At 37.1% G+C, this 72,089-nt stretch overlaps 1 non-coding gene across 1 annotated transcript; it reads right to left on the reverse strand.

Moving 5' to 3' along the window:
- Positions 1 to 49,188: 49,188 nt before the first annotated feature.
- Positions 49,189 to 49,295, reverse strand: LOC141716268 (small nucleolar RNA R71). The gene has a single exon (XR_012572983.1). It is a non-coding gene; the product is annotated as a small nucleolar RNA R71 (small nucleolar RNA).
- Between the last annotated feature and the right edge of the window lie 22,794 nt (positions 49,296 to 72,089).

A 72,089-nucleotide genomic window follows, 5' to 3' on the forward strand; every position in this document is an offset into this window, starting at 1 on the left:
TGTAGCTGAGGTAGGATCTACCAATAGGCTAGGCTTTCAACTTTTGATGTACCAGACTTATGTATATTTATGAATTGTAATAATGGAAAAGAATACGTAAATTTATTCAGAAACCCTTTTAAGGTGTAATGGTTTATAATTGTGGAATAAAATGACTTGTGTTATTTTTGGATATTTATCTCTGAGACTATAACTTGTGGTGTGTGTGTATAGTGGGGTCACAGTACGCAGTAGTTGGTTGATTATTAAGATTAAGTATTATTAAGGGAAATGGAACTCGTGACAACCCGGATCCCCGACCCCGGATTTGGGGGTGTTACAGAAATGGTATTAGAGTCAAGCGTTATAAACCTCAGAGATGATGTGACGTTAAGATAAGAAGTTCACTAATATAATAAGAACTCTTGCCAAGTTCATAGTCAGACTACCTAACGTAGTACTGACAGTTAAAACCCTTATGGGAACCCTTATAAATATCGTGATAAAAGCGTAGTTCGTTATCGTATATGGTAGTGGGACTCTGAACCCTGAAGTTCAAGAGCAATAATATGATGATATTTTACTACATATTGGGGATCAGATTGTGGATCCAATGGAGCACCCTAATGAGGGACAAAATGATGTTCATATTAAGGATGTAGCGGTTGAGGATGTTATCCCAGAAGGAATTGTTGCTGAAGAGGATTCCGTGGAGGATCCTGACAAGAACGAAGAAAGGACCGACGAGGAATGGATGACCTTGGTCAGGACGACTACTAGAAGTAGGATTGGCCGATAACTACCATAGGTTCATTCAAGTTTGTAAAGATAGTAGCCCCTTTAACGCGGCTTACTCGTAAGACTGAGAAGTTCAAATGGACAGAGAAATGCGAGAATAGCTTTTAAGAACTGAAGCAAAGGTTGGTGACGACCCCTATGTTGGCGTTGCTGGATGGAAAAGGAGATTTTGTGAATTGTAGTGATGCTTCGCACAAGGGCTTAGGGTGCGTGCTTATGTAGCACGGTAAGGTAATCGCGTACACATCAAGACAATTAAGGGAATATGAAATTCGATATCTCACCCATGATCTTGGGCTCACGGCAATAGTTTTTCCCTAAATATTGGAGGCAGTAATTTTATGGAGAGAAGTGCGAGGTTTACGCAAACCCCAAGAGCTCAAGTATATTTTCATACAAAAGGAGCTCAACATGCACCGGAGGAGGTGGTTAGAGCTAATCAAGGATTACGATTATGAGGTTCTTTATCATCCATGGAAAGCTAATGTGGTGGTCGATGCCCTTAGTAGAAAGAAGAGACTCAAGATGATAATGTCTTTCGAAGAATTGGTAAGAGATTACGAGAAAATGGAAATAGGAAGTGAAGGTAACCGGAGCCGGTACCGAAAAGCTGTTTGAGATTGTAATACAGCCTGGATTATTGAAAAAGATCATATTGTGCCAAAAAAAGTTGATGAATGAAGGCAGAGAGCCAATGACTGGAGAAGAGATTAATACCGAGAAAGATGATAAGGGAATAATGAGGTGTTCCTACAGAATTTGGGTTCCAAATGTTCAAGAGCTTAAAGATGAGATCTTAGATGAAAGCCCTAGTTTGAGGAATAAGATTTTGAGCAAACCCTGAATGTGATAGTCAGGGAGGCCGCCATCAAGATAGAAGGAACCCATAACATAATGAAGTGGAAAATAAGGATTTAAAACATGTAGGATAACCCCGATTATGGGGAGGAGGAGGGAACGTTCAGACTAAGGAAACAGAAGTCGAGTAAGGAAAGGAGACCCTAGAAGGTACTCCTATACGACAATTCATGGAACTTTCTAAACAAAACTTAGACTATTATCCCCAACCACCACCCTGAGGAAACAATGCGGTGAGAAATTTTTTCAGAACCTTTAAGTCGCTAAGCTCTCAGCGTTCCAAGGAACAAGCTGACCCAGTCGAGGCAAAAGTCTGGCTAAAAGAAATATAGGAATCATTTGAGATTCTAAAAGATTGACGAATCACAAAACACTGTTTTTGTCACTTACCCTCCTAAGAGAGAGGCCACCCGTTGGTGAAAGGCCAAGAAAGACACGGGGCCAGAGGTTATAATAAACCGATTAAAGTTCAATCAATTATTTTCGGGAAAGTACTTCCCAAGGTTATAAAGATAATGTAAAAGCTTTAGAGCCAGAGCAAAGGCAGACTAGTATGATGAATTATGAATCTAAGTTATAAAAGTTATCAAGATTCGTTATGAGGACACGAATCCAGAATAACGGGATGTTTGAAATCAATGCTTATGTCGTGTTGGTTCATGTAATGGTTGTAATAGAAACGAAAATAAAAGGCTGAAAGGGGAATGAGTATAAAGGGATATAAAGGAAATAGAGTTGATAAGTGATAAGGGAGTTAGGTATGGGAAACCCTAAGAAACCCTTGAAATAAATATAGAGAAGTGTGTCATCATCAGCGCGATCGTGACTGGTCATGAGATAAATTCAAGGTTTGAAGGCGTAAGCGATACGTATAGTTAATTCCCTTGAAGCTGAGAGTATTCGATGAAACTTTGAGATAGATCGATGGATTAATAAGGAAACACGGATGGACTGAGGAGACAGGATAACAAGAATTTAGGAAAATGGGATGAAGGAAATGACCTTCAAAAATGTGAGTGTATGTAACACCTGTGGCTTGATGCCCAAAAGGGAGACTCTAGGTATAAAAGGTATTCCAACATTGAGATGACTGTTGGGATAAATAAAAGAGGTAAACGAATAGTTAGAACTGAGAAGTTCACATTGAACATGACCAATATCTTCCAGAATATCCCTGTTATCATTACCAAATTAGGAAAGAAAAGTGAATAACTGTTGTTATCTTTCGGAGGCCATATGGATTGACCTCAGTTAGGAAAAGGATGTTACCCATGAAACTAAGTATAGCCTATCGAGGTGGGAATTATTGAATGAGATATCTTTATCAGGGATAGATGACTTGATTAATCAATGGAAAAGTGTAAGTACCTTTTTAAAGGAGGAATTAAGGATAAAACCTCGATAAATTGAGATGAACCCTTGGGGAATGCATAAAGGATTGGCATTTTACCCATAATAGGGACAATATGAGTTTTGATAATATAAATTGAAAGGGATTAAGGTAACAACAACCTTTAAGGATCAGTGGAGAAAGTTTGCAGAACTCTATAGACAATGATTCTAGTATTAGTAAATGGTATCTTGATATGCCCTATACCTAGGGTGTACATGATAAAGGATTTAAGGATAACCTTAGAGGTTTTACAAGGAGAAAGGTAGTATTCAAAGTTCTCAAACATAGAAATTTTGATAAAGGAAATATGACATAATTATAATAATGCCAGGTGGGGCACGTGTTGAACCATAAGAAAGTATAGATCGATCCAATGAGGGTCAAGATTGGTGAAAACAGGAAGGACCCAAGATAAGAGACGTCCTAAGTATGATCGAGAGTCAGTCGTGGCAATGTTCACATCTAAAAGACCGAGGCAATAACTTATGGAAAAATGGTGATATATTTTTTTTTCACCAAAGCGTAAGGAAGAGCATTTTCACACAAGCAGTGATTGGAAATGAGGTAGAAAATTTAGTTGAAGATCATTTAAAAGACATTGATTGTAATGAACTATTACTATCAGGAAAGACCAATGAGGTGGCCGACACTCTAAGTGTAAGAAGACAATTATCGGCGCTCGTGCCAGAGGATTACAGTGATGATGGTTAAAGCCGTGAAGGTTGTATTATGGTTTGAAAGATTGACATTCCTTCTGATGATTGTGCGATACTCAACCGTAATAGTAGTTTGGTAAAGATTTAATTCATGTAATCGCTGTGAGCGAGCTATCTATCTTAGAAGGTCCTATCTTGAGAATAAGCCAGGACCATGTTTCAAAAAGGACTAAATGAACCTTTGAGCTTCATATCTCCTAATATAGACATATGATTAAGAATGGTATTAACCTGCTATCGTTGCTTTTATTGAAACTCTTCTGCAATTTTATCTGCTTCATGTCATATGTACGCTAAGTTCAGGAGTGTTCTTCATGAATCATGGAATGGTGATTATGTTTCCTCTCTAGAAGATTTCGGTACGGCAGGAATGGACTCCGTATGATTAACTATTAAGATTTCATGGAAAATGAATGACTATAGTAGGTCCGTGGTGGACTATGGTAATACATTAACGATTCCTTGAATAATGAGGCGATAACAACCGTGAGAGTTGTATAGGAATGGATGTTGAAATTGAGTACCACTAATCGGGTCGTGGTGATATATAAGTCATCATTGATAGACTAATTAAGTCGATTATCTACTTATGATATATTTATTCCTTCTTATCGATAAAGAGTAGTATTACTATACGAAGAAGGTTGCGGTATAGCAATGGATTCTAGTAGCGATGATGTCTAGAATGAAATCCCAGATTCGATTTTCGGTGTCGAGGGAGTTTCAAAGGTGATTGTTTATAAGCTCGAGCAAGAGCACGGGTCCATAGAATGATGGACGGAATAGTAAAAATATTTAGGCATGTGAAATGCGATGCTATAATACTTGATGTTGATATATATACGTATATGTTTTGTTCTCCTATGACAAACCTCTATAGTTCAGAGGTAGATTCCAAGCCAGATATTTTGTGGAAGTATTTTTACATATATACTATTCTCTTCAGTTCGTTCTTTTCTCTTCTTTTCATTTCATGTAAGCTGAGAAGAACAACCCTTCCAGAAGGGGAGGTATTGCCGAATGACTATCTATCTGTGTGATAGAAGCCTAGTAGGATACCACATGTTTAATTGCTTGTCAAGTACTAAAGGCTGGCCCCCTTCTGTACTAACTATGCAATAGAACAAGTGTTCATGATCATAGTGATCTCTCAACAAATTCCTTTACTTCTATATGATTGATCAACCTTTGGAAAATAGAAGCAGCCGAAAAAGGAATAGTAAAAGTATGGTGGTATTCGGAATTGAAACGCATTCGTGACACTAAGGTTGACGCATTTATTAAAAGGTTATAAAACTCTAGCGAGTAAAAGTATATCTAGAATAGTATTATGTACAGAAGATAGTAACGCTTACGAATAAGAAAAGAAGGAGTATTGAAAAGCAAAAGCTATAGTGCTAGAAGCTATTATGAGAGTCTGTGCAATAGACTTGAAAGAATTTGGAATGATCATTTATCGCGAATTGAATTTTCTTACAACAATAGATCGTATGTCAGTATCGAGATGTCGCCTTATAAGATCCTTGAGGGAACACAATGTCGATCTCCCTTATGTTAGGATAAAGTTGCAGGGCGCAAGATGCTCGGACCAGCAGTGGTCCAAAGGACCAAGGATATAATAGATCTAATTAGAGGACTGCTGGTAGTAGCTGTAATAACCCCAAAATTTTTGAACTTTTAGTAACCCTTATGAATAGTGTTTTGCTGATTATGTTGAATAAGAAAACTTTCCATGCCACACTATGTAGGGGTTCTTCTATTGTTATTCTGAGATCTTATTAGTACTTTATATGAGATATAAGTGTATGTAAAGATCGTCAGAATCCAAATTCGAACACTTTGATTTTTCCCAAAAATCCACCAGATACCGAAAGAATTGAGTATAAGGGAACATGATAAAAAGGATTTAAATTCAAGGATTATAAGAAAGGATCATAAAAGGAATATAATGTATTGAGAAAGGTTAAGGGAACCCAAGTAGTAAGATCCCGAGTATGATCCCTCAAACGATAAATGAAAATGAAAGTGAAGCGAACCGTATAACAGATTAGCGGTCATTAGCCAAGTAATTGGGAGCTAATCAAAGAGGTTAGTGAGGATGATGTCATCAAACCAATAAGAAGAGGACAAGCATGGGAAGATGACATAAGAATGATGACCTAAGCATGACCAAAAAGGAAGGAAGGTTGGTTGATTATAAACCACATAAAATTCACCATGGTTAAAAGGTAATAAATCAAAACAAAAGTGGATTAACCAAGCCAAACAAATCAAAAAACACACAAAAACAAAGTTGACTCTCATTATTCAAGAGAAGCTCTCGGCTTTTCTTGTTTTTCAAAGAGGAAAATTTCAAAATCCAAGATCCAACCATTGTTAAATTGCAAGGTAATTATCCAAGGTTCCTTATGATTAGTTATGGCTATCCTAGGAGTTTAAGCTCCAAATTCCTTCACAATCTCTTTTAATAAATCATTTAAGAAGAGAGTGAATAGTGTTTTCAAGAAATTTAAATTGTTTGATCTTGTGTTTTTGGTTAGATTAAGCTTTGGTAAGGACTTTTAAGGGTGATTCCAAGCTCCTTAGTTACTCTTACTCACTAAGGAAGGTATAATCTCTTAACTTAGAATTGTTATTGAATATTAAGAGCTTATTATGAGTAGGATAGTTCATGAGAAGCATGGTGATTGATTATGTAGAGATTAGTGGTTTTGTGATGTTTTTGGAGTTGTAAATCTTGGTTATTAGTTAATGAACTTAAGAATAGTTTTAGTTCATGTTTGAGAATAATATAAATTGGAGAACTTGAGGTGTTGGGGCTGTTTTAGTAATGTATGGATGGAGTTTGGTTGTATGGTTGAATTGTGGTTGATTGTGGATTGATTTGGAGTAGGGTAAAATTTGGTAATCGCGTAAACATAGTCGTCGTAATGCCCGATTTACTTTAGACAGTTTTTGTTCTTAAAATCAGGACCCATGAACTCACTGTTAGGTTCTGAACATTACCATGATTAGATAGTTCATGTTACGAGCTTCGTTTTGATATGTGGTTCGTTTGAATCCGATATACGGTTTAGGAGAAACGACCGTTTTAAGTAACGGCGCTTCGCGATCGAACCATTACCCCTCGCCTTACTTTGAAACCTTGGTTAAGGACTTTAAATGACTAATTGGAGTATGAAACAATTATGTTAAGTGGATTAGGCAGTTGGTAAGGTATTCGCGAAAGAATCGCCTTAAAACTCTTAATGGTTAATTTATTAAAAATGGTGGAGCCGAGGGTACTCGAGCGACTTAAGTGAATTGTTAAGCGCGAAAGCGAACGTTAGGGCTCTAAATGGTTAAAGTCTAGTTTCTTAAGCGACCGTGGTTTAATTCCGGATTATGCTGTTGTTCATAGGTTACCGGACCCACTCTAAGCTTACGTCTACCCCGGAACACTCAGGCAAGTTTTCTACCCGTTATACTGTTGTTGTGATGTAAATATATGTATATGCATTATCTTGTGATAAGTGCATGATTGTTTTTAGCAAATTTTACGATATATTGGAGCATGCTGATATGGTATATATGCATGTCTGTTTCGTAATCTTGATATCTAATTGTTGATTCAATTGCTTTTAAGTTGCATAATATCTATGCTAGAGATAAGCAGTAGTTGTGTATACCCTTAGTATAGGGGACCCAAAGGTGAACATTTTTCTAAACCGGGAGTCGATTTTCCCGAGTATAATATATATATATATATATTTATATTTATATATATATATATGAATAGTTTTCAAAACCATTAATCGAATAAGGTTTATTCGATAACTTTATTTTAATTAATGAATATTAGTTTGAATATTCATTCAAGGACTTATAACTCCGTTTATTTTATTTAATGAATATTATTTTGAATATTCATTCGAGGACTTATGACTCCGCTTATTTTATTAAATAATATTCTTTATTTTATTAAAGAATAATGTTTCGATAATCCAGCTTATTTTTGATTATTTAAATAAAGATCGTATATCTTTGGTTATTTATTATTCATTTCAAGTATAAGTTTTAAAACTTCTACTTCAATTATTTTTATAAGGATTATCCTTTTGGGAATATTATTTAAATAATAATATTCAGATATTTTATAATATATCGGGACTGATTTATTTCATTAAATCAGCATTACTCCAAACATTCTTAAAAATGTTTTCGAGTCTTCAAAATGATTTTTAAAAGTTAGAGCGGATCCCAAAACTCATTTTTATATTTAAGATCTTCCTTTCGAAGGGGATTTAAATACTCGCTCAAAACCTGAGGGATCCGGCTCAGTGGTGTATTTTATATTCGCAACGAGGTTGTTATTTTGAGAAAACATCTTGATTACTTGCCCATCGTTCGGGAAGTAAGTTCATCTATTTGAGTCGGCATAAGCAACATGGGCTCAGTGGGCATCCATGAAAGTGTAAGTGGCTCAGTGTGAGTCCATCAAATGCGTAAGTGGCTGAGTGGCAGTCCAGCATAAGGTCCTATTACGGCCAGGGTGATGACTAGTGGGGAATTCATCCATCTACTAGTAGAAAAGGTTACTTATTGGTATCTTTGCCTGATCAACAAGATATCAGGTTTATGCCAAGGTTTTCTCCTTTCCAAATTCATTGGATATTACAACTCTGTTTATAATTTTCATAACAGAGGTTTTCAAGGAGTGTATGAAATGTATATATATAGGTGTATATATATATCGGGACTTAATGAAGTATCTCGTAACTTCATTATTTATAATGATATTTCAAGGATTGAATCTATTCAAATCTTATCTTGTAGTCTCATCTATGTGATGAACTTTTGAAACGGATTATACCTTGAACGGTGGTAGTTCAAGTAGTATTCGGAAAAGATATAAGTATATTGGAGTATCTTGTAACTTCATCTTTTAAACTTATATCTAGTAAATGATTATCTTGTGCATGTCAAAGATTTTCAGAAAAACGTTGAGACAAGGTTAGATATATGAGATCACCTTACAACGATATTTTTATACAGTTATAAACTGGAACTCTGTGTATATTATACCTGTCAGAGGATTTCAAAGATTGTAAAAAGTATATATGTATATATATATACTGAATATTTTGTGACTTGGTCGCGTTAAGATATCAGCTTGGTTCATTTCTTCTTGACCAAGAATTTCATAAGTACTATGAGAATGCTCATATATTGTTAATTATTATACATATTATTTCAGTGGGCTAGTTGTTCACCCTTGCTTTCTTCTTTCATCACACAATAACAGATAGAAAAGATGAACAGGATCAAGCTTCCAATTCACAAGCGGTTAGGAAACGTTCCGCAGTTTTCTGGAAGCGTTGATGCCGCTGTAGCTGAGGTAGAAATTACCAATAGGCTAGGCTTTCAACTTCTGATGTACCAGACTTATGTATCTATATGAATTGTAATAATGGCAAAGAAATGTAAATTTATTCAGAAACCCTTTTAAGGTATAACGGTTTATAATTGTGGAATAAAATGACTTATGTTATTTTTGGTATTCATCTCTGAGACTATAACTTGTGGTGTGTGTGTGTGTATATTTTGGGGTCACAGTACTCAGTAGTTGGTTGACTGTTAAGATTAAGTATTGATAAGGGAAATGGAACTCATGACAACCCGAATCCCCGACCCCGGATTTGGGGGTGTTACAGAAATGGTATCAGAGCCAAGCGTTATAAACCTCAGAGATGATGTGACGTTAAGATAATAAGTTCACTAAGAAAATAAGAACTCTTGCCAAGTTCATAGCCGGGCTACCTAACGTAGTATTGACAGTTAAAACCCTTACGGGAACCCTTATAAATATTATGATAGTAACATAGTTTGTTCTCATATAGGGCAGCGGGGCACCGAACCCTGAGGTTCATGGGCATCAGCATGAGGATGTTTTATTTCATATTGGAGATCAAATTGCGAATCCAATAGTACCCTAACGAGGGATCAGATGAGATTCATATTGAGAATGTTGTGGTTGAGGATGTTATCCCAGAAGGGATTGTTGCTGAGGAGGATCTTGTGGAGGATCCTGACGAGAATGAAGAGAGGACTGCTGAGGAATTGATGACCGTAGTCAGGGCGACTACCAGAGCTAGAATGGCCACGAGGGTGGCACTAGAGGATGAAGAGTTACCAAGGGCACAAAGGATAATGAGGGGAGAAGGAGTGGCGCCTTCTACAGCACCAATTATACCAGTGTCAGACCCTCTTCCAGAGGTTCCTGTTGACATCCATGAGGTTCCACCAAGTCCTGCTCCCTCCCCTGTACAGAGCCCAGCACCTACTGAGGAAATTCCACCTTTATCTCCTGCACCATTGTCAACTGATACCGTGCTTGGTTATCCATTTGGATCTCCTGGGTCTGCACCACCTGCACCCCATGGACTGCTAGATGCTACCACTCAGGCTTCTCTTATCGCCGATTATTATATGACTCTGGGTGGCCTTTCTGAGGCCCGTAATGTTAGGAGTAATCTATTGGATCGACTTACTGCACCAAGGATTGAGGGCGGGGTACTTCCGGCAGGATTAGCTTATAGCATGGACAGGATTGAGGCTACCACCCGAATTACAGCTAGAGGCCATCTTGAGGGTCAGGTTGATCCAGATCTACTTGCGATTATCTTAGACCTCATCACCTCTGTGATGGAGCAGGTTAGGGATGTCATGCGTGCCCACATTTCTTGATCCATGGTAGTGTGTAGAGCCAGAGCGATCAGACAAGGGTTTTATGTAGCACCGCTTTTGGAGGATTAGCCTAAGTTATGAATGATTAGTTTTAATAACTAGATGATTATCTATGGTAGTACTTTTGGGATAGAAGCGATCAGATCAAATGATGTAAATGTTCAGTTGTTGTACCCTCGAACAAATGGTTATGTATATATTCGTTAATTTCAGTTCAGATCAGTTTGTTTGTGATAAGTTCATATTGTTAATTGCACTATTAACACTTAAGAGAGTGTCATGAAGTTTATAGAACTTGAGAATTCATAATTTGCAATCATGCAAGGACTGAACGAGGGAAAGACTTAAGCAAAGTAAGTAAGACAAATATCCAAAGATTCTCAAAATTTTTCCAAGCATTATGCCCCCACGAGGAATAAGATTAGGGGCAAACCTTGAATGTGATAATCAGGGAGGTCGCAATTAATATATAAGGAACCCAGAACATAATGAAGTGGAAAACAAGGATTTTAACGTATAAGATAACTCCAAGTATGGGAGAAGGATGAAACATTTCATACTAAGCAAACAGAAAGTCGAGTAAGGAAAGGAGACCCGAGACGGTACTCCTATACGGCAATTCATGGACCTGTCTAAAAAGAACTTAGACTATTATCCCCAACCACCACCCTAAGGAGACAGTGCGGTGGGAAATTCTTTCAGGACCTTTAAGTCGCTAAGCTCTCAGAATTTCCAAGGAACTAGCGAACCCAGTAGAGGAGAGAGCCTGGCTAAAGTAAATATGGGAATCATTTGAGATTCTAAATAATTGATGAAGCACAAAAGTCTGTTTTGTCACTTACCTTCCTAAGAGATAGGCCACCCGCTGGTGGAAGGCTAAGGAAGATAGAGAGATAGTGTAAAAGCTTTAGAGCCAGAACAAAGGCGGACGAGTATGATGAATTATGAATCTAAGTTGTAAAAGTTGTAAAGATTCGTTCTGAGGACAAGAATCCCAAAACGACGTGATGTTTGAAGTAAATAATTAGTGGGTTCATGAAATGATTGTAAGAGAAAGGAAAATAAAAAGAAACTGAAGTGGAAAGGAATATAAAGGAATAGAGTTTGAGGAATGATAAGGGAGTTGGGTATGAGGAAACCCTAAAGAATCATAGTAATAGAAATAGAAAAGTATGTGATCGTCAGGATGAGGATGATTCACTATGAGTTAAAGTTGATGGTTGAAGGCATAAGAGATGTACATATTGTACCCCCTTTAAGTTGGGAGAATTCGAGGAAACCTTGAGATAGTTCGAAGGATAAATAATGAGACGCAGATAAACTGAGGAGACAAGAAAGTAGGAAATTAGGAAAATTGGATGAAGGAAGTGACCTTCAAGAATGTGAAGTGTAAGACCGGTGGCATGATACCCAGAAAGGGAGATGCTTTGTATGAAAGACATCCCAACATTGAGATGACTGTTGAGATAAATAACAAAAGTAAATGAGGAATTATTAAGAAGAAGTTCACGTTGAACACGACCAATATCTTCCAGGACATCCCTGTTGTCATTACCAAATTAGGAAAAAAAAGCGGGTAACCATTGTTATCTTTTGAAGGCCATATGTGTTGACCTCATTTTGAATAAGGATGCTATTGTGAAATTGGTATAGACTATCTGGGTGGGAATGATTGAATAAGACACCCTTATCAGGGATATATGACTTGATTTATCCATGGAAGGATGCATGTACCTTTTTAAAGGTGGAATTAAGGATAGAACATCTGTTACTTAGAATGAATCCTATGGGAATGCATAAAGGTTGGCATTTCACCCTTAATAGGGACAGCATGAGTTTTGACAATATGAATTGGAAAGGATTAAGGTAACAACAACCTTTAAGGATCAGTGGAGAAATTTATCAGAAGTATATAGACAATGATTCTGGTATTAGTAAATGGTATCTTGATATACCCTGTTCCTAGGGTGTACCTGATGAAGGATTTAAGGATGACCTTAGAGGTTTTACAAGGAGAAATGTAATATTCAAAGTTCTCAAGAATAGAAATTTTGATGAAGGAAATATGACGTAATTATAATAATGCCAGGTGGGGCACGTGTTGAACCATAAGAAAGTATAGATCGATCCAATGAGGGTCGAGATTGGTGAAAACAAGAAGGACCCAAGATAAGAGACGTCCTTAGTATGATCGAGAGTCAGTCGTGGCAATGTTCACATCTAAAGACTAAGGCAATGACTTATGGAAAAATGGTGATTTTTTTTCTCACCGGGACTTAAGAGAAGCATTTTCACATAAGCAGTGATTGAAATGAGGTAGAAAATTTAGTTGGAGGTGGTTAAAATGACATTGATTGTAAGGAAATTTTACTATCAGGAAAGGCCAAAGAGGTGGCCAACACTTTAAGTGTAAGAGGACAATTATCGACGCTCGTGCCAGAGGAATACAGTGATAATGGTTAATTCCGTGAGGGTTGTATTATGGTGTGAAGGATTGACATTCCTTCTGATGACTGTGTGGTACTCAACCGTAATAGTAGTTGGTAAAGATTTAATTCATGTAATCACCGTGAGCGGGCTTTCTATCTTAGAAGGTCCTATCTTGAGATAAGCCAGGATCATGTTACGAAATGACTAAATGAACCTTTGAGATGCATGTCTCCCAATAAAGACATATGGTTAATAATGGTATTAACCTGCTATCGTTGCTTTCATTGAAACTCTTCTACAATTTTATCTGCTTCATGTCATGTATGTACATCAGGATCAGGAGTGTTCTTCATGAATCATGAATGGTGATTATGTTAACTCCTTAAAAAGGTTTTGATACGGCAGATATGGACTCCATATAATTAGATATTAAGATTCCGAGAAAAACAAATGACTACAGTAGGTCAGCGATGGACCATAGCAATGCAGCAATAATTCTGCGAGTAATGAGTCAATTACAACCGTAAGAGTTGTATTAGAATGGATGTTGAAATTGAGTACCACTAATCGGGTCGTGGTGATGTATAAGTTATCATTGATAGACTAATTAAGTCGATTATCTACCTATTGAATACTTATTCCTTCTTATCAATAGAGAGTCGTATTACTATACGAGGAAGGTTGCAGTGCAAGCACATAATTCTAGTAATGATGATGTCTAGAATGAGATCCCAGATTCGATTTTCGATGTCGAGGGAGTTTCAAAGGAGATTATGTATAAGCTCGAGGAAGAGCATGGGTCCATAGAATGATGGACGGAATCGCAAAAATATTTAGGCATGTGAAATACGATGCTATAATACTTGATGTTGATATATATACATATATGTTTTGTTCTCTTATGACAAACCTCTATAGTTCAGAGGTAGATTCCAAGCCAGATATTTATGGCAATAAAGTTTTTACGTATATACAATTCTCTTCAGTTCGCTCTTTTCTCTTCTTTTCATTTCATGTAAGCTGAGAAGAACAACCCTTCCAGAAGGGGAGGTATTGTCGAATGACTACCTATCTGTGTGATAGAAGCCTAGTAGGATACCACGTGTTGTTTAATTGCTTGTCAAGTACTAAAGGCCGGCCACCTTCTGTACTAACTATGCGATATAACAAGTGTTCATGATCATAGTGATCTCTCAATAAATTCTTTTACTTCTATACGATGGATCAAGCTTTCAAAGATAGAAGCAGCTAGAAAGGAGTAGTATCAGTGCGGTGGTATTCCGAATCTAACGCGTTCGCGATACTAAGGTTGACACAATTATTAAAAGGTTATAGAATGCTAACGAGCAAAAGTGTAACCGGTATAGTATTATGTACGGAAGATAGTAATGACTACGAACTGGAAAAGAATAGGTATTGAGAAGCAAAAGCTATAATGCTAGAAGCTATGATGAGAGTCTGTGCAATAGACTTGAAAGAATTTGAAATGGTCACTTAACACGGATTGAGTTTTCTTACGACAATAGATCATATGTCAGTATTGAGATATCACCTTATGAGATCCTTGAGGGAAGACAGTGTCGATCTCCCTTATGATAGGATGATGTTACAGAGCGCAAGATGCTCAGACCAGTAGTGGTCCAAAGGACCAAGGATATAATAGATCTAATCAGAGGACGGCTGGTAGTAGCCCAAGGTGGACATAAAAAGTATGTTGATTTGACACGAAAGGGTAGGGAATAGGAAATAGGGGACCTAGTAATGTTAAAGGTATCCCTTGGAAAAGATGGATGAGGTTCGGAAAGAAAGGAAAGCTAAGCCCACGAATTATTGGAGCCTTTGAGATATTAAGACGTATTGGGAAGTTAGCATATGAGCTAGCCCTACCCCCGAACATGTAGCGAGTTCATAACGTGTTCCACGTATCAATATTAAGGAAGTATAATTCGGATGCCAGAAAAATAGGGGCACATGAGCGCATAGACATGCAACCCGACGTAACCTATATGGAGCAACCAGGAAGGATTACAGATTGAAAAGGAACAAGTGCTTAGGAGAAGGGCTATCAAACTAGTCAGAGTTTGATGGTAGAACCACAATGTGGGAAGATTGACTTGAGAGTTAGAAAGTGCAATGCTAAGAAAGCAACCCTATTCATTTTTCCTGATTCCGGGACGGAATCCTTTTAAGGAGGGGAGACTGTAATAACCCCAAAATTTTTGAACTTTTAGTAACCCTTATGAATAGTGTTTTGCTGATTATGTTGAATAAGAAAACTTTCCATGCCACACTATGTAGGGGTTCTTCTATTGTTATTCTGAGATCTTATTAGTACTTTATATGAGATATAAGTGTATGTAAAGATCGTCAGAATCCAAATTCGAACACTTTGATTTTTCCCAAAAATCCACCAGATACCGAAAGAATTGAGTATAAGGGAACAGGATAAAAAGGATTTAAATTCAAGGATTATAAGAAAGGATCATAAAAGGAATATAATGTATTGAGAAAGGTTAAGGGAACCCAAGTAGTAAGATCCCGAGTATGATCCCTCAAACGATAAACGAAAATGAAAGTTAAGCGAACCGTATAACAGATCAGCGGTCATTAGCCAAGTAATTGGGAGCTAATCAAAGAGGTTAGTGAGGATGATGTCATCAAACCAATAAGAAGAGGACAAGCATGGGAAGATGACATAAGAATGATGACCTAAGCATGACCAAAAAGGAAGGAAGGTTGGTTGATTATAAACCACATAAAATTCACCATGGTTAAAAGGTAATAAATCAACACAAAAGTGGATTAACCAAGCCAAACAAATCAAAAAACACACAAAAACAAAGTTGACTCTCATTATTCAAGAGAAGCTCTCGGCTTTTCTTGTTTTTCAAAGAGGAAAATTTCAAAATCCAAGATCCAACCATTGTTAAATTGCAAGGTAATTATCCAAGGTTCCTTATGATTAGTTATGGCTATCCTAGGAGTTTAAGCTCCAAATTCCTTCACAATCTCTTTCAATAAATCATTTAAGAAGAGAGTGAATAGTGTTTTCAAGAAATTTAAATTGTTTGATCTTGTGTTTTTGGTTAGATTAAGCTTTGGTAAGGACTTTCAAGGGTGATTCCAAGCTCCTTAGTTACTCTTACTCACCAAGGAAGGTATAATCTCTTAACCTAGCATTGTTATTGAATATTAAGAGCTTATTATGAGTAGGATAGTTCATGAGAAGCATGGTGATTGATTATGTAGAGATTAGTGGTTTTGTGATGTTTTTGGAGTTATAAATCTTGGTTATTAGTTAATGAACTTAAGAATAGTTTTAGTTCATGTTTGAGAATAATATAAATTGGAGAACTTGAGGTGTTGGGGCTGTTTTAGTAATGTATGGATGGAGTTTGGTTGTATGGTTGAATTGTGGTTGATTGTGGATTGATTTGGAGTAGGATAAAATTTGGTAATCGCGTAAACATAGTCGTCGTAATGCCCGATTTACTTTAGACTGTTTTTGTTCTTAACATCAGGACCCATAAACTCACTGTTAGGTTCTGACCATTACCATGATTAGATAGTTCATGTTACGAGCTTCGTTTTGATATGTGGTTCGTTTGAATCCGATATACGGTTTAGGAGAAACGACCGTTTTAAGTAACGGCGCTTCGCGATCAAACCATTACCCCTCGCCTTACTTTGAAACCTTGGTTAAGGACTTTAAATGACTAATTGGGGTATGAAACAATTATGTTAAGTGGATTAGGCAGTTGGTAAGGTATTCGCGAAAGAATCGCCTTAAAACTCTTAATGGTTAATTTATTAAAAATGGTGGAGCCGAGGGTACTCGAGCGACTTAAGTGAATCGTTAAGCGCGAAAGCGAACGTTAGGGCTCTAAATGGTTAAAGTCTAGTTTCTTAAGCGACCGTGGTTTAATTCCGGCTTATGTTGTTGTTCATAGGTTACCGGACCCACTCTAAGCTTACGTCTACCCCAGAACACTCAGGCAAGTTTTCTACCTGTTATACTGTTGTTGTGATGTAAATATATGTATATGCATTATCTTGTGATAAGTGCATGATTGTTTTTAGCAAATTTTGCGATATATTGGAGCATGCTGATATGGTATATATGCATGTCTGTTTCGTAATCTTGATATCTAATTGTTGATTCAATTGCTTATAAGTTGCATAATACCTATGCTAGAGATAAGCAGTAGTTGTGTATACCCTTAGTATTGGGGACCCAAAGGTGAACATTTTTCTAAACCGGGAGTCGATTTTCCCGAGTATAATATATATATATATATTTATATTTATATATATATATGCATAGTTTTCAAAACCATTAATCGAATAAGGTTTATTCGATAACTTTATTTTAATTAATGAATATTAGTTTGAATATTCATTCGAGGACTTATAACTCCGTTTATTTTATTTAATGAATATTATTTTGAATATTCATTCGAGGACTTATGACTCCGCTTATTTTATTAAATAATATTCTTTATTTTATTAAAGAATAATGTTGCGATAATCCAACTTATTTTTGATTATTTAAATAAAGATCGTATATCTTTGGTTATTTATTATTCATTTCAAGTATAAGTTTTAAAACTTCTACTTCAATTATTTTTATAAGGATTATCCTTTTGGGAATATTATTTAAATAATAATATTTAGATATTTTATAATATATCGGGACTGATTTATTTCATTAAATCAGCATTACTCCAAACATTCTTAAAAATGTTTTCGAGTCTTCAAAATGATTTTTAAAAGTTAGAGCGGATCCCAAAACTCATTTTTATATTTAAGATCTTCCTTTCGAAGGGGATTTTAATACTCGCTCAAAACCTGAGGGATCCGGCTCAGTGGTGTATTTTACATTCGCAACGAGGTTGTTATTTTGAGAAAACATCTTGATTACTTGCCCATCGTTCGGGAAGTAAGTTCATCTATTTGAGTCGGCATAAGCAACATGGGCTCAGTGGGCATCCATGAAAGTATAAGTGGCTAAGTGGGAGTCCATCAAATGCGTAAGTGGCTGAGTGGCAGTCCAGCATAAGGTCCTATTACGGCCAGGGTGATGACCAGTGGGGAATTCGTCCATCTACTAGTAGAAAAGGTTACTTATTGGTATCTTTGCCCGATCAACAAGATATCAGGTTTATGCCAAGGTTTTCTCCTTTCCAAATTCATTGGATATTACAACTCTGTTTATAATTTTCATAACAGAGGTTTTCAAGGAGTGTATGAAATGTATATATATAGGTGTATATATATATTGGGACTTAATGAAGTATCTCGTAACTTCATTATTTATAATGATATTTCAAGGATTGAATCTATTCAAATCTTATCTTGTAGTCTCATCTATGTGATGAACTTTTGAAACGGATTATACCTTGAACGGTGGTAGTTCAAGTAGTATTCGGAAAAGATATAAGTATATTGGAGTATCTTGTAACTTCATCTTTTAAACTTATATCTAGTAAATGATTATCTTGTGCATGTCAAAGATTTTCAGAAAAACGTTGAGACAAGGTTAGATATATGAGATCACCTTGCAACGATATTTTTATACAGTTATAAACTGGAACTCTGTGTATATTATACCTGTCAGAGGATTTCAAAGATTGTAAAAAGTATATATGTATATATATATTGAATATTTTGTGACTTGGTCGCGTTAAGATATCAGCTTGGTTCATTTCTTCTTGACAAAGAATTTCATGAGTACTATGAGAATGCTCATATATTGTTAATTATTATACATATTATTTCGGTGGGCTAGTTGCTCACCCTTGCTTTCTTCCAATTCACAAGTGGTTAGGAAACGTTCCGCAGTTTTCTGGAAGCATTGATGCCGCTGTAGCTGAGGTAGAAATTACCAATAGGCTAGGCTTTCAACTTCTGATGTACCAGATTATGTATCTATATAAATTGTAATAATGGCAAAGAAATGTAAATTTATTCAGAAACCCTTTTAAGGTATAACGGTTTATAATTGTGGAATAAAATGACTTATGTTATTTTTGGTATTCATCTCTGAGACTATAACTTGTGGTGTGTGTGTGTGTGTATTTTGGGGTCACAGTACTCAGTAGTTGGTTGACTGTTAAGATTAAGTATTGATAAGGGAAATGGAACTCGTGACAACCTGAATCCTCGACCCCGGATTTGGGGGTGTTACAGTAGCCCAAGATGGACATAAGAAATATGTTGATTTGACATGAAAGGACAAAGAGTAGGAAGTAGAGGACTTAATGCAGTTATAGGTATTCCCTTGGAAAGGATGGATGAGGTTCGGAAAGAAAGGAAAGCTAAGCCCACGAATTGTTGGACCCTTTAAGGTATTAAGACGTATTGGGAAGTTAGCATATGAGCTAGCCCTACCCCCGAACATGTAGCAAGTTTATAACGTGTTCCACGTATCAATGTTAAGGAGGTATAATTCGGATGCCAAACAAATAGGGGCGTATGAGCGCATAGACATGCAACCAGACGTAACATATATGGAGCAACCAGGAAGGGTTATAGATCGAAAACGGACAAGTGCTTAGGAGAAGGGTTATCAAACTAGTCAGAGTTGGTGGTAGAACCACAATGTGGAAAATTGACTTGAGAGTTAGAAAGTGCAATGCTAAGAAAGTATCCCTATTCATTTTTATCTGATTCCGGGACGGAATCCTTTTAAGGAGGGGAGACTGTAATAACCCCAATTTTTGGAAATTTTTTTTGTAACCCTTATGAATAGTGATTTTGCTGATTATGCTGACTAAGAAAACTTTTCATGCCACACTATGTAGCAGTTCTTTTATTGATATTCTGAGATCTTATTAGTACTCTATATGGTATATAAGTGTATTTAAAGATCGTCAGAATCCAAATTCGAACACTTTGATTTTTTCCGAAAAATCCACCAGATACCGAAAGAATGGAGTATAAGGTAACATGATTAAAAGGATTTAAATTTAAGGATTAAAAGGAAGGATCATATAAGGAATATAATATATTGAGAAAGGTTTAGGGGAACCCAAGTAATAAGATCTCGTATATGATCCCTCAAACGATTAGCAAGAACGAACCATAAACGAGTCGTAAAATAATTAAACGACAAGTAATGCAAGAGAGATTAGTGCAAGGATTAAGGATGATAACCAAGCAATTAAGTAAGGGTTAGCATAAGAAGATGCTTCCACCACCAAGTGATGACAAGTGGCAAAAGATGAAGTCACCAAGATGATGTCATTCTTAGTCATACTCCACTCACTTTAATCAACCAACAAATCATCCAAATATCCCATTCACTTCATTTTCCACCACAAACACATTCAACAAAGAAAATACTCTCCCAAGAACATCTAATCTCGGCTTCTTCATCATTTCAAGGAGAAAAATTCCAAAAATCAAAATTCTAGCCTTGTTAATTTGCAAGGTAATTACCCAAGGTCCCTTATGATTAGATAAACATATCCTAGGAGTTTAAGCTTCTATTTCTTCATGAATCTCTTCCAATAAATCAAGGAAGAAGATGATGAATAGTGTTTTCAAGATTACTAACTTTATTTTCTTTGATTTCCTTTAAGATCCAAGCATTCCTAAGCTATCTCAAGGCTTCTTAAGGCTTCCTAGCTACTCTAATCACTCCAAGGAAGGTATAACCCCTCCAAACCCTAACTTTACTTTGAGTATTAGGTTTGGTTTTATTTGTTGTAGTTCATGAAAGCATGATTCATGTATATTTAGAGTTTGGTTGAATTTGTAATGAGTTTGAGTTGTAGATCTTGGTTATTGGTTAATGAACCTTAAAGTATAATTAGTAGCTCTTGTTGTGGTTGAATAAGTTGGATAAAACATGAGGTTATGGACTTCTGTAGTAGGACTTGGATGAAGTTTGGTTGTATGGTTGGTTGTGGATTGATTTGTGAATTGATTGGAGTAGTTTAAACTTGGTAATCACGTAAACATAGCCGTCGTAATGCCCGATTTACCTTAGACTGTTTTTGTTCTTAACTTCAGGACCCGTGAAATCACTGGAAGATTCTAACCATTTCCATTTTTAGATAGTTCATGTTACGAGCTTTGTTTTGGTATATGGTTTGCTTGAATCCGATGTACGGTTTAGGAGAAACGACCGTTTTAAGTAACGGCGTTTCGCGGATGAACCATTTCCCCTCTCCTTACTTTGAAACCTTGGTTAAGGTCCTTAAATGACTATTTGGAGCATGAAATAATTATGTAAGGTTAAAGGGTCAGTTGGTAGGTTATTCGCGAAAGCGTCGCCTTAAAATTCGTAACGGTTAATTTATTAAAAATGGTGGAGCCGAGGGTACTCGAGCGACTTATATGAATCATTAAGCGACCGTAAGCGAACGTTAGAGTCTAATTGGTTAAAGTCTAGTTTCTTAAGAGACTTTGGTTTAATTCCAACTTATATGTTGTTTATAGGTTACCAGACTCGCCCCAGACCTTTTACCACCCCCAGTCGCTCATGCAAGTTTTCTACCCGTTATACTGTAGTTGTGATCTAAATATATGTATATGCATTATCTTGTGATAAGTGCATGATTGTTATTAGCAAATTTTGCGATATATTGGAGCATGCTGATATGGTATATATGCATGTCTGTTTCGTAATCTTGATATCTAATTGTTGATTCAAATGCTTATAAGTTGCATAATACCTATGCTAGAGATAAGCAGTAGTTGCGTATACTCTTAATATAAGGGACCCAAAGGTGAACATTTTCTAAACCGGGAGTCGATGTTCCCGAGTATAATATATATATTTATATATATATATTGATATAGTTTTCAAAACTATTAATCGAATAAGGTTTGATAGGGATAAATAAGTCCTGATTTTATAATTAATGGGCTGCTAGGCCCAATATAAAGATGTATGATATTTAGACCAGAAAGGTTAAGCCTGATGGATCAGATCAGGTCTGGTCGAATAAAAATGGCCCAAAAGCCCTGATTATTAATTAATTACGAAATTAATTAATAAGGGAAAAATCAGCTGTTGAGAAGAGTCCTGATAAGGATATAAATCCTTATAGATAAGCCTCAAGGGGACCTAAAAGGATAAGGAATCAGTTTCCTACTATCTAGGACTCCAAAGTCCATTCTAATTATGAGACTTGCCCACCAAGTCTCCTATACCAAGTCCAATTCAAGGACCACCAACATCTATATAAGGGGTCTCACCCCCACCAACCAAGAACTACGTTTTTTGACTTGATCCTTGGCAATCAGCAAGGTACGTAGGCATCTTGTTAAGGCAGATTGAGTCACGAAACACAAGAGCAGTCAAATCGAGCCTTGGAGCTCACGTTCCTTAGTATTAAATACAGCAATTATATATAGTAGTTTTAATCCATAACATTTGGCGCCGTCTGTGGGAAGAACGGAACAACAACCATGGCGAGAACACGGAGAACAACCAGCACTCTGGAGGAGGGAACACCATCAGGGACAACCCAGGTGATTTCATCAACCGTGGAGGTTCCTCCCCATTCAACTTATGCATCTACTCAGGGGGAAGCCCAGACAGGGGCAACTCATCCTCAGCCACAAGGGACAACTCCCCCGACTATTCAAGGTACGAATCCTCAAGTTCAACAAATACATATACCTGTGAATTCTCGACCCGTCGGGTATGAATATTCAACTATTGTTACTACTAACCCCCCTTATGGGATGCCCCTTCACCCTGAGGTTGGAGGAAGTGGATATGCTGGGCGAAGCGAAGCACGAGGGCGGTCGCCCCCCTATATACGAGGTTTGGATCCTATCCCTGAGGATCGGGAATTTTCTGGTCCATACACTGAGAGAGACTCCGAATCTTCGGATGATGAAGTAGCCCCGAGAAGGAGGCGTCCTGGAAAAGAGCCAATGGCCGATGGAAGGCAACGCCCCCAAAGCACCCCAGGGGCGAATCCCCAAGAAGTACAGGAAAAGATCAGGGCTCATGAGGCTGAAATCCAAAGGCTGAGGCGTGATTTGGAGGCTCACCAAGCCACCAAACCCCACATACCTCCTAGGGGGAGAAATCCTCCTCCTATCATAGACCTGGATGGTCCGGTAAGAAGAAGGGCTGCTGTCCCAAGAACTGATCCAAGCAATCTCCTTCCCCTTGGAGATCCTGATGATCCAACTCCACCCTTCACAGAAGAGATAATGAATGCCCATATCTCAAGAAAATTCAAGATGCCCACTATCAAAGCCTATGATGGCACGGGAGACCCCGCTAATCATGTTAGGACATTCTCTAATGCACTGCTGCTGCAACCCGTGAATGATGCTATAAAATGTCGGGCCTTCCCTCAAACCCTGTCGGGTATGGCTCAAAGATGGTACAGTCGCCTACCCCCAAATTCTATTGGATCATTCAGAGAATTAAGTCAGGCTTTTATTAAGCAATTCATCAGTGGAAGAGTCCATGAGAAAAGTTCGGCATCTCTTATGAGTCTTGTGCAGGGAGCTAAAGAATCCTTAAGAGATTACCTAAATCGTTTTACAAAGGAGGCTTTAAAAGTCCCAGACCTTGATGATAAGGTAGCCATGATAGCACTACAACAAGGAACTAGGGATGAGTTTTTCAAGATGTCTTTGGCTAAACGACCCCCTGAGAGCATGTTGCAGCTCCAAGAGAGGGCAGGGAAGTATATCAAGGTTGAAGAAAGTATGAGGAAGACCGTAGTAAGTAATGAGCCCACTGGAGGCAAGAAACGAAAAACTGATTTGGAGTATATCGCTAAGGATAAATATCCTAGAACTGAACAAAACCCTGATTCAACCCCCAAGAAGGGAGGACCTGGGCAAAAGTTCACTGAATACGCTAAGCTGAATGCTCCCAGAAGTCAGATTTTGATGGAGATTGAGAAAGACAGAGATATTCGCTGGCCTAAGCCCTTGAAGGCTGATCCCGCCAAGCTAGATAAGGGCAAGTATTGCAGGTTTCACAAAGATGTTGGCCATGACACCGATGAGTGTAGGCAGTTGAAAGATGAAATTGAGTTTTTGATTCGAAAAGGAAGATTGAACAAGTATACTGGAGATGGAGGAGACAGAAATAATAATGGAAGGAAGAACTTTGAAGATCGTAGGAGGGACCAAGATGATCAGGGGCGGAATCCCCAACCTAGAGGACCAGTTATAAACACCATTTATGGAGGGCCGAGACCTCGAGGGCCTGTGATAAACACGATCTTTGGAGGTCCAACTGCTGCTGGATTGTCCAAAAATTCCAGAAAGGCATATACTAGAGAGGTTATGCATATTGTTGGAGAAGCCCCGAAGAGGGCCAGGACAGAAGTAACATTGGCTTTTGATGATTCCGACCTAGAGGGTGTGAAGTTTCCCCATGACGACCCGCTGGTCATAACGCCGATAATAGGAAATAGCCCGGTTAAGAGGGTCCTTGTGGATAATGGTGCTTCTGTGGATATCTTGCTCCATGACACCTTTCTAAGGATGGGGTATAACGACTCCCAGTTGACACCAACCGACATGCCGATATATGGATTTGCTGGAGTAGAATGTCCTGTGGAAGGGATAATTAAATTGCCAACCACCATAGGTACGGAGCCAAGGCAAGCAACGCAGATGCTGGATTTTGTGGTGGTAAAGGCTAGTTCAACTTATAATGCTATCATGGGGAGAACAGGGATACATGCCTTCAAGGCAGTCCCCTCTTCCTACCATTCAGTCATGAAGTTTCCCACCCGAAACGGGATTGGAGAAGAGAGAGGAGATCAAAAAATGGCCAGAAGCTGTTATGTGGCCTCTTTGAGGGCAGATGGAGTCGGGGGGCAGGTTCTTCCTATTGAAGATATGGATGTTCGAGAAAATGATGAGAATAGAGGAAGGCCAGCAGAAGAATTGGTTTCAGTTCCTTTAGATCCCAAGAATCCTGAGAGGATGACTTTCATTGGAGCTACATTAGAGGAGCCCCTTAGAGGGAAGTTAGTGAAATTTTTGCAAGAAAATAGTGATGTGTTTGCATGGTCAGCAGCTGATATGCCAGGCATAGACCCGGAGTTAATTACCCACAAGTTAAACGTGGATCCAAGCCGGAAGACAGTGAAACAAAAGAAAAGAAATTTTGCCCCGGAAAGACAAGAGGCTATAAAGCAGGAAGTGGAAAAGCTCTTAGAGGCTGGTTTCATTGAGGAGATTCAATTTCCGGAGTGGTTAGCAAACCCTGTAATGGTGAAGAAGGCTAATGGAAAGTGGAGGATGTGTATAGACTTCACCGATCTGAATGATGCATGCCCCAAAGACTGTTTTCCGCTGCCTAGAATTGATACTTTGATTGATGCCACCGCTGGACATGAGATGCTGAGTTTCATGGATGGGTTTAGCGGATACAACCAGATCAAAATGCATAAGGATGACATTCCAAAGGTATCATTTATCACTGACTTTGGTGTTTATTGTTATCTTGTTATGGCGTTTGGTCTCAAGAATGCAGGAGCCACCTATCAAAGGTTGGTGAATAAAATTTTTAAGGATCTTATTGGGAAGACTATGGAAGTCTATGTTGATGACATGCTAGTCAAGAGTCTAGTAAAGACTGATCATATAACCCATTTGAGGGAAGCTTTTGAGGTCCTGAGGTACCACAAGATGATGTTGAATCCCACGAAGTGTGCTTTCGGAGTAGGATCTGGAAAATTCTTGGGATTGATGGTCTCAAAGAGGGGAATTGAGGCTAACCCCGATAAAATAAAGGCAATCCTGGACATGGAACCCCCAAAAACTGTAAAGGATGTTCAGAAACTCACAGGAAGGGTTGCTGCGCTAGGACGATTCATCTCCAAGTCAGGAGACAAGTGCTTGTCATTCTTCAAGTCATTAAAGAACATTAAAGACTTTGTATGGAGTGAGGAAAATCAGAAGGCATTTGAAGAGTTAAAGAAGTATATGGGCCAGGCCCCGTTGTTGGCCAAGCCAGTTCTGGGTGAAGTTTTATTCTTGTACTTGGCTGTTTCAGAAAGCGCCTTGAGTGCGGTGTTGGTTAAGGAGGAACTGAAAGTCCAGAAACCCGTATACTATGTCAGCAAAATTTTGCATGGTGCTGAGTTGAATTATTCAGCCATTAAGAAATTCGCTTTAGCCTTGGTAATGGCTTCAAGAAAGCTGCGTCCTTATTTTCAAGCTCACCAAATTGAAGTGCTAACAAATCAGCCACTGAGAAATATCATTCACAGTCCCAAGGCAAGTGGGAGACTGATTAAGTGGGCAATAGAGTTGGGAGAGTTCGATCTCAAGTATAAGCCACATATGGCCATAAAAGCCCAGGCACTAGCTGACTTCGTGGTGGAATGTACCATACCCAACCAAGAAGTCGGGGGGCAGGAAGATACCACACCTCAAGACAAGGGAGTCGACAATGGGGACAAGGAGAAAGAATATTGGGTTCTCTATTTTGATGGAGCATCAAAAACAAATTCCAGTGGAGCAGGGTTGGTTTTGCAAAGCCCTGATGGATTCTTAATTGAGTATGCCATGAAGCTAGACTTCCCAACCACAAATAATGAGGCAGAGTATGAAGCCCTGATTGCTGGCCTTGGTCTAGCTGGGACACTTAGAGTCAAAAACTTAAAGGTCCGTGGAGACTCGAAGTTGATCATATCCCAGGTAAAGGGAGAATTTGAAGCAAGGGATGATACGATGGCAAAGTATGTTCGCCTAGTAAAGGCTGTGATGACCCAATTTAATGAATGCCATGTTGAACACATTCCAAGGGAAGAAAATGCTAAAGCAGATGCGCTATCAAAGTTTGCTTCATCTGAGATTGAAGAAAGTTCAGGAAGTGTGTACTTCCGTGTTTTGAAGACACGAAGCATAGATGTTAAGCTTGTGGCTCCCGTAGGCTTGGGGACGTCATGGATTGATCCCATCAAGGCTCACATTCAGACCGGTTGGTTGCCAAGCGATACAATTGAGGCACGGAAGTTAACTGTTCGAGCACTAAGGTACTCTTTGATAGATGGGATTCTATATAAAAGATCTTTTGTGGTTCCTTACTTGAGGTGTCTCAGGCCCGATGAGGCACGCTTAGCTCTTGAGGAAGTGCATGGAGGTATTTGTGGGCAACACTTGGGGGGCAGGGCCTTGGCTCATAAGATAACTCGTTTAGGCTTCTATTGGCCAGAAATGATGGCTGATGCCAAAGAATATGTAAAGAAGTGTGATCGTTGTCAGAAGCATGCACCAGTCGCCAGACAACCCCCCGAGATGCTGACCTCTATCAACTCACCTATTCCCTTTGCTATGTGGGGGATGGATATTCTAGGGCCTTTTCCTATGGCCACAGCACAAAGGAAGTTTCTGATTGTAGCCATTGATTATTTCACCAAGTGGATCGAAGCCAAACCTTTGGCCAAAATCACAACTAAGCAGGTTGCACAATTCCTGTGGGAAAACAATATGTGCCGATATGGAATTCCCCGTATCCTCGTCACTGACAATGGAACACAATTCAACAACGAGGAATTCAAGAAGTATTGCGAAGAAAATGAAATTGAGTTACGGTTCACCTCCGTGGCTCACCCGCAAGCCAATGGGCAAGCGGAGGTAGCAAATCGGATAATCCTGGATGGACTAAAGAAGAGGATCGAAAAGTCAAGAAATAACTGGGTGGATGAGATACTTCCCATATTGTGGGCCTATAGGACTACCTGTAGAGTCACGACAAATGCAACTCCTTTCATGTTGGCATATGGGGCGGAAGCAGTAGTTCCCGTGGAGATATCACATTCTTCTCCAAGGATTCAGGCTTTTGATGAAAAAGAAAATGAGGAAGGGCAGAAGTTAGCCCTGGATTTAATCGATGAAGTGCGAGATAGAGCACACGCAAAGATAGTAGAATATCAGAAAAAGGCTTCATTCTACTACAACCTAAGGGTTAAAGAGAGGTTTTTCAAACAAGGTGACCTAGTCTTGAGAAAAATAGAGGCTTCTGGTGTCGGACAGAAAGGAAAGCTTGCCCCAAATTGGGAAGGGCCGTATAGAGTCAAGAGCGTTCAGGGTAGAGGAACCTACAAGCTGGAGACTATGGATGGTTTTGAAGTCCCGAGAACCTGGCACGCACAAAACCTGAAGGTTTACTACGTGTGAGATGATCGAAGTACGATTCTCACTCGTCAGGATGACGAGTAGGTTGAAAAGCACCTTGAAGCTTTGCTTGCTTAGGATTTATATGTTTTAGTTTTATTACGAAATTTATTAAGACTTGTGTAAGGGACGAATCCCAGACAATTTTATGAAATTCATAAGTTCTTCAAAGTATGTTTGTGGCCTAACAAATAAAAATCAAATGCATGGATGCAAGCATAAAAGGTGATAAATGAAATAGATCTGATAGATGTTACAAAAGTTTGATAAATAAAGTCTCGAAAATAAAAAAAGCCACGCAGGGCTGAAAAAGCTCTAAGGAGCTGAAGTACCCTCGGCATCCATATCATCGTCCTCTCCACTCTCGCTGGATGTCTCTGTCGTCTCGGAGGAGGAGGAAGAGCTGTCGTCCTCAGCAGGTCTGGAAGAAGACTCGGGAGGAGGAAGGAGTGGATCCTGAGGAACATGGTCTGAGACAACTACTCGGGTACGAAACCTCTGTAGCAAAGCCTCGTCATCAGGGCAGATATAGTCCGCCGGGTTAATATCAGGACAAGCCCCGTTCACGGTCCCAAGGGCCGTGTCCCAACCAGTCCTAAAAAACTCGGGAAAGACTGAATCATCCCTAATCCTCATAGATTGGGCAAACTCCTCCGAGTCCAGATAGTTGTCTATAGCCTTATCCTTATCCGCCCGAAGTACCACCAGCTCGGCGTTAGACTCTCCGAGTTCTTCCTCCTTGCGCTTGAGCTTCTTCTCCAGGGTAGCATACTTCTTCTGCTGCCTCCTGAGGGCATTATCGGCCTTATCAGAAGCCCGCTTCCATGATTCGGCTTGCCTCACAGCGCCTTGAAAGTAGGCGTTAGACTGAAACAAAACAATTAACAAAGTATAAGGCAAGAAAGTGCTACAAGAACGAGAAATAAGTTTAAAAAAGAGAAGGCATATCGAAGCCAGAGATTGGGCTCCCATGAGCTTAATCCTCTCAAGGTCAGGGGTGGCCACCACATCAGTAAAGTCCTTTGGAGTCACGCTATGGTAGGACCAATCCCAAGCATGCTTCGTGGAACCAACCACGGTATCCCCTCGGCGGAATCCCCAGAGAGGCTGAAAGGCGCCTGTAGCAGCAGCAGCAGGGGCAGCAGCAGTGATAGGAGCATTATGGCCCTCAGCTCCTTCAGTTGAAGCCTCCCCCATAGGCTCCTTGTGCTTTCTCAAGAAGATAGGCTCTGTCGCCTTTCCTCGGGTGTCTAGGCCTGCTAACCGAGCTTTCTTCATCCTAGCTGTTTCCTCGACCAAGGGGACATTGTCCTCGTTAATCTCCTTAGCAGCTGAAACAAAGCAAAAGACAAAATAAGTGATGTTAATAATGCGTGAAATAAAGAAAAATTGAGAAGGGAAGAGAAATACCCTGTTGAGAAACAGAGGATAGTCCCACATGAATCAGGGAAAACTCTTCTAAAAGAGTCCAGCTGGTGGTGGTGCCATCATCCTGAGTGAGCCCATTATAAATGATAGTTTCTTCAGGAGTTAAGTGAATGGATTTGAGGCTACCATCACTGACCTTCCCGAAGGAAGATCGAAAGAGCGTGCCCCAGTCGCCATTCTCCCAACGTAACCCAACGAAACTATTCCTCCAATTTGGATTATTATCAGGAATAGAGGCGCTGTTAAAGATATGTTTGCTTTTGGGCCTTTGTTTGACATAAACCCAGCCACAAATATTGGAAGAACTATTGTAACATTGAAAGACTTTCCTAAAAACGGCTACAGAAAGAGGAAAGCCCTCCCTAAGACAACAAACCATAAAACATAGAATATTCCTCCAGGCGTTTGGAGGAAGCTGACACGGGTTGATTTGTAAGTCAGCCAAAAGATGAGGGATAAAAGGATGGAAAGGGAACCTAAGCCCAGCATTAAGGGCGTCGGTGTAGATGAAGAGAGTATCGGGCCTCCAGTGGCAAGTACGGTCACCACCAGAGACTGGAACTAGTCTAAAGGGGGGAGGGACGTTATAACGAGCATTTAGTTTATTGAAATCTATGTTATGCCAAGTATTACAGTGATTAAAGGAGTCGAGATGTGCAGTGGAAGGATATTCATCCCCCCTAGTATTAATCATATCAATTAAAGACATATATGAAGAGCGGATCTCGATATCCTTACCTCGTTTTGAAGCCGAGGCTATCTTGGCCGCCCTCTCGGAACTCTTGTCAGCCATCTAGTAAAGACTGGAAAAGACTTGGGAGGAGAAAGGAGTGGATTTGAGAGAGGAGAAGATTAGGAAGTTTGAGATGAAGAGAAATGAAATGAGAGGTGTGAAGAAGCACACTCTCATCCCACCTATATATAGGAGAAATAAGGGGATTTGGGCCTCAAAAAAGCCCATTTGAGCCCAAAAATAAGAAGGTTCTGGAATTATCCAGAAAATCCCTGGAAAAATTGAGAGAAATTTGAATTTTTTTGAAGATTCTGGAAGAATCCAGAATAACCTTAGAAGAATTTGGAATTTGGGCTCAGAAATGAGGCCCAATTCTAGAAAAATCTTGAAAAACCCAAGGCCCAGTACCAAGGCCCAGTACCAAGGCCCAAATACAAAAAGCCCTATTTGAGGCCCAAAATGATTTTTTCAGGCCCAGGATTAATAAAGATAGTGGGCCCCAAGGTCAGAACAGCCCAGAAAAGGGCCTAATTAGTTAAAAATACAAAACCCAGTTGAAATGGGCCCAGGTTATAAACCAAGAAAGGGGATGGCCCAAAAGAATACAGCCCAGGTTTAAGGGCCCAAATCCAAATTACAGAAATATATGCAAGAAGTTAATTCAAGACCAATTCGACCAGGAAACACAAAGGAATCCTGATCGAAACTCCTGAGGTCGAAATCTTGTCGATCAGGGCTGAAAAATAAGCTTAATTCGACCTGAATTAAGACTCATTCGACTAGAAATCAACTGAAAACCCTGGTCGAAACAATCCTGCTCGAAATTGCTTCGACCAAGGCAAGGAAGGTGGCTAATTCGGTCAAAATATAGAATTCTGACCCAACATCCTGACCGAAACTTTCCTGCTCGAAAAAAGGACAAGGAGGTAGGAAAAATCCTGGCCGAAATTCGACCAGGACTTCTGCTCGAAACACTCCTGCTCGAAATAGCTTCGACCAAGGCAAAGAAAGGTGGTTAATTCGGTCAGAAACACAGGAATCCTGACCGAAAGGGACAAAAATTCCTAGTCGAAGATTTCTGCTCAAAAAAAAAAAAAAAAAAAATAATACAAAGCAAAAATCCTGGTCGAAGTTCGACCAGGAAGTGAGGTCGAATGTACCCTCCTCGAATTCCCTTCGACCAAGGCACGACAAAGGCTAATTCGACCAGGATCCTGGTCGAATGGATTCCTGGTCGAAAATTATATAAAAAAAAAAAAAAAAAAAGAAAGGGAAGAAAAATCCTGGAAAATCACAAAAAAATAAGGAAATTCCTTAAATAATTTCTGAAAAATATTAATATTTTCAGAAATTAAGGGAAAAATCCAGAAAAATTAGGATAAATCCCAGAAATTAAGGAAAAAATCCAGAAAAATTAGGATAAATCCCAGAAATTAAGGGAAAAATACAGAAAAATTAGGATAAATCCCAGAAATTAAGGGAAAAATCCAGAAAAATTAGGATAAATCCCAGAAATTAAGGGAAAAATCCAGAAAAATTAGGATAAATCCCAGAAATTAAGGGAAAAATCCAGAAAAATTAGGATAAATCCCAGAAATTAAGGGAAAAATCCAGAAAATTAGGGAAAAATCCAGAAGATTAGGATAAATCCCAGAAATTAGGGAAAAATCCCAGAAAATTAGGGAAAATTCCAGAAAATTAGGGAAAAATTCCTGGAAATTAAGATAATTTCTGAATAAAAGGAAGATTCGTTGTAAATGTGTAGGTCGCTCCACACTTTACGCAAAAACGAAACTCTGTAAGGGAACGAATAGATTTAACTTCTGCGAAACCTAATCAATGTTTCCCAAAAGTTGGGGGGCAAATGATAGGGATAAATAAGTCCTGATTTTATAATTAATGGGCTGCTAGGCCCAATATAAAGATGTATGATATTTAGACCAGAAAGGTTAAGCCTGATGGATCAGATCAGGTCTGGTCGAATAAAAATGGCCCAAAAGCCCTGATTATTAATTAATTACGAAATTAATTAATAAGGGAAAAATCAGCTGTTGAGAAGAGTCCTGATAAGGATATAAATCCTTATAGATAAGCCTCAAGGGGACCTAAAAGGATAAGGAATCAGTTTCCTACTATCTAGGACTCCAAAGTCCATTCTAATTATGAGACTTGCCCACCAAGTCTCCTATACCAAGTCCAATTCAAGGACCACCAACATCTATATAAGGGGTCTCACCCCCACCAACCAAGAACTACGTTTTTTGACTTGATCCTTGGCAATCAGCAAGGTACGTAGGCATCTTGTTAAGGCAGATTGAGTCACGAAACACAAGAGCAGTCAAATCGAGCCTTGGAGCTCACGTTCCTTAGTATTAAATACAGCAATTATATATAGTAGTTTTAATCCATAACAAGGTTTATTCGATAACTTTATTTTATTTAATGAATATTATTTTGGATATTCATTCGAGGATTTATGACTCTGCTTACTTTATTCAATGAATATTATTTTGAATATTCATTTGAGGACTTATGACTCCGCTTCTTTTATTAAATAATATTCTATATTTTATTAAAGAATAATGTTTCGATAATCAAACTTATTTTCGATTATTCAAATAAAGATCGTACTTTCGTATATGTATATCTTTGGCTATTTATTATTCATTTCAAGTATGAGTTGTAAAACTTCTACTTCAATTATTTTTATTAAGATTATCCTTTATGGGAATATTATTTAAATAATAATATTCAGATATTTTCTAATATATCGGGACTGATTTATTTCATTAAATCAGCATTACTCCAAACATTCTTAAAAATATTTTAGAGTCTTCAAAATGATTTTTAAAAGTTAGAGCGGATCCCAAAACTCATTTTTATATTTAAGATCTTCCTTTCAAAGGGGATTTAAATACTCACTCAAAACCTGAGGGATCCGGCTCTGTGGTGTATTTTATATTCGCACCGATTCGCAACGAGGCTGTTGTTTTGAGAAAACATCTTGATTACTTGCCCAACATTCGGGAAATAAGTCCATCTATTTGAGTCGGCATAAGCAACATGGGCTCAGTGGGCGTCCATGAAAGTGTAAGTGGCTCAGTGGGAGTCTACCAATGCGTAAGTGGCTGAGTGGCAGTCCAACATAGGTACTAATGCGGCCAGGGTGATGACCAGTGGGGAATTTGTCCATCTACTAGTAAAAAAAGTTACTTATTGGTATCTTTGCCTGATCAGCAAGATATCAGGTTTATGCCAAAATTCTTTTCTTCCAAATTCATTGGATATTGCAACTCTGTTCATACTTTTCATGATAGAGGTTTTTAGGGAATGTATGAGTTATATATATAGGTGTATATATATATCAGGACTTAAATGAAGTATCTCGTAACTTTATTTCTTTTGAATGATATTTTAAAGATTGAATCTATTCAAATCTTATCTTGTAGTCTCATCGATGTGATGAACTTTTGAAGCTGATTATAGCTTGAACGGTGGTAGTTCGAATAGTATTCGGAAAAGATATAAGTATATTGGAGTATCTTGTAACTTCATCTTTTCAACTTATATCTAGTAAATGATTATCTTATGCATGACAAAGATTTTCAGAAAAATGTTGAGACCAGGTTAGATATATGAGATCACCTTGCAATGATATTTTTTATACAGTTATAAACTGGAACTCTGTGTATATTATACATGGAAGAGGATTTCAAGATTTTGAAAAGTATATATACATATATACTAAATATTTTGCGACTTGGTCGTATTAAGAGATCAAACTTGGTTCATTTATTTTTGACCAAGAGTTTCATGAGTATTGTGAGAATGCTCATATTTTGTAAATTATTATGCATATTATTTCAGTGGGCTTGTTGCTCACCCTTGCTTCCTTCTTTCATCACACAACAACAGATAGACAAGATGAACATGACCAAGCTCTCAATTCGTGAGCGGATAGGAAATGTTCTGCAGTTTCCTGTAGGCGTTGATGCCGTGTAGCTGAGGTTGGATCTACCAATAGGCTAGGCTTTCAACTTTTGATGTACCAGATTTATGTATATTTATGAATTGTAATAATGGCAAAGAATATGTAAATTTATTCAGAAACCCTTTTAAGGTGTAATGGTTTATAATTGTGGAATAAAATGACTTGTGTTATTTTTGGATATTCATCTCTGAGACTATAACTTGTGGTGTGTGTGTATAGTGGGGTCACAGTTCGCAGTAGTTGGTTGATTATTAAGATTATGTATTATTAAGGGAAATGGAACTCGTGACAACCCGGATCCGCGATCCCGGATTTGGGGGTGTTACAAGTTGGGCTTGAAGAGTTTCTATCCTCTGGTTGGCTTCCTCCAGCTTCTTGTTTGCATCCTCTAGGCCAACTTTCCAAGCCTTGGCTTGGTGAATTGCCCCTTGAAAATGGACATTTGCCTACAAGATATAAAGCGAAAGTGAGAAACGAGAAAAATTACGGTAAAAAGCTATGAATGCCAAAAGTAAAAAATGTACCGTCGCTAAAACCTGAGCTCCGAAAAGCTCGTTAGCCTCTAAGTCCTGTTGAAGGACAAGGTCATGATAGTCTACCAGGGAAATGAAATGCATAGACCATTCCTTGGTAAGCGCCGTGTTGCCAACAATCAAATCCTTTCCCCGGATTCCCCAAGCGGGCTGGAAGAAAGCCCCTGGTTTTTGTTTAGTGCGTAAAGGTTGGCTGGGGCCTTCCTCGCCTGCTTCCTTCGCCTGGAGTAGGAACTTCGGGAGGCGATCCCCGAGGTGCGGGTCTTTGAAGACCTTTCCAGCATGCTTAATCCTGGTCGTTTCCAGGTCTTTAGGCTTTGTAGCCTCCTCAATCTTCTCAGCCACTGTAACAAATAAGATAAGTGAGTCGAGAAATTAGCAAAGTAAAATTGGAAGAAACGAAGACAACTAGAGAAAGAAGGAAACATACTCTTTTTAGGAACTAGAGAAAGGCCACGTTCTACAAGAACGGTCACCCTGATAAGATCCCAAGAGTGGGAAGTCCCGTTATCTTGAGTAAGGAGGTTGAAAGCTCTGGTCTCCTCCTCAGACAAAACTATATCATTAGGGCCCCCATCTACGGCTAGCCCAAAAGACGAACGAAATAGGGTGCCCCAATCGCCACCCTCCCAAAGGACGTACAAAAAATCTTTCTTCCACCCCAAATTATTGTCAGGGATGGACTTCCCGTTCACTATATGGGGAACGGTTGGGCGCTGGTTCAAAGAAACCCACCCCAGATTCTTGTTGGGACTGTTCTTGAACTGAAAAATCTTTCTAAAAACAGCAACCGAGGTAGGGACGTTGTGCTTGGCGCATTGCGATAGGTAGCACAGAATCAACCTCCAAGAGTTTGGAGGGAGTTGGAAAGGGTTGATGCCCACATCAGCTAGCAAAACAGGGATAAATGGGTGAAAGGGGAGTCTGATACCTGCCCTTAGAGTGTCCCTATAGACACATAGTGCGTCCTTCCTCCATTAACAAGCCCTGTCGGCCAGACCCGCAAGAACCAGCTTGAAGGGATCCTTGATTTTAAAACAAGCAGTCAACTTGTCCAGCTCCTTTGGATCCCAGATGACACTGATATGGTCATGCGCGTTTAGATGCGCGTCAGATGGGTACTTATCCCCTCGGCTGTTGATCATATCAATCAAAAATGTATACCTCGATCGAATGGGGAACTCACTGGACTTTTTGGCCACGTTCATCTTGGCCAAGCGTGTAATTCTCTTATCAGCCATCTGAAAAAAGGGCACAAAAGAAGACAATTTTAAACACGAGCTATGCAAAAACAAGTAAAAAATGGGTAAAAGAAAAGAAGAGAAAGGTATTTTACCTGAAGTGAAGGATTTGGGGCTCAAAAAACTCCGACCTACAATTATTTCTCCGAGATCTTTAAGAGAAGAACTGAGAAAGAGAATTCAGAAATGAGAAAGTGAGGAGTGATTGATTCTACTCACTTCTTTATATAAGGAAGGAAACGAAGATGAAGGGACAAAAAGCCCAGAAAGTTTGAAGCCCAAAAGAAAAAAAGCCCAAAATCTAGAATATTCTAGAATATTTCCGGGCATTCTAAATAATTCTAAAGGAAATTATAAATCGAGGCCCAAATCAAAGCCCACACCCAATTAAGATTTGGAAAAAGAGAAGGCCCAGGCAAGGCCCAATCCAAATTGAATTAGGAAGAAGCCCAATAAAGACCCGAGTTGAGGTCGAATTTGAGGTCATGAATTCTATTCGAATTCTTTCGAACAGGTGCCCAAAAATTATGTGTAAAAAAGACCAGGATTGAGGTCGAATTTAAGGTCGTGAATTCTATTCGAATTCTTTCGAACAGACACCCGAAAATTATGGTTAAAAAAGACCAGGATTGAGGTCGAAGTCCTGGTAAATAAGACCAGGATTGAGGTTGAATTCCTGAATCAAGCACAATATTTTTCGAGAACAAGGCCAAAAATTTCGACCAAAATCTAGGTCAAGGGTCCGACTAGGATCCTGGCCGAAATCCAGGTCGTAAATCCTAGTCGAAACCTTACGACTAGGAAACAAATAAGAACAGAAATTTCGACCAAAATCCAGGTCGAGGGTTCGACTAGGATCCTGGTCGAAATCCAGGTCGTAAATCCTAGTTGAAACCTTATGACCAGGAAATAAAGAAGGACATAGATTTCGACCAAAATCCAGGTCGAAAGTTCGACTAGGATCCTGGTCGAAATCCAGGTCGTGGATCCTAGTCAAAATACTTTGACCAGGATTGAGAAGTTGTTCCAAAATTCAACTAGGATCCAGGTCAAAATGTCGACTAGGATCCTGGTCGAAAAAGGGCCGAAAATTTAAAAATATTTGTGAAAAATTGCAGAAAATTTGGAAAAATCTCGAAAATAAAGGGAAAATTCCTGAAAAATACCAGAAAATTCCTAAAATCAGGGAAAAGGTAAGAAAATAAAAAGGAAGTTTTTAAACGACCCTGAAGCCGAGTACAAGGCAAATCGTTGTAAACGTGTAGGTCGCTCCACACTTTACGCAAAACGATACACTGTAAGGGAATAAATGAACTTAACTTTTGTGAAATCTTATACGGTTTCCCAAAAGTTGGGGGGAAAATGATAGGGATAAATATATCCTGGTTGTGTAATTAAATATTATATTAATTATACATAATTTGGGCTACTAGGCCCAATAAGAAGATGTATGACATTCAGACCAAAAAGGTTAACACATTGATCAAGCCTGATGGACCAGATCATGTCTGATGGAACAAAGAAGGCCCAAAAACCCTGAATATTAATTAATTTCGTAATTAATTAATAAGGGAAAAATTAGCTATTGAGAAGAGTCCCAATAAGGACATAAATCCTTGCAGATTAGCCTCTAAGGGACCTAGAAGGATAAGAAATCAATTTCCTACTATTTAGGACTCCAAAGTCCATTGTAATTCTGAGACTTGGCTACAAAGTCTCCTATACCAAGTCCAATTCAAGGACCACCAACATCTATATAAGGGGTCTCACCCCACAAATCAGAACTACGTTTTTTGACTTGATACTTGGCAATTAGCAAGGTACGTAGGCATCTTGTTAAGGCAAATTGAGTCACGAAACACAAGAGCAGTCAAATCGAGCCTCTAAGCTCACGTTCCTTATTAATAAATACAGCAGTTATATACCTTAGTTTTTAATCCATAACAACCTTCATCTACTCTCTCAAGATGAAAGCTATGTCAAGTGCATAGAGAAAGGGCCTCATGTTCCTAGAAGGGTTACAACAAATGTTGAAGATGCAACTGGAAATGAGAAGACTGTCCTAAAGCCAAAGTCGGAATGGACTGATGAAGACATTGAAGCAGTTCAGAAAGATAAAAAGGCCATAAACATTATGTTTAATAATCTGGATCAAGATATGTTTGACAATATTAAAACTACAAAACTGCTAAGGAGGACACTATTCAAGTGTTATATGAAAGGACTGAGCAAGTAAGAGAAAATAAGATACAACTTCTCATACAATAATATGAACAACCGTGTTTGTGAAGTCATATATGATTTGAGATAGTGAAAATGACTAATGGATGAAGATGATGATTGTACCTGCCAAGATGACATTGATGATATTGATGAGCATTTAGCCTTTCTGTCAAAAAGGTTTGCAAAGCTCAAATTTAAGAAAAAATTTGGAGCTGTAAAATCCAACAAAAACATGGTTGATAAAGCTAAATTTAAATGTTTCAAATGTGGGATTAATGGTCATTTTGATAATGAGTGCTGAAATCCAAGCTCAGAAAAGAAAAGGTTTGAGCATGTGGATTATAAGAAGAAATATTTTGAGTTCCTCAAATAAAAGGAGAAGGCCTTTTGTTAGATAATGAATCACACGCAAAGGGGGGTGAATGTGTATTAGTGATTTTTTGCTTTCTTGAAGTGTTTATGCTAATGAACAAAGTAAACTAAAACCTTGTAGTAAAATATGTTGGTACTGATTTTAAACAGATAAAAATAGTGAACACAGATCTTTCAAAACTCACTTAATTTTATATTAAAATTAAGAATGTTTTGCTACAAAATTTCTAGGCTCTTGGTTGATAAAAAGCTTAGCTTCTTCCTTGAGAGAATACAAGATTTCTGATCTTAATTGTTACACTAAACAAAACATCTAGTGTTTATTTTATAGAACAGTAAATCCTAGTTTTTACACAACATGTAATAACATGTACTAAACCCTATTTTTGGATAAGCAAATCTTTCTATTTATGGCTTATTGAATCTTTGCTACTCTTGCATGCCTGTGACTTTACTTTTCCAGCTAATCTTGGCTTTTGATCTTGTACTCTTCAAGCTGCTTTTTGTAGACTTGTCAACCCAACTGATTGGATTGTTTATTGATTGATAATCTTGGATGTTTAACTGGTCTGCATTTTATACTTTGAGTTTTACCTCGAGATCCCTAGTTTGGTATATAGAGAAATTGACATCTCGATAAGTATATTTGCTTATCGAGATCTCTCATCACTCTATAATTATTTTGACTTATCGAAGTCTCTAAGTTCTCTATAAGAGAACTTAGCTTGTCGAGATCTCTCATCTTCATGACTTCACTTTGGCTTATCGATATCTCTGAGTTCTCTAGAAACAAATTGGCTTATCAATATCTCATATATCTCTAGTGATAGTTTGACTTGTCAATTTCTCAGAGTTCTCTAGTGAGGAAGTGACTTATCGATATCTCCATTCTACATGTCTTCAATTTGACTTGATGATATCTCTGAGTTCTCTAGTAGCTTTTCTTGACTTCTCGATAAGCCATTATGGAGTTCTTGAATGACTTCTCTATAACACTTAATCTGTGACTTGTAGAGATCTTGACTTAGAATATTTTTCCCAAAACATATTTATTCAACTCCAAGCTTCTTCATAATTCTTCTGAGGCATGATCTTCTTAATCTTCTTCCAGATAGAATTCTTAGGCTTGATACTGTTTACAGATAAATACTCCAGTCTGCTCTTGTACATTTTTATAGACTTAAATGTTAGAATACAAAATGCAAACTTAGATTACAATACAACTTACTTAGGGTTGTCAATTTGAATTATTCTTGTTATAGTGCAGGCATGTCTTGCACAACAATCTCCCCCAATTTGTGAGAAGATTTCTTATCACAAATTCATGCTTGTTAACAAGATTAACCCCAAGATACACTGGAAGATTAGACTAATACATAAAAATTGACACAAATACTACATTTATACATTAGGTGATTTCTTGAGTTTAAAACAGATGCATGCATCAGACACAGACTGTATCTTTTGTTTCTTCTCTAATGAGGTCTTTTAAATATACAAGAATTTCAAGTTCCTCTATTATTGGTGTTCCTCTTAGAGCTTCCACAAGTTTAAGTCTGTCAGGCTTTGGATAACCACTCAGTAAATCAATCCTAAATTTTGAGAATGTGCCTGCTTTGACATTTAAAAATCTTCCATCCTTGGAAATTCTGATCATACCTGCCTTTAGTTTTTCTGATCTTTTGATGTACATTTCTATTTCCTCATCATACTTTCTCTTCCTCTCCTCATATTCATCCTTGTTTCTTGCTCTTTTTTCCTCCCTTACTATCAACCATTCAGCTAAAACAGATCTCCATGCCCTGGTTGCAGTGTCCTTCTCCTTTAGTAAGCTTATCACTCTCTTCATTTCTGTGGGTGAAAATGTGTACATTATGTTGCTGCCAAGAAATGTAAAGGACCCATCTTCATAGTAGATTCTAACTTCCCTTAGTGTTACAACCCAAACTTTGACTATTTCCTCAGCTAGTTGTTGAAAATGGTCTTCATCTGAGATGCACCAGTTTAGAGGTAGAAAATCACTTTGCTTGAAAAACTTCCAGATGGCCCTCTCAGTGACTTGCTCTTTCTTAGGTTTCCTCCCAACAGACTATTAGTGAATTTTAAGTGATGGCTTGACAAAAGGTAGGTTTGATATTATCTTGAGAAATGTTTGGCTTGAGGTGATTGGTATTTTCAGAAAGGTGTTAGAAGTTTGCTTGTACAAGTATTTAGGCTTTGAGATTTGAGGTGGTTTGGTATTTGAGTTTGTTGGCATTGAGGGTTGAGCTTGTTTAATTTGGATATTTAGGGTTTGTTGTGGTTCTGAGCCATCTTGCCTTTTCTTAATTTTCCTTTCTTCTCCTCTCTTCTTATCACCATCCTTCTTCCTATCCTGCTTCTTATCCTTGCTACCAGTTGCTTTTCATGATTGACTTGGATTTGAGCCAGAAGGTTTTTGTTCATCATGCTTCTGCTCATCATCATCTTTATCAATTCTTAGATTAAATTGAGTGGGTGGCAATATGGTGTCATTATTCTTAAGATACCTATCAAGAATTATGATCATTTCTTCATCTTCAATTTTCTTGATCTTTTTATACTTCAAATTAGATTGAAGAGTCATAATCAGCCTCATGTTACCTCTCACACAGTTCTTTGGAATATTAAAGATTTTGTTCTTCTTGGTCTGAGGACAAATGTAGGACACCCCTTTGCTTGGATATATAGGCTTCAGGAAAAGCTGCTATATGTGCATTTTTTAGCTCATGAAGAAGCTGAGTGTTCGCTGTGATGACTACATGAACCTTGTCAATCACAACATCTAGCTCAGATGCCCTTAGTGTTCTAAGATTTGAAAGGGATACTTGAAGGCATCTATCCATACCACCATCATTGATATTAACAATAATCCTCTTCTGTAGATAGTTCTCAACATTCACTACTACTGCCCTGATAGAGTTGATAGTCTTGGTCAATGCTCTTTTGTATGTGATGCAATTATTTTGAAGAGACATCCTCAGGACTGCAAGAAGTTCACTAAATTCTTGGTCTTGATTTGGACCTTCTGCAGCCTTGATGAGTCTTTCTTTGGACATATCTTGAACTTGTTGAGTTTGTGAAGAGCTTTGGACAACATGAATAGGCTCTTTAGACTCAGATTTAGTATGTTTGGATTATTGAATCCTAGCCTCAATCTTCCCCTTAGTCTTGGTGACAGTCATGAGTAGGGGAGATGGTAATTCTGGCCTTATTTCTTCAGGTAGTGAGAGCAGTGGTATATTGAGTTTCCCCATGGCGGTCCCAAGGAAACCGAGTTCTGCATTTGGAGATGCTTATGAGAGTCCACCAGGGTCCTGATATCAGTCTGTTAACTCTCCACTAAGGATGTAAGAGCTTGAACTTGCACTTAGTGAGTTATTGGAAGATTTGAGAGAAGAAACTTGATGTCGCAGTTCTTGAACTTGTGGTGTGGATGAGGATTGAGATGTGGAGAGAGTGGAAACCCGAAAAGTGTCCTGTACAGCCTTCTTGATTTTATCCATGAGCAAGGCTGAAGGAGTATATCTGCTAGAGTGCATTTGATCCAGCTTCAATCTTGTGTAATTAGAGTGAATGATATGATTTTGAACTTGTTCATTCAGGGCCACAAATGAGGTCTTGAGATTTTTGACACTTGTTTCCATTACACTCAGATCATGCCTTGACATCTGGTCAGCAAAGTTTATGAATTTGTTTTTGATCTCAGTTTGAGAAGGAATGATTTCCCTCACCATCTTCATTATTTTATCCTGATGTCCAGTCAATGTGATTTGAAGTACTTTTCCAAAGTTGTGGAAAACCTTGATTTGAGCCTTATATACATCACTGATGGAATCATACACTTCCTCCGGAGTTAGAGATCTAGCATTGCTTCCCAGAACAGTGATATACTCTTCCCTGAATTTAGCTAGCACAACCTCCATTTCACTAGAAAATTCTTTATCCAGCCAAGCATCACAGTTGGCATCCTGACCAGCTTCATCTATTATTTTCGCTTGATTTTCTTTAACATCTACCTGGTAGGTGAGCATGATAGCTTGGTAGTCCTAATTTAACATGTTGGAGGTGAGTAGCTGTTGTGAGATTTGTGCAAGGCCTCCAATATGGTCAACTAAAAGATCTTCAATGGTTGAAGGTTGATCTTCAGTTTCTTGGAGCCACTGGGAGATTAGATGAGTTTGTGGTGATTGAGAAGTGGAAGGTTGTTGAGTAGGTTCAGAACCACCTGTGACAAGAGTCACAGTTTGACTCACATATTTCTCTGTATTTATGACAAGTTGTTGTTCTCCACTTATGGTGGGAAACTCCAATTGAATTGGAGGGAATTTGACTGACTTGCTGTCATGTTCACCAGTCGCAAACCCTTATGCTTCTTGCAAAGAACTGTCACATGAATGTGATATATTTTCCTCTCTCATAATAGGGTCCTTGGCAATTGTACTCCTAGCATCAGTTGCTAAAGTAATTTCTGCTAGGATTTTGAGGGGAGTTATTCCTGAAACAGGAACCTCTAATTGAATTGGAGAGGATTTAGATAGCTCCCCCTCAGGAGTACTACCCTCAAACCTTGCAGTCTGTGAAGACTGATTTGCACATAAAGATGTATTTGTGACCTCCATGGGGTCTTCAGTAAAAACTGATGAATCCCCCATGGTTTTGATGATTTAATCAAGGTCTACCCCAGCTAGTAGCCTCTCACCATCTAAATGAGGTGTCTGGGTGGTGAGCAGGGTTTCTTGAACCAAGTCACTTGAATGGGGTTGTACTTGAGAATTAGATTCAAGTATATTTTGAGAAGAAGAAATCTGAGATACAAGTAGAGTTTGATAATAAGTGAGTGTTGGCAGCTCCCTTGAGTGAATGAGGGAGCTTCAATAGATGTGCTCTCACAGTGTGTTCTATCCTTATTTCTTCTTTCATACACTGGAACTTGATCTAGTACAGGTGCAGACTCATTACAAGATGCATTGGGGAGAATTCTCTTTTCAATAGAAACAACATGTTGAGAAAATGTCTCTAGAATCTATTTTGGCCCCATTTGTTCAACTGCATCCTTTTGAGAAGTTACAGAGGTGGTTTGAGTGGTCGACTCAGTTTTCTTAGCCTTCTTTATTTTTCTGACCAAGGGTGACTCGGTTGGTATTTGTTCCTCACCACTCTCATTTATTATAGTAAGGGTTATCTCATTTCTCTTCTTTTTACTCACTTCATCCTTTTCATAGGAGGAAGTGGTTGGTTTCCTAGCTGCTATTGGTTTTGAAGAATTGGTCTCAGCCTGGGAAGGCCCCTGTTGGTTTTCCTGTATTTGTGCTTCTACAGGGTCACGGACCATAACTGTACTATATTGAGCATTTGATCTCATGTCAGGCATAGGGTAAGGGTAACTCTTAAACCTCTCCATCATGAATGGAGTGATTTTCAAACTCACATTTACCTTGTTCTTCGTAGTAAGTGAACCAAATATAATTTTGGATACTTGCTTACAATTGCCTATTTTGGTGTTGTCTATACCATTCAACAAGTATATGTCTGATACTTTATGATTTAAAGTAGACATAATAAATCTAGGAAAGACGATTTCCTTACCTCTAGCAGATTGGGGCATAGTTAGCCTGGTTGCAAGTTCTTCCAGGATCAGTAGACCAACATTCAAGTGTCTGTTGTTGGCTATTGAGAACAACATCTTCTGCACCACACTTGAGATGTTATCATATCCTTTCTTCCAGCATGTGAAGGCCCTCACTATAGAGTCAAACACAAAGGACCATTACTTCCTTAAGTTTGTTCTGTTCAAACTGGCCAGGTTGATTCTTCCATCATAGTTGATGAAATCCATGAACTCAGCTAGCTCATCCTGAGTTGGCACCTCCACTAAATTTGCAGTTGGAAGACCCAAAGTTGCATTCACATCTTGCTGATTGAACTCTATCTGTTGGCCTCCAATTGAGCAAGTTACCACCAAGGACACAGAGTTGTCATGCATAATAGTTCTCACCACTGTTGTTGTCTAGAATTCATGCAGAACATCCAAGTATAGGATTAGGTTAGCAGTCAAAGCATCTGTAAGATATGATTCAGATAAAAATTTCACAAACCCCTTGAAACAGTCAGGAGCTTGATTAACATCAGTGAAAGTAATATAGTTGGTTCCTTTCTCTGGGATTACAGCTCTAACAATGTTAAGTGCCATTGTTGTTGAGTAAGAGTGAATGGGTAAGAAAAATTAGTGAGAAAGCACTTGAAACGAGAGAGAAATCGGTTTAGAATCGAAAAAGCTAGGTCACTTAGAGTTCTCGAAGGCATAAGTATATGTGTATCGAGATGTCTGGGCATTTATAGTAAAAGTGAATGACTTATCGAGGACTCAAAAATGGACGTTTGGAGTATACTTATCGAGAAGTCAATTTGAAAAAGAATTACATATCGAGAAGTCATTTTAATTTGCTCTTTTAGAAAACTAAAAATTAACCTATCGATATGTCAAATAAATACCCAGTTTGTCCAAAATGGACTGAATTGATTCCAAATTTTATTTGAATAAATCAAAATAAACTTAGAATAATTTTGCCAAAAGTATTTTACCAAAATAATTTATTGAATTAAATTATATGAGTTCTGAGTTATTTATAAGTCTAAAATTATACTTGTAGAGAACTCTATAAGTTAACACTATTAGAGAACTCTACAATGACTTATCGATAAGTTATGATAAATCTTATCGAGAAGTCACTCAAGAAATCAGTAATATTAACTTATCGATAACTCACTTGAGAAGTCTTAAAATGGCTTGTCGATAAATCAATTAGACTTATCGAGAACTCAGTTCTCTATATACTTTTGATCACTTTGATTCCGCCTTGTGTAAATTTTACATATTAAAAATGTAAATTAACAATTAGACAGTTTTTTTAGAATTTTGAAAAAATCCAAGATGAATTTTAAATTTTAAAAAATAAATATGCAGAGATTTCTGAAATATTTATATTTCATATTTCAATTAATTTCTAATTAAATCAAATTAATTTTGATTAACTAGAAATTAATCTGCTGCAATATATTAGCTGAGTTCTTGCCTTAAGATGAAGAATTTAACATTCCAATTTCACCTACAAGTCTAGTGAAAGTTGCTTCACCCAAAGGTTTTGTAAAAATGTCAGCTAATTATTTTTCTGTTGGAATAAAAATGAGCTCAATGGTACCATTTGGAGCATGTTCTCTAGTAAAATGGTACCTTACATTAATGTGCTTTGTTCTATAATGATTAACTGGATTATCCACAATAGATATAGCACTAGTATTGTCACACATAAATGGGATTTTGTATAACACTAGGCCATAGTCCATTAGATGATTTCTAATCCAAAGCACTTGAGCACAGCAACTTCCAGCAGCTATATATTCAGCTTCAGCTGTGGAAGTTGACACAGATTGTTGTTTCTTGCTATACCAGGATACAATTCTTTATCCAAGCAACTGACAGCTTCCACTAGTACTCTTTCTGTCAACCCTGCATTCAGCAAAATCGGCATATGTGTATCCAACAGCTTTAAAACCAGTTCCCTTGGGATACCATAATCCCAAGTTTGGAGTTCCCTTTAAGTATCTGAAAATCCTCTTCACATCCATTAAATGTGATTCTTTTGGATTGGCTTGAAATATTGCACACAGACATGTTACAAATATGATGTCTGGTCTACTTGCAGTTAAGTAAAGCAATGATCCAATCATTCCTCTATAGCTTGAAATATCTACACTCTTGCCCTTTTTATCTTCATCCAACTTTGTTGTTGTAGATATAGGTGTAGAAGCAGGTGAACAATCAACCATACCAAACTTTTTTAATAGATCTTTAACATACTAACTTTGGCTGATGAAGATCTCATCACTTCTTTGACTGACTTGAAGTCCAAGAAAGTAACTTAATTCTCCCATTATACTCATTTCATATTCATTCTGCATAAGCTTAGAGAACCTTTTGCAAATCTTTTCATTAGTAGAACCAAATATAATATCATCCACAAAGATCTGTACTAGGATCATATCATCACCATGATTCTTGTTGAAGAGAGTCTTGTCTATGGTACCTCTAGTGAAACCATGTTTAATTAAGAATTCTGATAATGTATCATACCAAGCTCTAGGTGCCTGCTTTAGTCCATGTAGAGCCTTGAGTAACTTTACACAAAATATGGAAATTCTAGATCTTCAAAGATAGGTGGCTGTTGCACATAAACCTCTTCTTCTAACTCACAATTTAGGAAGGCACTCTTGACATCCATTTGATACACTTTGAAATTTGAATGTGCAACAAATGCTAGAAAAATCCTTATTGCTTCAAGTCTTACAACTGAAGCAAAAGTTTCATCATAATCAATTCCTTCTTCACGTGAATAGCCTTTTGCAACCAACCTTTCCTTGTTTCTGGTAATTGTACTATTTTCATTCATCTTGTTCCTGAACACCCATTTTGTTCCAATTACACTTATGTTCTTTGGTACAGGAACTATCTCCCAAACTTTATTTCTTTCAAACTGATTAAGCTCTTCTTGCATAGCACATATCTAATCAGGATCCATTAGAGCTTCTTCAGTTTTTTTAGGCTCTACTTAAGACAGAAAGCATGCATGTAAGCTGATAATTGGATTTATATCCACTTGGAATGATTTATTACAAGCTTAAATTGGTGTTTTGGACTCAAGTTGTTGGTATTTTGATGTATTTTTGTGTTATTGCATTTCAGGTATCAGTTAAATGAAGAAAGGAGCTTTTAAAGGAAATATGATAAACATTTATCATATTTCGAAGCCAAGGCCATTATCAAGTTGTAGAGAATCTCGTTAGCTTCGCGTGGGCAGTTGAATCGCCTAATTTTGACGAGTATAACTCAAGTTATGGTCAAAATAAGATTCATCAAAATTTCTGGAAGCCGCCCACGCGGCCGCGTCAGAAGTGCACGCGACAGCACGCGGCCGCGTCAGACCCGCAAGCGACCGCGTGCTGATGCACGGCTGATTTCGCTGAAAAAGCCTTTTTTGAATGGAATTTGATAATTTTAAGGGTACAGGTCCACTAGGGGCTTATATATACTTAAAAAAAAGGGTTTTCATCATCCGGGAAGATTGGGAGATCAAGGAGAAGACCTAGAAGCATAAAACAACTCCGAAAAAGAAGATCTTATTTTCTACTTGTGATTCTTTGAAAATAGTTGTAACTTTGGATGCTCGTTTTCATTCTTGTTGAATCTAGACCTTTTTTATTCGTACTTTGATAATTATTCAGTTTATTAAGACCTTGTTTTATACCATGCTTTCATTGCAACCCATGATGACGATGAGTTCAATTATGGGCTAATCGTTATCATGAGATTCTAGCGGATTTACTTATGGATTTCAATAATTAATTTATTTCGATATCTTGGTGTGTGGTGATTGATTAATATCCTAGTATTGGTTGTGCTTATTCATCTTATGTGCATAGCTAACATATAAGATAGCGTGTTAATCTCTATTGAAGCGTCAGTTAATATAGAGGTTTAGAACTTACCATGCTAGCATAGGTTCATGTATTTGTTATGCATGATTCAGAGGTAATTTTAACCATCTTACTTGCCCTATATAATCACGATAGATAACTTGCGCATTAAACCGTTATGTTTTCAATTCTTATAGACATATAAGGACTAAGCATAATCGGTTTCTATTCAACTTCTATCTCTTTTGTGGATGCTTGGTATTAGGGTATTCGTACAATGAAAGTTGGCGTTTACTAGTTTCGTGTTATCTGATTAGTGTCATCACCATTACATGCTAAGGATAAGAACAATAAGGCTATTGAATGAAGTTAGAATCCCATGTTTGTCATATATAGTAATTCAACCTCAATTCTCTTAGTTAATGTTATTTAGTATAATCTCTTAGTTTAATAAAAACCCAATTTATTATTTGTCTTAGCATTGAGAGATAACCATACATTGTTGCATAGGTGCATAAATTGAACTTAACCCAAACTAGTCTCTGTGGGAATGAATCTGATTTATATCTTATACTACTTGTGAACGTATATACTTGCACGAATTTTAGCGCGTGTTTTTGCCCTAACAAGTTTTTGGCGCCGCTGCCAGGGACTCGGTGTTAATTTTTAGTATGTGCTTGTCATCAGTGGTTGTTAAAGTTCACTGACTTGGATTCTTTTACTTTCACGATTTATTTGTTTGTGTGTCAGGTACTCATTACAATGGGAGATCCAGCAGCACGGATGAATGCCTTGATGGATTTTTCTCAACCCAAGATCAATGACATTCAATCTAGCATTGTCCGGCCAGCTATCACAGCTAATACCTTTGAGATCAAGCCTGGAATAATTCAATGGGTGTAGAATTCAAACCAGTTTGGGGGTTCTCCAACTGAAGATCCCAATATGCACATTAGGGATTTCATCGAGATCTGCGACACTTTCAAGTTCAACGGTGTTTCTGAAGATGCTGTGAAGCTGAGACTGTTCCCATTCTCTCTGAGGGACAAGGCTAAGAGATGGTTACACTCTCTACCAGCTAGTTCGATTACTACTTGGGAATATCTTGCTCATAAGTTTGTTACTAAATTCTTCCCTATGGCGAAGACAGCTGGACTCAGGAATGCTATTACTCAATTTGCACAGCAAATGGGAGAATCACTATGTGAAGCTTGGGAGCGCTACAAAGAGATGCTTAGGAAGTGTCCTCATCATGGAATGCCTGATTGGATGATCATCAATTGTTTTTACAATGGGTTGGGAGCACAGTCTAGACCCATGCTCGATGCAGGCGGAGCATTATGGGCAAAGAGCTATGAGGAAGCTTATGATCTAATTGAACTGATGGCTTCTAATGAATATTAGTATCCAACCCAGAGATATCCACAGGGCAAGGTAGTAGGAGTTCTTGAAGTGGATACAACTACGGCTATCACTGCTCAACTAAAGGCATTGTCTATGAAGATCGATTCTCTGGCTAACTATGGTGTTAAGCAGAAAATTATTGTTTGTGAGCTGTGTGCAGGTCCGCATGTGACAGAGCAGTGCGCTATATCTAGTGACTCAGCTCAGTTTGTGAGCAACTTTCAAAGATCGCAGCAACCAGTTCCAAACACTTATCATCCTGACAACTGGAATCATCCTAACTTCAGCTGGAGCAACAATCAGAATGCGATGCAACAGCTGTTCTAGCAGTTTGGAAATAAGTTATTCAACCCTCCTGGTTTTTAGCAACAAATTACACCAAAACAACAAACTCATGGTCCATGTCTATCTTCGAATGTAAAATCTGAATTGGAGGAGTTGCGGCTTATGTGCAAAAACCAGGATCTTATATGCCAAAGCCAGACTATTTCTATCAAGACTCTGGAGAACCAAATAGGGCAAATTGCTAATGCCTTATTGAATCAACCACCAGGAACGCTTCCTAGTGATACAGAAACAAATCCAGGTAAGAAGGTGAAGAGCAGGTGAACGCCATCACCTTGAGGTCTGGAAAGGTCGTAAGCCCCCAAATTCAGCAAGATGAAGAGCCTGAAAATCTCAAGTTTCAGAAAATGCAGTTGTGGCTAAAGAAGAAGTGTAGAAGGAAGCAGAGGTGGAACCAAGGAATACTACTGTGGAACACACTCCTCCTGAGGGTAATACAGGGGAGAAACAGATCTATCCTCCACCTCATTTTCCTAAGATGCTATAGAAAAAAAAGCTGGATAAGCAGTTTGAGAAGTTTTTGTTGGTGTTCAAGAAACTTCATATCAACATACCTTTCGCTGAAGCTCTTGAACAGATGCCTAGCTATGCGAGGTTTATGAAAGGTATTCTCTCTCGGAAATTGAAGCTCGATGACTTAGAGACCGTTGCTCTAACGGAGGAATGCAGTGCTGTGCTGTAATAGAAGTTGCCTCTGAAGCTTAAAGATCCTGAAAGCTTCACTATTCCTTGCACCATCGAAAACTTGTCGTTCGACAAGTGTTTATGTGATTTAGGAGCTAGCATCAATATGATGCCCTTATCTATCTTCAAGAAGCTTGGTCTGCCTGATCCGAAACCAACATACATGTCATTACAACTAGCTGACCGTTCCATCGCTTATCCACGAGGTATAGTGGATGATGTCTTGGTCAAGGTGGATAAACTCATCTTCCCTGCTGACTTTGTAATTCTTGATTTTGAGGAAGATAAAAAGATTCCCATTATCTTGGGAAGACCATTCTTGGCTACAGGCCGGATTATGATCGATGTGCTAAAAGGAGAGCTTTCGATGAAGGTTTACGATCAAAAGGTCACTTTTAATGTGTTCAAGGAAATAAAGTTACCCACAGCTAAAGAGGAGTGCTTTAAAGTAGAGTGGGTCGACTCTGTAGTAAATTCAGAGCCTGAGCAATTGCCAAAGTCAGATGCCTTAGAGAGATCCTTAACAGGGGAATCAGTTATTGAAGATAAAGAAGGAGCAGAGCAATTGCAGGTTTTGAATGCACCTCCGTGGAAGAGGAAGTTAGATATGCCATTCGATTCTCTTGGGTTAGCAGAGCTGAAAATTTCTCAGGAGCGTCTCGAGCCGTCTATTGAAGATGTTACCACATCTGAGCTTCACCCACTACCAGATCACTTGAGTTATGCATTCTTAGGTGCACCAAATGATAAGGGCTTGGGATATATCTTTGATGATGTAGAGGGTAGATGAACGAACCCTCCAATGCCTATAGAGGGTTCTTCTCATGTGTAGCAGGTAGTTGATAGGACTGGTCTTGGTGATGAGCAGTACAGGCGAGTAATTAGGCGTATGGAAGCCATGCACGATATTCACCGTCGTTTTGCTGCAGATTTGACACAGGCTTTGGGCACTATTTTCTGAGCCACTAGTGTCAAGGTTGATTGGCCACCTGATCCTTCACCCGAAGAGGGTGATCTTTCCGACGACTAGGTATGCCTGAAATCCTTATTATTGCCTTCAACGAGGACATTGAAAATTTTAAGTTTGGGGGTGATAATGTAAGGATTAGTTTGTGTGTGTCCATATAGTTCATATAGATTCATGTTGCATATAGTTGTATTTCATTCGTAGTGTTGCATGATTGTTCATTGAGGACATGTTTTTTTTATTTTTATGTGATTTCATATAGTTGCATTTGCATGCATATTTAGCATGATCCCTTAAGATGAACTATGATATTTGATAAGTTGATGTTGATTTAAGTGTGGTGATGATGAATAGAGGGATGTTTAAGTCCTAATAAATTGATTTGCATGCCGGAAACAAATATTTTCACAAAGTCTTATAGGGTTGCTTTTGATCTAGATCATGATCATACTTGTTTGTTGTTGAGATTTAATCACTTGGTTATATTTAGAATTTGTGATATTCTCGTAATGACGTAAAAACACTATTTTTTTTATCTGGAGAAAAACTTGGATTTTATTGCTAGTTGTTGTAATGCTAGGCGTCAAATGGCTAGTAGCTGACTCATATTTTTATGAGTAGTCTGGGGTTGAATGAGATGGAGCGAAACATACTCATTCAGAAATTATTGAAAAAAGAAAAAAGAAAAAAGAGAAAAAAAAGAAAAAAAAGTATGTGTTTATGCATAATTGATCAAGAGTGAGCTCTTTTATACTCGATTTATTAAGTTCTAGGGGTCTTTGTACCTAGTGACCTAAGACTTTTATAGTCTGGGATCCGCTAACCTAACGCTCGCTACATGGGTATTATTGCATAAGTCTTTTGGGACCTCATTCATTGCACGGTCAAATAAGCATCTTTGTTATGTGTTCAATAATAGTGTGAATCCTTGTATAACTCTAGTAGAAAGGAGGTGTTGTGAGTCATAATGCATTTATTGTCTATTCTGTTTATAAACTTTTGATTGTTTCGATGATAGATAAGTTATAGTTATTGATCTAGTATCGAGAGATATCTATTAAGCATTTCACACATGCACATTTCTGGTTTGTGAGTTGGTTTATGGGATTTATTCAAACTATGTTTTAAGTCATTGCATTCTTAGAGGCATTGGCTTATTTATTTGGTTATGTTTATTTTTGAGGGGATCAATTGTATTATCATTTAGTTGCATTCACGTAGTTGTATTCATGCATTAGGTTTGTTTTATAGTTTTGAGTCTGTTTATGCTTGAGGACAAGCATCGATTCAAGTTTGGGGGTGTGATAAGTGAATTTATATCCACTTGGAACGCTTTATTACAAGCTTAAATTGGTGTTTCGGACTCAAGTTGTTGGTATTTTGATGTATTTTTATGTTATTGCATTTCAGGTATCAGTTAAATGAAGAAATGAGCTTTTAAAGGAAATATGATGAAAAGTGATCATATTTGGAAGCCAAGGCCATTGTCAAGTTTTAGAGAATCTCGTTAGCTTTGCGTGGGTAGTTGAATCGCCTAATTCTGACGAGTAGAACTCAAGTTATGGCCAAAATAAGATTCATCAAAATTTTCCAGAAGCCGCCCACGCGGCCGGGTCAGAAGTGCACGCGACCGCGTGCTGACACGCGGCCGCGTCAGACCCGCACGCGACTGCATGCTGATGCGCGGCTGATTTCGCTGAAAAAGCTTTTTTTGAGTGGAATTTGATAATTTTAAGGGTACAGGTCCACTAGGGGCTTATATATTTTTAAAAAAGGGTTTTCATTATCTGGGAAGATTGGGAGATCAAGGAGAAGACCTAGAAGCACAAAACAACTCTGAAAAAGAAGATCTTATTTTCTACTTGTGATTCTTTGAAAATAGTTGTAACTTTGGATGCTCATTTTCATTCTTGTTAAACCTAGACCTTTTTTATTCGTACTTTGATAATTATTCAGTTTATTAAGACCTTGTTTTATACCATGCTTTCATTGGAACCCATGATGACGATGAGTTCAATTATGGGCTAATCGTTATCATGGGATTCTAGCGGATTTACTTATGGATTTCAATAATTAATTTGTTTCGATATCTTGGTGTGTGGTGATTGATTGATATTCTAGTATTGGTTGTGCTTATTCGTCTTATGTGTGTAGCTAACATATAAGATAGCGTGTTAATCTCTATTGAAGCGACAGTGAAAATAAAGGTTTAGAACTTACCATGCTAGCATAGGTTCATGTATTTATTATGCATGATTCGTAGGTAATTTTAACCATCTTACTTGCCCTATGTAATCACGATAGATAACTTGCGCATTAAACCGTTATGTTTTCAATTCTTATAGAAATATAAGGACTAAGCATAATTGGTGTCTCTTCAACTTCTATCCCTTTTGTGGATGTTTAGTAGTAGGGTATTCGTACAAGGAAAGTTGGCGTTTACTAGTTTCGTGTTATCTGATTAGTGTCATCACCATTACATGCCAAGGATAAGAACAATAAGGCTATTGAATGAAGTATTTAATGAAAATAGAATCCCATATTTGTCATATATAGTAATTCAACCTCAATTCTCTTAGTTAATGTTATTTAGTATAATCTCTTAGTTTAATAAAAACCCAATTTGTTATTTGTCTTAACATTGAGCGATAACCATACATTGTTGCATTGGTGCATAAATTGAACTTAACCTAAACCAGTCTCTGTGGGAATGAATCTGATTTATATCTTATACTACTTGCGAACGCGTATACTTGCGTGAATTTTAACGCGTGTTTTCGCCCTAACATAAGCACTCATTAGCAGTTGCACTTCTAGTCCTTACACCAGTAATTGGATCACCAATTATTGCATTTAGATTGTGACTCATGTCCCATTTTCTGGTGTGAATTTTTTGACTGGTGCCTTCATCATTTTCTTCATTATTTGTATGACTAGTAGATCATTTTTCTCTTTCTCCCCCTGAGTTTGTGCTATCAAATTCAGGTGTATGATATGAGCTTCCATTTTCATGATTTTCCTGTTCAGTAGTCTCTTCATTTATCATTTGTTGTGCATTGACTTCAGCCTCTTCATCAGAATCACTGTCAATGTTGAGATTTTCAAATGCAAGGGCTTCATCTTCATTATCATCAAGGCATTCCAAGCCTGGACACTTGTCATCATCAAAAGTCACATATGTGCTCTCCATGATTTTCTTTTGGTCAATTACATAGACTTTGTAGGCAGTTCTCTCCAATGAATATCCCAAAAAAATTGCTTCAAAAACCTTTGAGTCAAATTTTCCCACATATTCAGAGTTGTCTTTTAAAATGTAACACTTGCTTCCAAACCCATGAAGATGCTTTTCAGTAGGCTTTCTCTTAGACATGATTGAGTAAGGTGACTTGCCCTGAATTTTGTTAATGTGATATCTATTTTGAGTGTAGCATGCAGTATTTACAGCTTCTTCCCAAAAACTAGTTGGAAGATTTGGCATCTTGCAGCATTGTCCTTGCAGCATTGTCCTTGCAGCTTCTACTAATGTTCTATTCTTTCTCTCAACTACCCCATTTTGTTGAGGTGTTCAAGCAGCAGAGAATTCTTGAACAATGCCCTTATTTTTGCAGAATACACTTAATGTTGCATTTCTGAATTCTGTTCCATTATCATTTCTCAATCTTTTCACAGAGTTTTGATCCTCGGCCTGTTTCTCTCTTCTTTATGTGCTCAATTATGATGTGTGGAGTCTCATCTTTAGAATGTGTAAATTCTACCCAAGTATATCTTAAGAAATCATCCACCATTACAGGTGCATATTTGTTTCTTGAAATTGATAAGACATTTACTGGCCCAAACAAGTCCATGTGAATAAGTTGCAATTGAGCACTTATGGAATTCACAATTTTTAATTTGTGACTTGATCTTTATATTTTTCCTTTCTGACAGGCTTCACAGACGTCAATTTGAACAAACTCTAATTTTGGCATATCTTTCACCAACTCTTTCTTGACCAGAATGTTGATTGCCTTGTAATTTATATGTGAGAGTTTCTTATGCCATAACTTGCTTTGCTCTATGGATGCCTTAGTGTAGAAGCAACAAATTTCATCCTCATTTGTTGAGTCCAAGTCTGCAACAAACAAGATTCCTTTCCTCGATCTTTTTAGAGCAACTTCATTGGTTTTTTTGCTGATGAAGATATATGCTTCTTTTTTAAACAGAACTTTAAAACCTTTGTCTGCAAACTTGATGACACTGAAAAGATTTACTTCAAGCCCAACTACCAATGCTACATCATCAATGACAACATTTCCAGAAATAATCTTTCCATATCCCATTGTGAATCATTTGCTGTTGTCTCCAAATGTCACCAAAGGGCCAGCCTTCTCCTCAAATTGTGATAGCAGGGCCTTATCACCTTTCATATGCCTAGAGCATCCACTGTCTATGATCCATATGACCTTCTTCATTTTTCCCTGCACACAATGAGTTTAAGTGTGTTTAGCAATCCAAGCAGTGTTGGGTACTTTCTTCTTGTTAACTGATTTAGCAGAAGTAGAGTTAGAAGTCTTAGAAATAATAGCATTCATAGATGGTTGTGTATTTTCCCTGGCAGCGGTAGATCCAATAACTTCTTTGAGATCTACTATCAGCTTGTGGCAACTTTTCATTACTTTTAAGTTACAGGGAATGCAGTAAAATTTATCAAAAAATGAATATGGATCATTTGCCTTGGCTTCGTTATACTTACAGGCTCCTTCAACTGGCTTGCTAACCACCTTTTTACAAAGGTGAGTTAGGTGATTCACAGAGTCACACTTTTCACATTTCTTCCTTGGAGCATCTGCAACATAAGCAAAATTGTTGCTTTTGTTTATCCCAATCTTCCCATTTTTATTCTTCTTCTTCTTTCTTGCATCTTCAGTTTTCATTTCCTTGACAAGTGCCTTGGAATCTTGGTTGACCATGCGCTTCTTTTCAGCTTTGGAAGTTGGAGTTGTTTCTGCATTCTTCTTCTCATTGTCTTTATCAGCAATTTCTTGCTTTACGATCAACTCTTCTTCACTGAAATCTACTTCACATGCTTTGAACATAGGTGAACCAACCTTTTTCAACATAGCTGGAAAATCTTCATTTTTATCTGCTTTTCCTTTTTCACCTACAGCTTTCTTCTTGTTGTTCAAGGCATCATTATCTAGACCAATAGCAATATTTGCACATGGCTTGTTTTTCTCATGGTATTGTCCAACCAACTCAGATGCATTCCTTAAAGATTTTAACTTAACTTCATTCTTTTCTAGCTTCTCCCTTAACACTGCTTCAATCTCATTTGCACACTTGAGCTTGTTCTTCAGATATTCATTTTCTTGTTTCACAGCTTCAACCTCTACCAGCAACAACTCGGTTTCTTGTTTCTCATTTTCAAGTTTCTCATTTATCTTTGTCAGTCTACTAACCTCTTCATTAGCAGCAATCATACTTGTATGAATGTGAAACATTTCCATGCTCATCTTTTCAATAGTTTCCTTATATTGACACATTTAAATCAATGGTGGTAAGAGTTGGTACCTGTGTTTTTGACGAGGATGACTCTCCTTGCTCCAAGGCCATAAATGCATAATTTCCAACTTCCTCAACTTCATCACTATCAAAATCATCCCAACTCGTTCCCTCCGCAATATAGGCTTTGCTTTGATGTTTCTTCAGAAAAGCTTCATACATTGCTTCCAATTCAAGATAAGCTTTGTCTTTCTTTTCTTTTTTGGGTTTCCTGCATTCTGTAGCAAAATGGCCTAGCTCATCACAATTATAGCATCTTATTTTTGATATGTCAATAGATCCAGTTTTGTAACCATTTTTGCTATCAGGTGTGTACTACCCTTTTCCTTTCCAGCTGCCGTCTTTGTTGGAAGATTGTCGTTTTCCATTGAAGAATCTTGGCTTCTTTACTCTAATATCCTCAAGTTTACTTCTTCAGCTTCATAATATTTGTCATGCAACTGTAAGTCATTAATCAACTTGTTAAACCTTTCAAAAACATCAGTAATACTTTCCTTTGGCTTAGCCATGAAACCCTCATACTGTGAAATCAGTATCCTTCTTTGATTTGATTTAACTTCCTCAGTTCCCTCACAAATTATTTCAATCTTCTCCCAGATCTGTTTAGCAGTGTCACAGTTAACAATGTTATTGTACATTAGATTGTCTAGTGGCTCTATTAATATTAGCTGTAAGCCACTATCTAGGGAGACTTTTTCTTTCTCAGGCTCAGTGTACTCTGAACGGTCTTTAGGAGCATAATGAGCTGGAATAACCATGTCTCCATCTGTAGATTCTTTAATTCTTACCATATGAGTGAAAGGCCCATTCTTGAGGATCTGAATGTATAATGGATTAGCCATCCTAATAAACAACAACATTTTCTTCTTCCATAAAGTGTAGTTAGTCTTATCAAAAGTAGGGATTTTGATGCTACTGATTTTCTGTGTCTTCATTCTTCCAAGATCTTGAATCTGTTTACTTTCAGATTTAGCTCTGATACCACTTGTTAGATAATGAATCACACACAGGGGGATGAATGTGTTATAGTGATTTTCTGTTTTCTTGAAGTGTTTATGGTAATGAACAAAGTAAATTAAAATCTTGTAGTGAAATGTGTTAATACTGATTTTAAACAGATAAAAATAGTGAACACAGATATTTCAAAACTCACTTAATTTTATATTAAAATTAAGAATGTTTTGCTACAAAATTTCTAAGCTCTTGTTTGATAAATAGATTAGCTTCTTTGTTGAGAGAATACAAGATTTCTGATCTTAATTGTTACACTAAACAAAACATCCAGTGTTTACTTTATAGAACAGTAAACCCTGGTTTTTACACAGCATGCAATAGCATGTATAAAACCCTATTTTTGGATAACCAAATCTTTCTATTTCTGGCTTAGTGAATCTTTGCTACTCTTGCATGCCTGTGACTTTGCTTTTCCAGTTAATCTTGGCCTTTGATCTTGTACTCTTCAAGCTGCTTTTTGTAGACTTGTCAACCCAACTGATTGGATTTTTGTTAATTGATTGTAACGCCCTCCAGACCCGGGGTATAAGGCTGAGGGTTACTAGCTAATCACCAAACCTGTACAACCTGTATAATAATTACACTAACCAGGTTCTTTTTCAGTTGAAGTATGAAAACAAGAACCACGATCTACTTATTACAGACCAAATTTAAAATCTTTCCAACTCTATTTATTACAAATCATTGTCTAACAAGTTTTAAACTACTTCGCTCATTTATTCAAACATACTCATTTACTATCTATACTACACCTGCTCAGACAACTCAAAGCTTTCCTCCTGAATTGGGATCAACACCTTTGGTATAAGAGGGTCCCGCGGCTTGACTCGCTTATTTATCACTTGAGTCTTGATAGGTTTCATTTTCCTTCTTAACTGAAAAAAATAAGGTGAATAACAACAAGAAAGGAGTGAGCCATAAGTTTCTTAACAAGTCCGCAATATATACACAGTATTATAGTAAGTTAAATGAACTGGTAATTTGGTTACATCTACAAAGATATAACCTCGCGAGAAAAGAACGAAGGCCACCATCGGCGAATGTCATACGAACTAAATTGGACACAAGTTCGCACCTATATCCTACTGATCAGCCAGGATACAGTGCAGATCCATACCTTAATGTATAGATCCATTTGGGTACCAAAGCTCTACGGCCCAACAAAAGGATCCGGTTAAATCTCGGTCCTTAGGATCAAGTGTAAACCTGATCCCAATCGTCACTATCCAGTCCATAGAGGAGCAACCGGAAGAATCGGTATGCTTTGATATATTCCAACACCAGAATATACCAATATATATAAATATATGTACAACTATTGGAATGTGAATAGAGGATTCAACGAATTAGGATAAATCAGAAATTGAAATGAAATATGAACTAAGGAGTAATAATTGTGTATCAGTAAATCTGAACAGGAATCATAAGTGCAATTGCGATAAGAATCTGAAGTAATTTCACTATTCTCAAATCAGAATAGGAGAAAAGAACTTGCCTTTCACGCGGTCTATTCCAAGTACTTCATCGTCTTGTATCACCGGCTCGACTAGCCTTGTTTGCTTTGCTTCTGTAAAGAAATAGACTTATTTAGTCATCCCTTATCTCAATCGCGTCTCAAACCGACTTCACATAGCCCTTAGCGTCTACTCCTACACGTATTATTGGCTCGTATACTAATTATTAACATATAAGACTCGATTAACCACATAATTCACATAACACTGAAGTTCACATAGTCATTCTAGGTTTTAAATAATTTTTAGAATCAAAACCGACTCGCCACCACGCCATAGATTAGATTCTGCAACCCCAAGAAACCGTTACTAAAGGCCAAAAAAGCGTTTCTAAAGGATAAAAAAAGGCTATTGCGGCTCTTTTTCGTGGTTGCAATTTTAGCCATTGCAATAGAGTTTTTTGCAACCCCGGGGACACCCTATTGCAACCCTTGGTTATCCGTTACAGAAACATACTATTGCAACACCAATGGGGTTGCAATAGGACTTGAAAAGTGTTACAACAGGTTTTGGGCTATTAGTACAATATTTGTGGGCCCCACATGTGGGGTATTGATGCAACCCTTTTGCAACGTTTTTTAATGTTTTTTGCAACGTTTTTAGTGTTTTTTGCAACATTTTACACTTATTATTAGCAACACTATAAAGACCTAATGCAACGCGTTTACAAAAAAAATGTAAGGAACTGTTTATATATTGGCATGCCCATAAATAAGACCATTGTCTTCAAACCAACACAATCAACCAATCCACCAACCATAATATCAGTTATTACAAATAAACACAACTACCTTCACCATCACCATACTACCATCCCACATTATATGTTCTTCTCATAAATTCCAAACAATAATACAAACTGAATTTACAAAAATAAATAATCTTGAACTATCAATTCTAGTAGCAGGGTCATGCGCCACATTCAATAGCTTCTTGTGGACAATAACATCTTTTGCTCTCTCAATATTTATGTCTAGCGCATACCAAAAATCTAAATTCATCACATTCTACTCATCAATACTATTACAACATAAGCTAATTAAAGAAATGCTAAGTTTATAAAAGATTAAGAAAAAGTTTTACATAAGGGGTCAGTGCTTTGCATAATCTTTCATTATGAAAGATCAACTTGCTTGATGAAAAGAATCAAACACATAAAAAAATATAACAGAGAAAACAAATTGAATAACACTAAACTATTATTTTATCAATTTAATAGTACAAATTAAATTACTACCAGTGTAGTTACAAGACGATGATCAATAAATAAGTGTTTTTTTTAGCATTTTCCCATAAAAAACCTATTATGCCAAATGATATGAAGACCAAACAAGTCAAAAATATGCATAAGAGATTACCACAATAGTACTAAGGAAAATTAAAGCTTTTTGTGTTCTTGTTTCCCAGAACTGCATAGTAACAGTTATGTATTCTAATTAGCAGTTCATGCAATTATGGTAGCAAGGAAAGGAAGAGCAAGAAATATGTAAATAAAATATGAAAATATGGTTATGTATAAATAAATATAAACACAAGTTTGTGCATAGATGTGAGCAACAAAATAATATAAGAGCGTAGTGTTCACCATGGACCCAGTATGTTGTTTCATAATATAACTTATTCCATACAAAATTTTATGTCCTCCAGCGAAGACTTTAACAAAAGAGATTAGTTTCCTTGTCTCTCAAACAACTAGCTCATAAAGTGGAACTTGTAATCTGACAAAAAAAATCAATTTATACCATTTGTCACAAGAACCGGCTTAACAACCCACAAACAACTTAAAAATTTAACTAACCTGGAGAACTTGACTGGACTGAGCGTAACATGTTCTCTTCTACTGTTTGGCACGCTTTTTGGTGAATCCAATGCAGAACATGCGAAGGGTGTAGCTGTTAGTTGTCTTCACATCAACATGTGCCTCAATCAAAGTCTGCCACTTCCGTACAAGAGACCTCAGCTTGTCTGGTGTGAAATCCATTCCCTGAAAAAGGAAGGCCTCGTAAGTCAATTCTCAAAAAAAAGATAGATCTTACACAAAATTACAAAACAAAATAAATAGCACCCACCCAAAAGTTGGTAAGGACATTCTTTCCTTGAACATCCTCTGCTCTCAAGCGGATCTTCCTTTAAGCCTGATCCTCATCCTTCTGAAGATCAGCAAGACTTACCTTAAAGACTCTATGTTTGAGCCCTTCTGAAACAATCTGTAGGGGAAAGAAACATATCAAGTCATCAGAACAATACAATACCAAACAATGCATAAAACTTACAAAAATTCATCACTAACTAACCATAAGAAGATGTCAATCAAAAACTACACATCAAAAACACAGGGAATACCCAACTCTCTGAAATAATTAAGCTAAGTGTGTACACTCGGTCGTTACTTAACCCTAACTAAATTATAAATCAAACATCAATATTAATATCCAGCTACCAACAACAAATGCTAAGTTAAAATCCAATAATTCTGCTAAAAATATAAAAAATGCATAAACGTAAATCAACAAAACATGCAATAATCATTTCAACACATAATGTCCCAAATACAAACTACAATTACAATACAAATTTCTCTATAGACCCTGTCCTATAAAAAGCCTAAGCTATGCAAAACACGTAAACAAAAGCTCGATAACATATGAAGGCGCATATCGAATATTAAAACACAAATAAAAATAAGCATATAGATATATAAGGAGAAGAAGAAAATACCTTAGTACCCTGAGTACAGCTAACAAGGGTTTTGCCAACATTATTGTGTTCGAAAACATTTGGAGCCTTGATATCACACTGAAACACACAACAATAACAATTTTCACCATATAACTTACATTTCGGTTTGATACCGTTTAAGACACATTCGAATAAACTAGGAAAGTAATGCTAAAAAAGGAATAAAAAATCCACGGGCTACAACTTTAGCTGATGAGGGTAATTAGAAAAAAATTGCATATACAAACACACAAGAGCGGTTAATTTTCTCAATACATTATATAGAATTCAAATTGCATATATTCATAACAAATTCATATATACACAAACACACACACACACACACACACATATATATATATATGGGGGAAGGTGTAAAAAACATACAGTTTGAGATCGTCATCGATTTCGAGCTTCTTCTGATAGCCAGTGGTGGGATTAGCGATGTTAAACTGCAATCATTACCATTAAAATTAAATCACATCAATACATTTCAATACATATATTTGTATGCAATATACACAGAGAATGAGATTGTTAACCTTTATTTTTCTTCTTCAATTGTTGATGCCTCTCTCTCTGGCTGGCTCGTTTGGTCTCTCTGGTGGCTGCTTATAATGAATTATTAGGGTTTTGGGATGTTGCTATATTTCATAAGCTTCGTGTATTGGGCTTTTCAATAGCAGCCCACTTCTATTCTTTCTGTTTAGGTCAGAGGTCCATCCTTTTCTGTCATTGACTCATTTTACGTTAAATACGATTCTCTGTTAGTTTTTATTTTTTTTTTAAAAAAATAGAATGAATATTTATCTTTTGCACTTATATGAAAACACCTTGCTTAGTTTGAATAATAAATAAATTCAACTATATATATTGTAAATCAATCCACTAATGACTCGATAAGTTTTTAAACTTTCAATGACACAAATATTATTATTTTTGAAAAATAAATAAATTATGTATTTTAAATATAACTACTCTAATTAATATTGTATTCAATATTTCTTTATGAAAAATGAAGAAATTCAAAAATATAAAAATATTGTAAATAAATCTACTAGTGACTTGTTAAGTTTTATAAAGCGTTCAATTTATCATTATAATATTTTAAATCACTGCACTACTATTATTAACTTCTAAAAATAAATAAAATATATATTTCAATTATTATTTCATTTCTATGTAAAAAATTACTAATTAGTTAAATTCAAAAAAATCATCTTTAATTATATATGTTATTTTGGTAACACATTTTGACTCTACCGCAACATCAAAAAAGAGGGGTTGCAGTAGATATTGGTTTTGAAGGCTACTATTACACTTTTCTTTGCAACCCCACTCTGAAGGGTTGCAGAATCCAATCTATGGCGTAGTGCGCTATTCGCTTAATTGAACAATATCTGACCCATTTCCTATTATTCAGAATTTATTGGACTCATCTCTATACGCGATATGGTTTACCAGTAAATAAATATCGAACGTCAACTAGTTTCGAAAAGCAATTAGGATTTAATATTATTTTTAATGAAAACAAATCATTTTTCTAAGTCAAAAGGCTTTCGTTTCGCTCAAATTGGATAAACGGTTCAATTATTATTCAATAATTGCAGATAAATCAATTTATTATTCAATATAAATAATTATTACTAATTATTAAACCCTAAAATATTTTTTAATAATTATTAGGGACAAATCAGAATTAAAAATGATTTTTCCATAATTTTTGGAATTAAAATGAATTTATTATGATTCATTGAAAATTATTTGATTAATTATTAAAATAATTAATCATTTTTAAATAATTAATAAATAATTATTAAACATTAAAGAAATAAATAATTTTGAATTTTAGAAAATATTTCAGAATTATTTATAATATAAATCAATTAATTTAATAATTATTTAATCAATTTATAAAATAAATAAAAACTAATTTTATAAATAATAAAAATGAAATAAAAATAAAAATTCCAGAAACACTTGTTAGAAAAGAAAATCTGACAAAAACTGATCAAAACCGGGTTTCGGAAACGGGTCGAATTGGGTCAGGAAGAAAACAACCGGGTCGACCTTGAAGGTCCACCGGTTTCTGGAAATTTTCCAGATTCCGGAGGCCTTTGGCCGGACTCCGGCCACGTCCGTTCATGGCAAAAAACATACCATTCTACTTCATTTTTTATCCCAAATCCTTCCCTGCACCTTCCTAAGTCCAACGCCGACCAGAACATGACCATAACATCACCGAAACTTCATCTCCGGTGATCAGCAACCAAAAACTCTGGCCAAAATGCGTTTTAACTAACCCGAACTTAAAACTCAATGTTCTATAAATCAAAACGAAGGTTAGAGCATGAGGAAACTATCCATAACGTCAAACAGAACCAATAATCATCATAGAGTTCATAAAATCATTCAACCCGAACCAAAAACGGGTCAAAACTCATCGAACTCGTACTAACAATCCTGAACTGTAAAAATCATGTAAAAATACTTAAAATTCACTACTCAACAAGACAAAACTAACTATATAAGTTTCATAATCCAAATATCAACAAATCAAAAACACCTAAATTAAAATGGGTATAAACCCTAAAATTCGAATTGATCAAACTTGTAAATAGAGCATGAAATTGATGATTTATATAACTTATACTAGCACATATAAACACATAGCAACCATCAAGAACATCCAAAAATCCGCAGAAATCAAAAACCCAAATATGTTCATGAAACCCAGATGCGAGTTTGAGTTTCATACCTCCTCGATTCGATTTGATTACAAGGTTGAATAGAGCTTGAAAAACGATGAAGACTGAGCACAAACATGACCCCTTTTGGTTTCCAGAATCGATCAATATCACGATTTGATTCTCGAACTCAAGAACCCTAATTTACGAGAATTTGTATATTTTTCTGATTTTTATTAATTAACTAATAATAATTAAATAAAAATTTGGCTATTTATAGTAGGTAAAATAATACTCCGAATTAAAATTAAGGCCCTATTTATACATCTCTTAAAATTAATTGGCCTCTAATTTTATAATTTTTGAGTATTAAATTTTAATTTTTAAATAATTAATATATACAATATATATGCCAAAAATTCCCAAAAATTGTGAATAATTCAACAATACAAAGAAATGGTATAAATGAAAGTCCTATAATTTTATAAAAATAAAAAAGTGATTTTTGTGGGGTTTTTAGCACCCAACGGGGCCCGGAAAAGTCATTTTTCGCGAAACGAGAAAATTTATAAAATATAGTTCGGGTCGTATAATTTTGGATACGAAGACTTTAAATACGAAATAAAATATCTGAAATATACCCTGAAAATACCCGAATAATACAGAATACACATAGCATGTAATAGTTAGGGTGCTATAGCTAATCACACATAAATAACATAATAAAGCACATAATTTATCATTAATATGATATAATACAAGCGTAATTTCTCAGCCGTTACATTGATAATCTTGGATGTTTAACTGGTCTGCATTTTGTACTTTGAGTTTTACCTCGAGATCTCTAGTTTGGTATATAGAGAACTTGACATCTCGATAAATACATTTGCTTATCGAGATCTCTCGTCACTCCATAGTTGTTTTAACTTATCGAAGTTTCTGAGTTCTCTATAAGAGAACTTGGCTTGTCGAGTTCTCTAATCTTCATGACTTCAATTTGGCTTATCGAAATCTCTGAGTTCTCTAGAAATAAATTGACTTATCGATATCTCAGAGATCTCTAGTGATAGTCTGACTTGTCAATTTCTCAGAGTTCTCTAGTGAAAAAGTGACTTGTCGATATCTCCATTTTACATGTCTTCAATTTGACTTGTTGATATCTCTTAGTTCTTTAGTAGCTTTTCTTGACTTCTCGATAAGTCATTCTGGAGTTCTCGAATGACTTCTCTATAACACTTAATCTGTGACTTGTAGAGATCTTGACTTAGGATATTTTTCCCAAAACAGATTTATTCAACTCCAAGATTCTTCATAATTCTTCTGAGGTATGATGTAACAACTCGTATATTTTTAGTATGTTAGGTCACACAACACTGTAGAAGGGGGTTGAATACAGTATTTATACAATCAAATCGATTTAACACAAGTATGTAACAAAGATCAAGTATATTCAATAAACTCTGTTATAATATGACTGTTCTCTCTCAGTGATGAATAAATATCACTAATAGCTGCTAGGTTATAATGTAGAATCTTCTCGATAATGATAACACTTATAGTGTAAACCCTAAGTCTGTGTTTATATTGTACATAGTTACAAGATGACTTCTAATTGATATGGAATACAATTCTGTCTCCTAAAATATATCAATCAGATATGTTCTACAAGTCTTCCAGTCTTCTAACTCTTTCCATGCATATCTTCTTTTGTTTTAGTCTCGATCTTCTCTCCTGTAAATCAACTTCATTCCTTAACTGAAAGTCTTCCCGTACTTAAGTTCTGATATTAAGTTCTGACTTCCATTAAGTCCTGATTTCAGTAAGTCCTGATTTGTCCTGTTGTTAAGTTCTGAAAACTAAACACAAATCATATTAGACATGATATCTCAAATATATCTAACAATCTCCCCCAACTTGTAAATTATGCAAAATATACAAGATAATATATTTGATGATGTCAAAAACATTTAAGTACAAATGCAAATAAGAGTTTAACTAGATAACTAACTATAACTTACAGTCCTTGTAGCTTTTACCAATCTCACTGAGTCAATCTAAATCCAAAATGATTCTTGACAAAGCTTGATATTAGCTTTTCTCCTCTATTCCTCAGGACTTGAGCCATTGTAGACTTGACTTGCTTCATCTCTTCACCCTGACTTCCAATATGGTAGATTGCAGTCCTTAAAGCAGAAATATGGGTTCTTTCTAAACCATCATCCAGTCTTATTACCCTTGGATGAGAAGAATCTTCATTGTAGCATAGAACTTTCTCTTTCAGTATCACTTCAAGCTTAGCAGAATCCTTCTTCATATGAATCTCACTTCCATCATCTTCAACAATATTAGGAATGAATTCTGTAACCCTTGAACCGGAAATTCTAGCTTTATCTCTTATGGTCTTTAATATGAAATTTGACTATCTCCTGGTAATATCAGACTTTACCTCTAAAAGGTAATAAAATAATTGAAGTTCTTTCAGTGATTTGTTCAGCACATCTGATTCTAACATTTGATATGTCCTTCCATCTTCAAGAAATAGAATCAAATTTTCTTTGACATTGTGATTATCATGAACATCCAGTACCACTTGAACAGAGATAGCCTTATCAAGGTGTTTCTGTGTAACATCTTCAAGATGTCTGTCAGTCAATAGAAATGGATCTCTAGTAGTAACTTCAACTCCTGTCTTGATCTTAGCTTCATCAGAACCTAGTCCAGCCCTATCTCTTGGTTCTCTAGCATTTAACCCAATAGTCATGAAATCAGACAACAATTGGCTTTTCTTTGGATCTGATGGTTTGACATTTTTCCGCAGAAGTTTCTTTTTGTCAGCTACTTCCATCTTGTCTAAATCAACTTGAGCACTATCAGAGGTTGATATTTTGATAACTCTATCAGAACTTGTTATTTCTGCTGTAGCTTGCTGTTCTTCACTCTGAACAACTTGAGCCTTATCAGAGGTTGTCTTTGATTCTTCAGAAATCTTCCTTCTTTCATAGTTTGAACATCTTCATCTTCAGCAAGAGTATCATCAGTAACTTGAACCATTTTCACACTGATTTCATCAGGATTTGAGGAATTTTCATCTCCAGTGGCTTGGTTGGTTCATCAACTTTTCCCTTTCCTTTATCTTTGGGATCAATCTCAGTCTGTGATCTAGTCTTGGGCTTTGATGCCTCAGTATTTGACTTCTCCTTGATCACAATGCATTTTACCTTAGGCCTTGGAGGTTTCTTTGCAACAGAAGCTTTAGACTTTAGATTTGTCTCTTCAGCTTTAAATCTAGCTTCTTCCTCCTTGAGATTTTCTAAATCCTTTCCTGGATTATGCTTCAGAAATAATATTCTAGCAATTTCCTCATCAAGTGTCTGAATCTTGGGATCTTTGTAATAGACACTAGTCTGTTTTCCCTTGAGCTTCAAGATTTGCATAAACTTTTGAGAGTCTTGACTTCCACCTTGTATCAGAACATCAAGCTTTGTCATCAGACTTTGCTTATCAAAACTTGATATCGGATTTTGATTATCAGCACTTGCTATCAGATTTTAAGTTTGAGCAGCTTCAGAACTTGTCTTCTTTTGAATAGAAGATCTGCTTGCATCAGTAATTAGTTTCCTAGAAGAAACCTTGTTGATGTGCTCTTTACCTTGAACTTGACCTCTACCCTTGCTAGGGTTTCCCTGGTCATCAGCTTCATCATCTTTCTTCTTCAGTACTTGATCATTAGAGCATTTGGACTTAACTATCTTCTCCCCCTTTTTGGCATCATCAGGTAGTAGGAGAGAGAAAAGAAGTTCAACTGAAGATTGGAGGACCTCAATAATTTGGGCTTCATCCAATTGAGCTTCATCCAATTGAGCTTTTTGAGAAGCTTGATTTTGCAGGACCTCAGTAATTTGGGCCTGTTACTTCTCTTGAATCTTCTCAATGGCTTTAACTTTTTTAGAAATAGTTCTGATAAACCACTCTTTATCAAGCTTGGTCTCCATATCTAGCTTTTCAGCTTTTTCAAGAAGCTTGTCAACCTTTTCTTGAGTAGCAGAGTGTAGACCTTGAAGATTATGGTAGACAGAGATGTGACTTTGAGTTGTGTCTTGAAATCAGAATTTTTGAGCAACTCATCAGCTTTTCCAATATGGTTTGTCAGTACTTTGGAGCTTGGAATGAAATCAGTTTCATTCCACTTCTTGGTTCACTCCACACCTCTGTGAGTATCTTCCCAAGGAATAAGATCAGCTTGCTCAACAAACTTCTCAATAAATGCCTCATTTCCTAGAATGGGAGCTGGAGTATCAATAGAAACACTATCTCCAGTACTGGAAGAAGACTCATCATTCTCTAATAAGACAAGTGTATGTGAGGCAATGGGAGATTCTGGAACTACCTTATCTAAATTCTAATCTTCAGGTTCCTGATAAAGAATTGGTGTGGATGGTATCTCAGCATTTAAGATTGGAGAATGAGTTGGAGATGTCTGAGTTGCTGTAGGAGCTTCCAGATAAAGAACAGTAGGAATTTTAAGATTGTGAATATCTATTTCAGAACTTGTTGCTTGTTCTTCAGCATCATCTGTTGCTTTTATTGGAGAGACAGGAGGGGTGAGCACTGTATCAGGAACAGTGTCATTTGTGTCTGGAAGGGATTCAATGATAATTGGCTCTTTTAAGATCAGAGATTCCTGATCCCCTTCCTCAGCTTCTTCAATATCTTCTGATAAAGGCTTAGCCAAATGCCTCTTAACCCTCATTTTCTTCAATCTCCTTGATAGTGAAGGAGTTGCTTGAGCATCAGAACTAGCAGTTCTCTTTCTCTTCAAATTACCTGATCCCTCAGCTTCAACATTTATCTGTTGGGTTGACCCTTCAGCTTCTCTTTCTTTCTGAAAAACCACAGTTTCAGCTTCAACAGTCACAGGTTTTGATGCATGAACCTGTGCTTCCTCATCTTCTAATTCATCCCTTAGAATCATCTTTCTTCTCCTTGGTGGAGACTTAGGAACAAACTGTGTTCTAGAAGGTTTGGATCTTGATGCTTTAGCAGATGGTTGTTGTTGTGAAGATTGAGCTGATGGTTGGAAGTAAATTCTGATGGTAGGTTGAGTTGGTTGAGGTTGAGAGGTGGTTGGTTGTGTAGTTGTTGGAGGTGCTGATGGAGGTTGGGTTGGTTGGACATCAGGATATAAGGCAACATAGGTGGCTGGATCAGAATTTACCAAGACTTGTTTGACAGATGTAGGAATTTGGAGGGGTTTGAAAACAATCTTCTTATTATCAGTAGATAATAAGTCAGTAAAGGCTCTCTTAGCAAGTTTAAGTGGTTCAATTAACTCACTTGCTAGTTGGGGTGCATCAGAGCAACAAAAACTATAAATAAGCTGACATAATCTAGCAAGTAAACTGTATTTCTATCTTCTGTCATCCTATCCCCAATAAATCCTGAAATAGCACTTGCATAACAAAATGAGTTTGATTAATGAGAGCATACCCCATTTATTGACTGAGAATTGGGATTGCATCAAAATTAGAACATTTGTTGGCAAAGGCCTTTGTGATGCAGTCAAAGAAGAAACTCCATTCCCTCCTTATGTGAGGTCTCTTCAATTAACCCAGCTTTACCAAAGTCTTTTCATACCCCAGATTGACCATCATCTGTTGAAGAGCTGGCTCCTCAACTGTTGAAATATAGACACAGTTTTCTGGCAAATGTAAAGTCTGTCGAACTGTAGCCAAAATCACTACATGCTCATCCTCCCCTGTTGAAAAGATAATACTTGGGGACCCATGAGCACCACCATCATCATAAATGCCACTTCTTCAAAACTCCAGCACTTGAGTTCCAGAGATTGCTTCTGGTTGGGTCAAAGCATACCCAATCTCAGAGTTAGCAAAGAAGTCCTGAATGAAGTGAAGTTCTGATGGAGCTTCACCCTTGCTAAGAATAGCCAAGTAGTTGTTGGGAACAAACTTAGCTCCATTGAAAACAATGTCTTTTGGCGCCATTTCTGTGAAAAATCAAATGAGAAAAAGAGTGTTTGCAAGGGGTTTGATAAAATGACTGTATGAAAAATAGCTTCAGAGAATATTAGTGGGTGAGAGAAAATAAGAGAGATGAGAGAATAAGAAAAGTAGGTAAAAGATTAGAAAATCTTTTAACTCTCTTATTTATACAGCCCATGTGATAACAACTATATTTTTGAAGCATGAAAGACAATTTACACCTGGCAACATGTGAAAAGTCATTAAAAAGTTAAAGCAGAAGTTAGTGGGCACGAGAACTAAGCAGTAATTAATGTGCACATGCAGTTTTTTAAGACAAACACGTTTCCCACTTAACCAAATGATTATGACTGTTTTTATCTCACCTAATTATATTCTGATAAAATATGATCATTTCAGTATTTACCACAAATAAGTCAAGTAAATAAATAATGCCACCTAAGCATAAGAGTTTCCATCAGGATTTGCATCAGAACTTGACTAACATCAGAATTTAATGGTCATCAGAACATGGCTTCTTTACTCAAAAAGTGAATGTTTGTGAAAGGGGTTGAATACAGTGTTTAGCACAATCAAATCGAATTAAATAACTCAAGTAACATAAAAAAGACTTTATTTAATATAATAAACTCTGTTACAATATAGAACTGTCCTCTCTCAGTGATGAACAAATATCACGAGAGCTGCTAGGGTTACAACGAATATTATTCTCGATAAAGATAACACCTTTAATGTAAACCCTATGTCTGTGTTTATATACTACACAGTTACAAGATAATCGCTAATTGATATGGAATATAATTCTGCTTCCTAAAATATATCAATCAGATATCTTTTCTTCCAAGTATTCTATTCTTCATAGAATTCCTTCTTCATGCATATCTCTTCTTGCGTTTGTCTTGATCTTCTTTCCTTTCAATCAGTCGCCTTCCTCATCTGAAAGTCTCCTTAAGTCCTGATATTATCTCCTGATAAATATCTCCTGATAACTTAAGTTCTGACCACTTAAGTTCTGATATCTTAATTACTGACTTCAGTATATGTGCTGATTTCCAGTTAAGTACTGATTTGTCCTATTTAAGTAAGATCTGAAAACTAAACACATATCATATTAGACATGACATTATCAAATATATCTAACAATCTCCCCCAACTTTTAAATTAGCATAATATACAAGTT

This window comes from Apium graveolens, chromosome 3 (assembly GCF_009905375.1).
Source record: "Apium graveolens cultivar Ventura chromosome 3, ASM990537v1, whole genome shotgun sequence".
NCBI lineage: Eukaryota > Viridiplantae > Streptophyta > Magnoliopsida > Apiales > Apiaceae > Apium > Apium graveolens.